Source organism: Lytechinus variegatus, chromosome 8, assembly GCF_018143015.1.
Source record: "Lytechinus variegatus isolate NC3 chromosome 8, Lvar_3.0, whole genome shotgun sequence".
Classification (NCBI taxonomy): Eukaryota; Metazoa; Echinodermata; class Echinoidea; order Temnopleuroida; family Toxopneustidae; genus Lytechinus; species Lytechinus variegatus.
In genome coordinates this window covers 23093349-23155692 of record NC_054747.1, presented here as the reverse complement: position 1 = coordinate 23155692, position 62344 = coordinate 23093349, and the positions used below count along the sequence as shown (strand labels likewise).

The window sequence follows — 62344 nt, the reverse complement described above, 5'->3', positions numbered from 1 at the left end:
CAAATCGATCAGCGATCCAATGCCCGTACAGCCTAGCTAGCCGGCCCGATCCCACGTTCGGTCCAGCTACACAATACACACACGCATTCCAGTCCAGCAGACGGTCCATTCCTCCAACGCTTCCGGTAACCCCGTCAAATGTCCAGTATTTCACATTTCTGACATGAGTTCAGTTCTGCTCGCTGCAGTATTTTTCTGTGTATTTCAATGATCAAGAACCACAACAATTTACCACTTCCGTCCTGTTTCTACCTGACGTCGAATTAGCAGATTCCTCCAGAAACGACCTTAACCTACTTGTCTTAAATTTCTTGCATAAGATTCACCTCTCTCGATCTACCTTACTCTCACGTCAAAATATGTAACGCTACCATTAATGCAGTATCAAACTGCGGATCTCCGATACAGCGGAGGAAGGATACAGAAGAAGAAAGCCACCATGTAATATTACGTTGGTGGAACACTGTATATCACTGAGATGGACACATGAATGATTGAACTCTCAATTATCAAGTTTATTTAACAACGACTCGGAGCACGTAGTTCTTACATCTTGGTTTCATGTCGCGTAGCCAAGCAACCCGTAGCAACCACTTAGCAACCACGCGCATGTGCATAAACATATGATATTCATAACATGAACCACGCTACGTGGTCTTTTTGTCTAACCCCACTGTGCGGGGTCACCAAATTAAAATGACCATTTATAAGCATGGCTAAAATTTGACCACGACTGGGTGAGACAAATAACCACACTATATGGTCATTTTGGCTAACGGTGTGGGGGTTATGTTATATAATGTTATATCGAGCTTTTTACCAGACTGCTAGAGAGCACGAATGCCTGTGAGCAAGCAACCAGGGGACCGAGGGCTTAAGGTCCTCTCCGAGGAACCTGGTAATGAGGATAAATGCCTTACCAAAGGGCACTAGCGCAACGGCACTTGGGAATCGAATCCGGGTCACCGGAGTCCGAAACCCTCGCTCTATCCAAAATGACCACAAAGTGTGGTTACAAATTGACACGTCAAAGTTTAGGTCAAATGTTTAACCGCGCTATATACGTGGTCATTTTGGCCACTGTGCGGGGTCACCCAAAATGACCATTAAGCATGAATGATTATTTTCCATTTGAAATGTTCTGCGTGTACGTGGTCGCAATATAATCATCGTGGTTAGTTCTACTTGATGCTGACAAAAAAATGACCCAATTTTTGTGACTAGTATAATTATCGTCGATCAAACCGTGACCACGAAACGTGGTCAAATTATGCTCTTTCATCTGACCACGTTCTGCGTGGTCAGTATAACTAATCATCGTGGTTAATTCTGGCAGTGGTTCTGACCAAAGAACCTGTTTCGTCGATCAAACAACCACGAAACGTGGTTAAATCATTTTGACCACGTAAAACCACGCAAAATCCGACCACGCATTTTTATGGTGAGCTATGTGACTCTTAATGGATTCTTTTAAAAAATAGTCCTTAAAACACTCATGTTTGGGGTAAATATAAACAAAGTTCATTTGGTTAGTGAAATATTTTATTTATTTATATACCACTTGTGGAATGGAACACCCTATATAGTATCAGCACATGCTGTTTTTCGTAGTGGTCCATAAATATGTATGGTCTTCGTGAATTCCTACAAACAAGCCTTAAAATGTCCCTCTTCAGGTCTGAATTTCCTAAATTCTCAGCTCGCGCTTCGCTCTTGCAATATCTGATTTAGTGAGATGCTCATGTTAATCATAATTACAATGACTTTGGATGCATATAATTCTAACAAAATCAGCAAGCGCTTGGCACTCGCATTAGATTACTATGGTGAGATATGTATACTCTTAATATATTCCTAAAATATAGTCCTTAAAATGTCTGTTTGGGGTCAATATATACAAAAATTTCAGTTCGCGCTTCGCACTCGCATTGTTTGTTTAGCGAGACAGGTACATATCATGATTTTTAAAAAATGCTTATAATGTCCCTTTTATAGGTCTGAATATCAAAATTTTTCAGCTCGCGCTTCGCGCTCGCTGTGATCAGTGACATACATATCCGTTTAATGACACCGTCCTTAAAATGCCTCTAGCTATTAGGTAGATCAGCATACCTAGCAACTGGACGCGCTTCGCGCGCTCACTAGGTGACTCAATTTTTTTGCTGCTGCCCCCCCCGTGCCGTTACCCACGGTAACCCACTGATTAAAGTTAAAAGTGACCTAGAAAAGAACTGCATAAACTTATGTGAGACGGTGTGAGGGAATATGAACAATAAAAATTAAAGGAGATGATACCTAGAAAGGGAAAAGGGGGATGAAGGATGGATCGACAGGGAGCTAGAGAAAACTTTGGACACAAAACAAAAGAACGAGAAAAAAGGCTTAGCAAAGAAAGTCACTTGCTGGTTCCAGGTAGGCGATAGGAAGAAAGAAAGAAAAGGAGTGAGATATAGAGAAAGGGAAAACAAAGTCACGTACAAGAGAAAACTCGGGAAGTTGGTTAAGGGCCAGCCTGGAAACAGATGTAATTAAACAAATGTAAAAAATTTGAAGAGATTTTTGGCGAATCCGTTCTAAACTAAAATCCTATAATAATACGTTGATATAGCACAAAAGTAAATTCCAAAATTATGATACACATGTATAAGTCCAAAGTCTTTTTTTTCCAGACCTGGTTGTTTCAAATATTACAATACAAGTCCAAAGTCTTTTTTCCAGACCTGGTTATTTAAAAAATGATAAAGATACGATAATGATATTCCAGGAGAATGAAAATTAAAGAATCGAGCTTAGTCTTTTCTCCAGACTCAGTCAATCAAAAATGGTGGAATTAATGTTTTTGTTGTTTTAACTTATACAGCATGTATTGTGAAAATATGCGCTAAGAGTACATTGAGAATCAAGTATAGTCTTTTCTCCAGACCTGGTAAATAAAAACTAAAACCCTATTGCATTCATATAACACAAAATTGCAAAGTCTTATTTCCAAACCCGGCTGTTTCCAAAATTATAATCTAAGTCCAAAGTCTCTTTTCCAGGCCCGATTGTTTCAGATATTACTATACAAGTCCAAAGTCTTTTTCAGACCCGGTTAATTCCAAAATCATAATATTTAAGTCCAAACTCTTTTTTCCAGACCCGGTTGTTTAAAATATTACAATATAGGTCCAATTTTTTTTCCAGACCTGGTTATTTCAAAAATTATAATGTAAGTCCAAACTAATATACAATAATGATATTCCAGGGGAATAAAAATTAGAATCGAGCATAGTCTTTTCTTCAGACCCAGTTAATTAAAACTGGTGGAATTAATGTCTTTGTTGTTGTTTTAACTTGTTATGTATACGGCACGTTAAGAGTACCAAGAGTAACTAAAAGCAACATTGAGAATCAAGCATAGTCTTTTATTTATTTATTTATTTATTCACACATATTTAAACAGGTTCACAAGATCAGAGATAAAATTACTGTTTTGCATCTTGGTCCTGGTGTATAAAAAGACATGATAAAATAGTAATTACAATGATAGGCATATATCAAAGAACAGGGTAAGACATATTTCAGCATAATACAAGTTCAACATGAAAACATTATTGATCATCTTATTATTAATGGTAAGAAAAAAATAGATAGGCTTATATGAATAACAAGGGTAGGTATAAGTATAACCTTAGCAACTACAGTATATAAACAATTGCAAAAAAAAGAAAGCAGGGGCTAAAAGTGAATTATGAATAGACAGAATAAAATTGTGATGTAAATAACTGAAAATATATAAGTTCAGGGATGGGAATTATCATGACATACATGTATTAGATTTCGATTTTTTGTATAGAGACTTAAACACATCTAAGGATTGAGCATTTTGGAAATTTGTGGGTAATTTATTCCATACTTTGGCACCGGCATACTTAAAGGATTGACAAAAGAGTTGAATGTTAGGTTTTGGTGGTACGACATTAAGGGAGTTAGCATTACTCTCCAGACCCGGTAACTAAAAACTAAAACCCTACAGTAATTTGTTCATGTAGCACAAAAATGCAAAGGCTTTTTTCCAGACCCGGTTGTTTCAAATATTACAATATAAATCCAAACTAAAGGTACAATAATGATGTTCCAGTGGAATAAAAGTAAGAATCGAACTTTGTCTTTTCTCCAGACCCAGTTAATTAAAACTGGTGGAATAAATGTCTTTGTTGTTGTTTTAACTTATACGGCAGGTTTTGTGAATATATGCACTAAGAGCAAATTGAAAATCAAGCTTAGTCTTTTCTCCAGACCCAGTTACTTAAAACTAAAAACTAAAGCCTATAGTACCCACAAATGTAATAATTTCACCCAAAATTGTTATAATGCACTTTACCCACAGATGTTTTTATATTTGATAGCCCAAAAATGTAATAATGACTTTACCCACAAATATTATAAATTTGAAGAGAGTCTTGGGGGAATCTGTTCTAAACTAGAGCCCTACAGTAATGCGTTCATATAGCACAAACTCAGTCACTTTTTTTCTCCAGACTCGGTTATATAAAACATTAAAACAATCTTCCAAATAAAGATCCCAAAATCAATTCTTCACAACGTGTGTGTGTGTATTTGAGTTTTGTCAGATATGATTATTTACGAGTGGGACCGACCTTTAACGTCACCATCCGAAAGACGTGACCAGGGCTCGAACCTCTGCATCAGTTTGTAACTTCCCCACAGCTTGGATTACAGGCGCACGCCACAATGCCCAGTTAGAACATAGTTTAGCGCAGTCTTTCCTCGAGTCCCAAATATTTCAAATAGCAAATAAAACTAATAAATAACAATTAAAAAAAAGACCCCACGATCTTATTAATGTTAAACAGAATGTAAATATAGCAAGTCTTTCCTCCAGACCCAATTAAAAAAAATCATTTAAAAACAAAACAACATTGAATAGCGTGTGTGTGTGTGTGTGTGTGTGTGTGTATTTGAGTTTTGTCAGACGTTTATCAATCAGATATGATTATTTACGTCTGGCGGGACCGACCTTTAACGTCACCATCCGAAAGACGTGACCAGGGCTCGAACCACGAACCTTTGCATCAATTTGTAACTTCCCCACAGCTTGGATTACAGGCGCACGCCATGTGCAACGCCAAGTTCGAAATACGGTGTAGTCTTTGTTCCAGCCCCGGTTATTTCAAAATAGCAAATCATAAAGAACAATATTAACAAAGACCCCACTATCTCATTGATGTTGAATAACTTTAAATTGGCCTTCATTTTCACCATTATCACCATCATCCTCATTTATCTTCATCTTTATTAAAATTAAGAACAGAATAACATTTCAATTCTGCTTTATAAATGTATGTATTAATTTAATGAGCTTTATTCCGGGGTTGTCATTTTTTTCAAGCAATCTGCTAATGCCAATCCTTCTCCTGCAAACTGTGTTAAATTTTTCTTTGTTGGTAGTAGATCATATTTGTTTAGAATGACTTTTTTATTTTTTATTTTATTCTTCATGATTAATACCAAAATCAATTATTGACATATTATGTTTGTTACGTAATGAAAATTGTATTTTATATCATTGTTATGAATGCATAAGAAAAAAAAATCAAATCAAACAAAATATAAAGCGTAGTCTTTCTTCAAGACCCAGTTATTTTAAAATGAAAAATCATAAAGATATATATAATAAACAAATTCTCTATAATCTTATTGATGTTGAATAACATGGAAATATAGCGTAGTCTTCCCTCCTGACCCACTTATTTAAAAATTACGAATGATTTTTTAAAGAGTCACCAAGTAATAAAGACCCACTCTCTTATTAATGTTGAATAACATGGAAATATAGCGTAGTTTTTCATCCAGACCCGGACCTTTCAAATAACAAATGAATAATAATAATAAATTAATGATTAAAAAAAAGACACACGATCCTATGTATGTTAAATAACATGGAAACATAGCGTAGTCTTTCCTCCAGACCTAGTTATAAAAATCATTAAAAACACAACAGCAACAACAAAACAAAGACCCTGCAATCTTATTAACACTGAATAACATGGAAATATGGTGTAGTCTCTGCCCTAGACCCAGTTATTTCAAAATAGGAAATTGTAAGAAACAATAAAAACAAACCAACAATATTAACAAACAGCCCACAATATCATTGATGTAGAATAACGTTGTTGTTATCTTGGGTTTTAAGGCGCGTATCACTCAGATATGGATATATACGCCTATGATTAATTTGTTGTTTTTGTGGTATGCATTACCACAGTGTTTTTATAGTGTGGAAGATGCTGGGGTCTAAGTCTTAATTTGTATATTTAAGAGAGCTGGATGTGGGGTTAAGGCAACACTCTAAACCCAAGCATTTTAACTGGGTTTAATTTTGAAGATTGCTCTTAATAGCTTTGTTTCTTTTTCAATATTTGCTTATCTTTTCAATAACCAGGACTAGACGAAAGACTAAGAAACTCGTGTAATTCCACTAGAGTAAGAATATGACAAAGTCTTATGTTTTTAAGATTGTTTAAATTCTTTTTAAATGACTGGGACTGGAATAAAGACAACACTCTTAATTTGGAGGATTGTTGGTTCTCAGATTCGTTGATGGGGGTTGGGTTTTATTGTTTTTTTTTAATTCTTGAAATAACTGTGTCTGGAGGAAAGTCTGCAATCTATCTTCATGTTATTCCACAGTACTTAGATTATTGGGTATTTGTTTCAGAGTATTTGTAAAATTATTTTATTTTTTTTCAAATAATAGTAAGTCTGGAGAAAGGATGTTAGCTTTACCCATGCATTATTTCAATGTTTTGTAGGGGTCAAATATTATTAAAAAGAAAACTGGGTGTGGGGTAAAGACATATTTCTTTTTTACTTGGTGTAACTTTTGAAGATTCGTCTAAGCTTAGATTTGAAGTTTTTAAATTCATTTTTCAAATAACCGGGTCTGGAGGAAAGAGTTCGTTTTAAAACTCATGTTATTCCACAAGAATAAGAATATGATGGGGTCTTACGTTAGATTTTTTTTCGTATTTTTTATAATTAGGTCTGGAATAAAGACATTGCTTTAAACCTCTTTTTAAAGCAGGCTCGTATAGGTTGAAGGGATTGTTTGGTCTTAGATTTCGAGTTTTTTTTATTACTATTAACGTTATTTTGAAAACAAATAACTGGGTCTGGCTGAAAGACTACGCTATATGTCCATATCAATCATATCTGATTGATACACGTCTGACAAAACCTATAAAACACACACACACACAGTTATCCAGCATTAATAAGATTATGAGGTCTTTATACTGTTTTTGTTATTGTTGTTTTGTTATTCATAATTTTGGAAAAACAGGGTTTGGAAAAAAGACTAAGCCCGATGTTCATTTTATTCCACTGGAATATCATTGTGGTTTGGACTTACAATTTTTGGAATAACTGGGTCTGGAAAAATAAACTTTGGACTTAATTACTCTGGGAAACTACTGGGGCTGGAAACTAGCACATCAATGATGTGGAGCTCATCCGGCATCTCGCAACACAATTTAACACAATTTAAATTTCAGCCCAGCTGACACTGTAGTCAATTATATTGGTGACATAAATTGAGGATATAGAATTGAAATTGATGAAGAAAGGACATAGAGTCATTTTTTGTGATCTATGAATAAATTTTATATGAATTAAGTATTAATTATTATCTAGTCAAAATTTCTTAACTCTGTGTAGAACCTTGGTGAACCTAATGTAGCTCTCAAATGGAACAAAAATAACCAAAATCAATCAACAAAAAAGTAAGCAATTTTTGTGAATTTTTAAAATATATGAATAAATAGCAGATTCAATGAGTTTCAAAATTCTATATCTAAATTTTGTATCACCACCTCGAGCTTATCATAATAAAGCAAACAAAACTGACATTGATCAACAAGTGAAGAAGAAAAAAACATTTTTTTGTGATTTATGAATAAATTTTGCATAAATTAGAAAAAATAGTTTTCCAGACAAAATTTCGTGTACAAGTTTGGTGAACCTCATGCAGCTCTACCAGATGGAAGAAAAAAAATCAAAATCTGTCAACAAATAAAGAAGGAGAGGAATTTTCTGTGATTTATGAATACATTTCGCATAAATTAGCATAAATAATTTTCTACTGAAAATTTTCAAAATTCTGTGCAGAAGTTTGGTGGGCCTCATGAAGTCTACCGGATAAAAGAAAAAATATCAAAATCTGTCAACAAATAAAGAAGAAGAGGCATTTTCTGTCATTTCTGAATAAATTTCGCATAAATTAGCATAAAAATTGTTCTAGTCAAAATTTCAAAATTCTGTGTACAAGATTGGTGAACCTCATGAAGCTCTACCAGATGGAAGAAAAAAAAATCAAAATCGGTCAACAAATAAAGAAGAAGAAGAAGCATTTCATGTGAATTTATAAAAATATGCATAAATTAATTTCGCATAAATTAACATGAAAATTGTTATGGGTAGACACAAAGCTAAGGAAATAATAGTCAAGAAACAGGTCATAATATTGTATTTATTTTAGATATTGTCAACATAATTGCTCAGTTAAAGCAATTTCCAATTTCAGTTTGCACAGAGACATACAGGAAGCCGCGAATTCCAATATTTGCATGAATGGGACCAGTACAAGTGTTTTTTTTTTTTTTTAGAAAAGGCGGTGCATACCATGAATTTGCCCAGCGTTATCCCTCTCTTCCTCGAATGCACAATGTAATAAAACGTCGGCATGAACTCAATGATGTGTTTGAAGTAAAACAATTGAATACTATGATGGTGTGTAAAAAGTCATTAAAACAATGAATGTCCTACCTTTATGCATCTCATGCAAGAAGGAAAAATACAAATTAGGTTAAGTGGGGATGGAATTAGGGCCGGTACGAAGACATACAATGACTAACCCGAACAAGCTTTCTCCTCTCATATGTAGGCCTATAGGCTGTGAAATACACAGTAAGCATTATTGTAATGTCACATTTTGATGGCCTTTGTATATGCCTTCTGTATATGTTTTTCCCATGTATTTACTCTTTCAAATTCACATTGTAACAATTGCCATTACCACTTTAAGAACATGTCGTTAGATATCAATGCCAGTGTCTTAACTATAGTAGTATATTGCATGAACGAGCAACGTAAATCCATGGAGCTAACAGAGAGAGTCAGATCTCCTTCTGTTGATAGCTCTATCGTAAATCCTCAGATGACTTAGTCTTTAAACATGTCTTTATCTGACGAAGAACTGAAATCCAATGAATGCCACTATTATTTACCCGATGAGCTTAACTCCCTTCATAATTGTAACGACAAGTCTTATTTCAGCTTACTACACTAAAATGCCCGGAGTTTAAGTCGCAACTTTGACAATGTATATCTAATCTACTTAAATCCCTAAACAATTTAATTGTCCATCATTGGAGTAAGTGAATCATGGTTAAACCCTAATTCTCCTACTTTATCTAACATGGAAGGTTATCAGATGTTACGTTCTGACAGATTACATGGACGTGAAGGAGGCGTAGTATTATATGTAAAAGAAAATATTTCCTTTCAATTAATGACCCCTCTGTCCGAATCACCAGACTTTGAGATGCTTTTTGTGGAAATTTCCAATGTCAAATGTAATTGTAGGCGTAGCATATCGTCCACCCGGTACGAATATTGATTCATTTACTCATCAATTAGAATCATGTATCAGTAATTTTTCGAAAGGTGGCAAACATATATATCTAATGGGCGACTTTAATATAAACTTACTTTCAAAAAATGACGAGTCTTATAATACTTTCATATCGTTTCTGAATAGTTACGCCCTCTATCAATTAAAAGACAAACCTACCAGAGTATCCCGACATCTGCAACGCTTTTAGATAAAATTTTCACAAATATTGTAGATTTTCAAAGTGGTATTTTATACTATGATGTATCAGATCACCTTCCTATTTTTACAATATCAAGAAAAACACAAGGGAAACGATATGAATCTAATGAATACTTTAATAGAAATTATTCAGTCGAAAATATAAACTCCCTTAAAATCGATCTTGTAAAAGAAACCTGGTCAGATATATTTCAAGTAACACATGACGTGAACATAGCATATGAACTTTTTCTTCAAAAATTTAAGGAATATTATGATAAAAATATACCTTGTTTGCTCAAAAAGAAAAGAAAAAATAATAATCATGGGTGTCGATCACGGAGGGGGGGGGATATATCCCCCTCATATTTCAAGTGGGGGGATGGCCTGTATTATCATCCCCCCAATAATTTAGGGTAGAAAAATTACAATAATGATGATGAAAAAATGAAGTTTGATCATGATGATTATAGTGATGATTATAGTATGCCATCAATCAGTTTGTTTCCCTAGCAATTTGTGTATATTGTTATTGAATAAAAACATTCTTTTTCAGGACTAGTATTAAACAGATGGGTGGAGGTTCAAGATGAAAAGAAAAAAAATGTTTATGTATATATTTTTTAACACATGACATAATAGGACCCCAACGAAAAACAACTTTTGTTGATAGGGTGTTCCATCCCATCAGTGGTGAATAAATTAATTTTAATAAATCAATTAATTCAAAAGAGTGGAAAAATAAACGGGAGTAAAAGGGTGGCAAGATAAATCGTCTGAGAAATGACGGTAAGCCCGATGGCGCACGAGAAGCCACACAGTTTGTAATTTGTGCTAGTCTTAATTGGTCCGAATCTGCATTTTATCATCATGCATTAAGAAGAAAAAAGATATTGCCAGTCGGGTTAGATTTAAGAGAGAAATCAGCAAGCGAGATTGAGATACCAACTCGATTTTGATTTAAAATCGTGCTCAAAATGTCTGCTTTTCAGATTGGAATATAAAAATTTTCAGCTCGCGCTCGCATCATTTCTGTACAAAAAACCCATACTTTTCATGATTAAATAGGTGAATAGAATGTCATGTTTTCAGTTCTGAACCTCAAAAGAACTCCCGCCTCGATTTGCAATAATCTTTTGTTGGATATAATCTTGTTCTTTATTAAAAGCGTCCATTAAACCTTTTTTTTCCAGATCAAAATATCAAAATTTTGAGCTCGCACTTTGCGCTCGCATCTATTGTTCTTCTAGATGCCCATCTTAATCATTGGTACCAAAAATGCTTAGAATATCAAGCTTTCAGGTCAGAATATAAAGAAATTTCAGCTCGCTCTCTAGTGAGATACATGAATCTATCCTCCCCATGAGTTACTACAAACAAACCTAAGCAGTTACATTTTTCCTGTTTTCATGTCATACTAAAAAAATTCAGCTCGCGCTTCGCGCTCGCATAGTTGGTGAGGGCGAGATATGTGTCTCTTTCCCATGAGTCATATATATATATATATGCATATATATATAAGCCTTTGTGTGTGTGCGGGGGGGTTGTGGGTGAGTTTGTTCGTTTTGTGTGATCGAGTGCCTTTGGAACGTTGATTCATGATTTTGCCCCCCCCCCCATCTGAAAAATGGATCGACGCCCCTGTGTATACATCATGCTTAATAAACATATCACTATGTACATGGTCCAGACAATTTTTGTCATTTTTTTCTTTCGTATGAGTTTAGAATAGGCTTACTTGTGACACAAATTGAATATTCAAAAAAATTATATAAGTACAGTACACTACATCAATGAAGGAATTTCAAAGAACACCATGCATATCAACCTCTCCCAAATGTCCTAACTTGTGATTTTAGTGGGGGTAATGCTGAAAGATCCCCATCCACAAGAACATTTGTGTCAATCATCCCCAACCAAGAATACCGATCGACACCCATGTTCATAATCCTTGGATTACCAATGCAATAATGAATTCTATTCGAAAAAAGAATCGATTATAATAAAGTTGTATATACGCAATCCTAGCAATACCGTCCAACATAACAAATTTAAGGCTAATCGTAACAAACTAACAGCCATTATTAGAGCATCACGCAAAATGTATTATACAAATAAACTTAAAAGAGTGTCGGGAAATATGTCTGCTACCTGGTCCATCTTAAACAATATCTTAGGCAGGGGTAAAAGAACAGAATTCACAAAAGAAATGTACTCTGAAAAAGAAGACTCGTGACCCACAGAAAATTGTAAACATCTTAAATAAATATTTTGTAAACATAGGGCCAACTTTATCAAAAACTTTTATAACCAATGAGCACTCTTTTAAAGATTTTTTACCTGAACGAGCTGAAAACTCGATATTTTTCAAACCCGTAAGACCACACGAAGTTATATCCATACTAAAATCCCGTAAAAATACCAAAACTTGTCGGCATGACGATATTACCTAATTTATCTTAAAACAAATAATTTTCTTTATAGCAGATCCACTATGTCATATTTTCAATTTATCATTGTCTCTTGGGTGCTATCCGAATTCTTTCAAATTAGCACGCGTCGTACCAATATTTAAAAAGGGAAATCGGGGAAGCGTTTCATGAAAGGACTTGTCGGACCTTTTATCCGACAAGTCCCATTTTATCTGACAATTACTATAGTAACAGTGCCTCCCAGCCAATCAGAATCAAGGAAAGATGTCAGATCTGACAACTTGTCGGACAAAAATGTTGATGAAACGGTCCCCGGATCCAATGTGAAAATTACCGACCCATATCTATTTTACCCTCTTTACCAAAAATCTTAGAAAGAATAATCCACAACCAGGTATATAATGTTTTAGACAAAAACAAATTACTTTACACCGCCCAATATGAATTTAGGAGACATCATTCAACGGAATTAGCAGTTTTGGACTTATATTGCAAAAAAACCCAATGTATAACCGGTTTATTTTTGGACCTTTCAAAAGCGTTCGACACGCTCGATCACTCAATTTTGATACATAAACTTGAATGTTATGGCATAAGAGGTACGCTCTGGCATGGTTTAAAGATTATTCAAAAAATAGAATTCAATAGAATCCACACCAGTGTGGCGTCCCGCAAGGATCTATACTTGGGCCGCTTCTCTTTATAATATATATGAACGACATTGTAAAGTCTTCTGAAAAGCTTAGCTATGTGTTATTTGCAGATGATACGCCACTGCTATATTCTCATCATGATTTTAACAAAATGATAAACACCATCAATGTAGAATTACGTAAATTAACTAACTGGCTACAATGTAATAAGTTATCTCTCAACCTCAGTAAAACAAATTATGTTATATTTCACAACACAAACAAAAACATTATGGAAGACCAGATCCAAATCTTAATAGACAATACCCTAATTGAAAGGAAAACTAATGTTAAATTTCTTGGTGTTATTCTCGATCAACATTTAAACTGGAATTTGCATTTTCAGCATCTAAGAACTCCTATTTCTAGAATTATTGGTATTATGTTCAAACTAAAAGACACGTTAATGCCAAAGTCTACTATACTATTGTACAATTCTTTCATATTATCTTATTCATCTTATGCTAATATTGCTTGGGGTTGTGGAACCAAAAGAAACGTTAATTCCTTATTGTTATTGCAGAAAAGAGCCATAAGAATTTCCACAAGTTCTCCTTACTTAGCCCATACTGATCCAATTTTCAAAAAACTGAACATATTAAAAATATCTGATATCAATATCTTACAGACTGCAAACTTTATGTTCAATTATGCTAATCACTTGGTTCCAAGCAATTTTAATTCAATGTTTATACGCAATACCCAGGTTCATGAACACAATACCAGAAGTTCCAACAATTTTCATCTTAGTAATCCCAAAACAGTACTTGCTTATAAATCCATCAGACATAGAGGACCCGATGTTTGGCACTCACTGCCTCGTAAAATAAAAGAATGTTCTTCGCTTTCTTCTTTTAAACGTAAGCTAAAAAACATATCATATCATCATATGACTCATGAATTTTCTTAAAGTGTATTTAGATAATTTATCATTGTTACACTGGTTTCCAGTTCCCGATGGGGGGGGGGTAGGACAGCTGTACCTTTTTCCCTTCATGTCCTCATTTTTAATATGTCAATATATGTATCGCCATGACGGCACTCGGGGTCTGCCTCATCAAGACCTTTCGGTCTTGTGCAGTCTCCCAAATTTCATTTTGTATTCATGTATGTTTAATTGCTTTCTTATCAATTATGTATTTTTCTGATATTGTATCTTGTGTTTTTTTAATGGAATTTGAATAAATTGAATTGAAATTTGATTCTTATGCATAAACCCACCAGATGAATAGCCCTCACTCACTTGCTTACATATTATGTCAAATGCTATCACATATGTATTTTTTGTATATGGAAGGTCACAAAAGTTTAATATTTCAAGAAAATGTGTTGAAAGGTAAGATATCAAAGTGTTTGGAGTATCTTTTAAAGGGGTGGTCCATGCTGAAAATATTTATAGCTTAATAAATAGAGTAGAATTCACTGAGCAAAATGCCGAAAAATTTCGTCAAACTCGGACAACAAATAGCAAAGTTATTGAATTATAAAGTTTAGTAATATTTTGTAAAAACAGTCGTCATGAATATACATTAGGTGGGCTGATGATGTCACGTCTCCACTTGTTCTTTTGTATTTTATTATATGAAATTAGGTTTATTCAAATTTTTCTCCTCCAAGAACTAGAAAAATTGGATTGACAACTAATTTAGTGCATTAGATATTTATTGCTGTAACTTATTTCATTACAAGGGAGACATATTATTCACACAAGTATGAAATAATTAAAAAAATATGATTTCATGTCATAACATAAGAAAACGGAAAGTGGAGATGTGACATCATCAGCTCGCCTAATGAATATTCATGACGACTTTTTTCACAAAATATTGCTAAACTTTAAGCTTCAATAACTTTATTATTTGCTATCCGATTTTGATGAAATTTTCAGCGTTTTAATAATAATAATAATAATCCGCTTTTATATAGCGCTTAATCCATCGGAACGACGTTTCTAAGTGCTTTACAGATATATTATTACCCCGGTCATCGGATTCAATCAGTCATTCCCGCACACAATGTGTGCACATCCTCCACTCCCTGGGGAGTATTCCAGTCAGTCGCCTGTGAGGCGCACACAATACTGGACAAGCTACAATGACTTTCACATCCTACCGGGTACCCATTTAGCACCTGGGTCGAGAGTGGCAGTGTGGATTAACGCCTTGCCAAAGGACGCCAGACTGCGGTGGGATTCGAACACACGACCCTCTGTTTACAAGGCGAGAGTCAGAACCACTACACCACGGCTCCTCAGTGAGTTCTACTATGTGTATTAAGCTATAAATATTTTCAGCCTGGACCACCCCTTTAAGGGGATGAATTTGTTTGTAAATCTAAATCTTTAAACCATTCTTAAAATTCATGTTTTACCTACGATTTTTCGAAAGAAATCAGGTGGTATATTCCATTTGTACAGGCAATGAGCTGTGAATTAAGATAATTATCTCATTCAAAGTGCTAAAATTTGGTGTTACGTATTCTTCCAGGTCTCTGAATTACGGCATGACAATCTTCATAGAGCTTCTTTAAAAAAAGGTCAAGTCCACCTCAGAAATATGTTGATTTGAATCAATAGAGAAAAATCAGACAAGCACAATGCTGAAAATTTCATCAAAATCGGATGTGAAATAAGAAAGTTATGACACTTCAAAGTTTCGCTTATTTTTAACAAAATAGTTAAATGAATGAGCCAGTTACATTCAAATGAGAGATTTGATGATGTCACTCACTATTTCTTTTTTTTTTATTGTTTGAATTATACAATATTTCAATTTTTACGAATTTGACGATTAAGACCTCCTTGCCTGAAGCACAAAATGTTAAAATAATGGAATTCCACATGTTCAGGGAGGAGTGAAACTTCATTTCATTTGACAATGACAAGAAAATAAAAACATTTCATATTTCATATAATGAAATACAAAGGAAATAGTGAGTGATTGATGTCATCAGTTCCTCATTTGCATACCGACCGAGATGTGCATATAACTGTTTTGTGAAATGAAGTGAAACTTAAAAATGCCATAACTTTCTTATTTTACATCCGATTTTGATGAAATTTTCAGTGTTATGCTTGTTGAATTTTTCTCTTTTTATTCAGATCAAGTTCTTGGGGTGGACTTGTCCTTTAACGACGAAACTGGAGGCTTTTTCCACTGATCTTGGAATATCTGCACTATGTCGTATTGCTTCTTCCATCGCCACTCCAGCTTTTTGGACAGCTACATTTTGACGCTCTACCGGTCTTCCTTGCAGTTTGCATATATGTTGTGAGAATGTTTGTAGTCCAGTATTACCACACAGTAAACTTCAAGTTCACATAAAGTTGTGTATAAAAACCATGGACTACTAGTAACATCAGCTATGGAAATGTTCTTGCTACAAATTGGACATCGTGAAACTGTACATTTGTTGAAGTATTTGCTGAGGCACTGACTGCAGAAGTTATGTTCACAACATGTTCGTTCACTTGTACCACATCCCAAAATACACTGACATATTGCACAGGTGAATAAATTACAGTCATGTTCATGAACAGTTTACAGTTGATAATTGCTCAGAACTTTGAATGACAATACTTCCTTTATGTAAATGTTCAAAATATGTTGCCAGCAGGATTAGTATACTCTATAGAGATTTTGTCTTGTGTAAATGATGGTAAGTGTACTTCCTTTTCTTACGTGGAAATAGTCTCCATTTGTGATGACAGATGCAACAGTTTTTTCTTGAATGTTTCGTCCACTGAATAGTTGTAAAATGCTGTGAGTCGTAGTTTCTTCTTCCAGATGACTTGTGCTGAACTTTTCGTAGACATTTTCGACATAGATGTTTGGGATGGATTTCCGCTTGATCATCACAAGTGCTTACATCAAACACTGCAAGAATTTCTTTCCTGTATCTTTCAGTTGCGCATTCTTTTAATTTATCTGTAGCATGTACCCTTCCAGCACATACTCTGCACATCGATGTCAGTACTTGTACATGTTTCTCAAAACTCTTATTTGCTGATGTTGTCTAGTAATGGAAAAAAAATCATATCAGATTGTCAGATTTGATAAAGGAATATTTAATAATAAAAAAAATTAGCTACTGTAATACATATACAGCACATTTGACCTGTTGAAATAAACTCTTCCAGTAATATGAGATCTTCATCCAATCCAGGTACCCATGAATTACATGTCTATAAACTTAACTCTTTGCTCCTTTATCTTATCTACATATCAGTTTCTTGATGGGTGGGGGGGTCTTATATCAAACATTATGCAATTTATAAGTAATGCCTTGTGTGACGTTTTTATCAAGATCATATCTAAAGGGGGATCCAATAAGCCACCACTCCCTTCTAAGCAATTTCAAAATTGCATGGGCTTCATTTCTTATGCTGTTAAAATAGATCAAATTCCAAACGAAAGCTGACAGATTTATTCATTAGGAGGGCATTGAAATCTTAATCAATGTATTTTTTATACATGGGGAATGGTTGTGGCAATCTTGTCTGCATTAATTGATTCAATCTAGAAGCAGTGCAGTCATGGGAAACATAACTAGGATGAATAAGAAATGATATTCATGAGATAATAAAATACTTAAATTCATTGATTATGATACTAAAAACCTTTATTAACCTTGATGATGTCACCTGAAACTGGTGCAATATGATCAGCAGGGGCATCGATTCATTTTTCAGATGGGGGGGGGCAAAAATCATCAACTTTCCAAAGGCAAAACGGCAAAGGCAATATATTTATACATACATACATGTACATACACACGTATACATGCATATATATATATATATTTGACTCATGAGATAGAGACACATATCTCAGCAACAAATTAATGCGAGCGCGAAGCGCGAGCTGAAATTTTTTGATATACTGACCTGATAACAGAAAAAAGGTGCCTGTTTAGGACTGTTTGTAGTAATTCATGAGAATACATGTCTCACTAAACAGATAATGCGAGTGCCAAGACCGAGCTGAGACCTGAAGGCTTGATAGTCTAAGCATTTTTGGTACCAATGATTAAGATGGGTATCTAAAAACCAAACAATGGATGCGAGCGCGAGCTGAAAATTTTGATATTTTGATCTGAAAATATTGAGTTTTTAATAAAGAACAAGATAAATAAAATAAGATCCAACAAAAGATTATTGCAAATCGAAGCGGGAATTCTTTTGGGGTTTAAAACTGAAAACGGGTCATTCTGTTCATCTATCTTATCATGAAAAATAAATATTTTGCTATAGAAATGATGCAAGCGCGAAGCGCAAGCTGAAAATTTGTATATATTCCAATCTGAAAATCTGACATTTTAAGCATGATTTTAAATAAAGAATGAGTTGTGTATCTCAATCTCGCTTGCTGATTTCTGTGTAACATTACAATCTTATTTTATTTTTTGCACATACGGAATTATTGGGGGGGCAAACGATATGTTTGCCCCCCAATATTTTCATTGGTGGGGCGATCGCCCCCCCTGCACCCCATGATCGACGCCTCTGAATTGATCAGTGTTACCAATGTCCCGTTATAATTAATACTTTTCAATGTTAGTTCATTTCAAAAACTAAACATTCAGGTTAAAAAGGAATCCAGCCTTGGTCATAATATGTTGTGTTTGAATGGAGAAAAATATATGAAACAGTAAGGTAATAGTTTAAAAGAAATTATACACCCAAGACAATGTGTAAAAAAGTAATGTAAATCAGATGATTTTGTAGTTGACGCTGTAGAGTGAATGAGTTTCATTGAGGTTCCAACAGTATGGCTTTGTGAATGTAAAGTCAGAAATGAAAATCACAAGACATACGCAATCACTGGCTGATGATTTTTTTTTTTTTTTGGGGGGGGGATAATACAGACCAGACATGAAAACAGGGCTTTTAACTAGAGGGATCAATCCCTTCTCATTGAACCCTTCTCCCAACTACAGGCATGTGGACATTGAATTTTACCTCTTGAAATCTACCAGTAACACAGAAATTGACGGGTGCCCATATCATGTCATGGTTAATAGTTTCGTATGAATCCCCATTTTTCCCAAAACACATCAGAAGTATTATATTCTTGGGCTATCAATTTATATTTCAGCCAAGTTTCCCTGCTATTTCTCACCTCTGTCCATAATTCATTATATTGGTTGCGATGCATGCTTATTTATATTTTCTTGGAATATTTCATGAGTAAATTTAATATTTTGATGTTTATATATTGTATATCTTTTGCATGTATATAACCCTGGAGGGTAAACATATTTATTTTGAAATGTGGTTCAATAAATGAATGTGGATATATACCTGTATCTACATAAATTGTGCAGTAATTCCCTGTAAGCTTGCTGTAAATTTGAATAAAATTTGATAATTTATTGATTTTAATATGACTTATTTTTAGATAAGGAAAGGGATTGCTTGGTGACATGACATTTGCTCCTGCAACAATTGCTGCAGTCTTAATATCTCAGAAAACATAAGATAAAAATAGAATTGTAATAGAGTTATTCGTTTAGAAAAATGTTAAGATTAGGATTGGGTTTATTTAGTTTTGGAGGTTAGGTTGTATTATATTGCTTAATGTGCAGATTTTCCACTGGAGCAAATGTCATGGAACCGATTGCCTACAAAAGACCAAGACATTTAACATCTTGCATTCATTTGTTTGATCAAGGATAATGGCACAAGGACCGTATTCTGCCCCTACTATATTTTGTGAATGACCCATTGAACATGTATACTATTATTAGCATTTTTATCACAACGAAAAAAAAAATTGTCAACATTACCCCCCCCCCCATCAATTTTCCTCCACCGAAGGGCCCGTTGCATAAAAGTTATTATCATGGAAACTACATGAATGCTGATCAATAGTCAAATTAAGATCAAGGATTCTATTTAAGTTGCCATTGCATGACAAAGTTACCATAATGGTAACTTTAATGCAGTGGGGCCCAGGTGACAACAAACAATGAAAGGGGACGAAACTCTGGACAAACCAGTCAGAGGTGGATCCAGGGGCCCGTTGCATAAAACTTTTTACCTGAGAAAACTCAGGTTGTTTATACAGGAGTTTTTTCCCTGTGTTAAAGTCAATGGCAGAAATCAGACTGACCTTAGTTTTCAGTTTTTACCAGTTTTCTCAGGTAAAAATTTTTATGCAACAGGCTTCAGGAATGGTTTGATGGGACACCCCCCCCCCCCTTTATTATTTTGAAAATCACAACTGACCATATCAAACTGTAAATATAGCTTAATCTTAGAAAATTTCATAGAAAATTGTCAGCTGCACCAACTCCATTTACGATTTTGTTCTTTGCTCACCCTAAATTTTAAAAATTTGGGATTTGCCTTTGATAAATTGTGATTCGGGAATGTTTTATTTTTCTTTTTTTTTGACGAGGGGAAAAAAATTGAAATTTCACCTCCACGTTTGGAAGAAGTATGATTTTCCATTACAGAAAAGAAAAATGTAAAAAAAAAATTAGTCACCCCACCCCCCCTTCTTCCTGGATCCGAATTCTGTGCCTGAAAGCTGGTTGAACTGCGAACTGTCATTGTCAAGTTTTAAGCAACTTTAGTTTTCATTTTATTTATTCATTTTTGAAAGAGAAAATGGTTGGCCTGGTTTTTTTTGGCAGAGGATTGCTAACTTGAAGCAAATAATAACAAAATAGACTAAATCGCTTTCAAACCCATTAACGGTACAGCCAGAGGCAACAAAATTAACAATTGCATGGTTTTCCATGATCGATCCTGATCCGTGGTAACTATCGTCGACTCTTGACTGTTCCAAAACAAACGTAAGTCAAAAAAGGATCACAAAATCCTGGCACAAATTGCGGTCAGCCATGAATCGTACCAGTAGGTGGTACCCATAGAGATGTGGTACCGTACAAAGTTTTTTTTAATGCAACATTTCTCTCAAGTTTTGGCTGTCGAAGAACAGTTAAAATAATTCATTGAACAGTAAGAATAATCCTCCAAAAAATCGCATTCGTCTACATGGCCTAGCTGGGTTCGGTCCGGTCTTGGACCTGGATCTAGACCGATTCAGAGTGTGATCGATGACTCAGACGACGATGGCACTACACTGGTCCAGTTCGTATCGATCTCTCTGGTTTTTGTTTACAAATTGGACGGTTGACAATTTGGATTTATGAATTTAAAAAAATTCAATTTAGATAAAGTAAGTTTAACATATCGTGGTACTTTTTTGACAGAAAATAACTCATAATAACCATAAAACGGAAGAAAAATTATTCTGTTTTAAATTTAATACTTGTTAAAATAAGAATACACATTAAAAATTTTAAATTAAAACAATGAACGTGCAAAAAATTTCCAGAAGAAATTTGGCAACCAAATATGGTATATTAGGTTTCTTACGTACATTGGAAGTACTGGGTAGCAAAAGTAGAACTAAAAGAAATCTACTGATGGGTTTGTGATCTTAACCAGATATGCTATTTAACAAGACTTTCTATCTTGTAGGACATTGAAAACACTGAAATTGAACGAGCAGTTTTCCAGATATTGAACCCGAAATTTACGCTCGTCGCAAGAGCCTCTGATTTGTGATTGCACTGAAAATGTCGAAACGGATGAAACTCCCAAGATTTATGTAAATATCATCGAAATGATGTGGATTTATGAAATTTGGAATGCGATTTCTCGTGATATATATGGAGATGTCATATGACGATGGAAAGGGATAGCATTAGAAGGTAAGGAAAACCACGAGAAACGTAATTTTCTCACACCTGTCAAATGGAAATTGAAAAGTTTAAAGTCAAGCCGGTGTAGAGTTGAAATTGCATGTTAGCTGGCTTGGCAGCACGCACGGATTTTGTGCACAATGCAACCTCCACACAACTCGTCAAAATCTAATCAGTACTTCATGATTGCAACTTAGAGCCTTAAAGGTCAAGTCCACCTCAGAAAAAGTTTGATTTGAATCAATAGAGAAAAATCAGACAAGCCCAATGCTGAAAATTTCATCCAAATCGGATGTAAAATAAGAAAGTTAGGACATTTCAAAGTTTCGCTTATTTTTAACAAAATAGTTATTTAATGAGAGAGTTGATGATGTCACTCAGTACTTCTTTTGTTTTTTTATTGTTTGAATTATACAATATTTCAATTTTTACGAATTTGACGATTAGGACCTCCTTGCCTGAAGCACAAAATGTTAAAATAATGGAATTCCACGTGTTCAGGGAGGAATGAAACTTCATTTCACATGACAATGTTGAGAAGAAAAAAAATATTTCATATTATAAAATACAAAAGAATTAGTGAGTGATATCATCAGTTCCTCATTTGCATACCAACCGAGATGTGCATATAACTGTTTTGTGAAATCAATCGAAACTTTAAAATGCAATAACTTTTTTAGTGTACATCCGATTTTGATGAAATTTTCAGTGTTATGCTTTTATTCAAATCAAATTTTTAATGGGGTGGACTTGTCCTTTAAATGAATTGCGGCCCCTCCAACGGCGCTGATCTCCGACCTTAGCGGAGGAAGAACACAGGAGAGAGAGAGAGATGGGCTTATTTTGTACATAGCCCATGGAAGTGAAACAGCCGTGACCCGGTGGTGACCGCACTAGCTGCATCATGCACGCATGACCGTTCCGTAGGGATGCATACGCACTCCCACGCTGGCGATCCGTTCCAAATTCCCCCGTTTTCACAAAGATTTTAGTTCCGAACCCGTTCCGAGGACCCTCCTTTTTACAATAAGCCCGCTCCTTGGCCCCCGTTTTTTGTCTCGCCCGCGGCACACCCCCACCACTTTCTTGGTCGAGTGCACACAAAATTTTTCTCTGTGTGTGGATACCAAATCATATATACACACACACACAAAGGCATATTTTAACTATACACTCACAAACACACCCTACGCATGCATTCGCAAGGTTGTATAAATGTACATATTCATACGTCATGTATACACAAACCCAGGCACACACTGGCACCCCACACACACACCCTTACCTCAAACCCTTTCCCACTTTTCACAATGCATAATCAAATTCACATCATATTTTTTTTTCAGCTGTATGAAACAAGTTTATTACAAAAGCATGCATCACCCTTAATATATAAAACTCTCCTTACAACACGAAAATACCCACCCAAGAAAATATGAAATGAGCAATGAGCCAGGTTTGTAATATAAGAGATGGAATAATTCTAACAAAAATGGCTTTACATGAACAACATTTAGTTTGTGTTTTGACTACTGTGACCGGTAAAATCTGAGAGATAAGTTTACCTCCCCTCCAATGAAATGAAAAATGTTTCAATTTATAACACACAATTGAACCAGTAACTCCAATCCAATTATTTACTTTCTTATTCATTTTATCTTTTAATTTTTATTTATATATTTTCATTATGACTCCTATTTTTTTTTTTTTTTTGGGGGGGTGGGGTAATACAAACATCAAGTTATAGTTCCTGTGGTGTAAATACTACATATAAATTGTAATACTCTACCGAGATAATACTAAAATAAGTATTCTGGACTAAAAAACCATCCACCCAACAATACTGTAGTAATTGCTCCTATCATTATCTACCGTCATTTTGGCTCGAGTTTTGAGTTGGTACACACTACCAAATCAAGCTTCCAAATAGCTAAATTAAACCATAGTGAAGGGCTAACCAAATTCCATTTCACAGCAGGACTTAAATATAGAGGTTTTCTCCTGTATGTGTTCTTGTATGATGGGTAAGAACAGACTTCTAAGAAAATCTCTTCTCACAAAACGCAATAAAGTGTTTATCCTATGTGTGTTTTAATATGACGGGTAAGATGGCTTTTTTTAGCAAATCCCTTTTCACAATGAGAGCAAATAAACGGTTTTTCTCCAGTATGTGTTCTAATATGATTTGTAAGAACAGTCTTGTCAGAAAATCTCTTTTCACAATGAGAGCATTGATAAGGTTTTTCTCCTGTGTGTGTTCTTATATGACGGGTAAGAGTGGACTTGTCAGTAAATCTCTTCTCACAATGAGAGCATTGATAAGGTTTTTCTCCTGTGTGTGTTCTAACATGAATTGTAAGAACGGTCTTGTCAGTAAAACTCTTCTCACAATGAGAGCAATGATGAGGTTTTTCTCCAGTATGTGTTCTTATATGACTTCTAAGAGTGGACATGTCAGTAAATCTCTTCTCACAATGAGAGCATTGATAAGGTTTTTCTCCTGTGTGTGTTCTTAGATGACTGATAAGACTGCATGTTTGAGAAAATCCTTTCCCACAAAGAGAGCAAATATTGGTTTTTTCTCCAGTATGTGTTCTGATATGACTTGTAAGATTGCCTTTGGAAGAAAATCTCTTCTCACAATGAGAGCATTGATAAGGTTTTTCTCCTGTATGTGTTCGTATATGACAGGTAAGATCACTTTTTCTAGCAAATCCCTTCTCACAATGAGAGCAAATATGGGGTTTTTCTCCTGTATATGTCCTAATATGATATGTAAGACTGACCTTGGTAGAAAATCTCTTGTCACAATGAGAGCAATGAAAAGGTTTTTCTCCTGTGTGTATTCTTATATGATTGGTAAGATCGCTCTTTTGAGAAAATCCCTTCTCACAATAAGAGCAGATAAAGGTTTTTTTTCCTGTATGTGTTCTTATATGATGGGTAAGATCACTCTTTTGAGAAAATCCCTTCTCACAATAAGAGCAGATATAGGTTTTTTTTCCTGTATGTGTTCTTATATGATGGGTAAGATAATTCTTTTGAGAAGATCCCTTGTCACAATGAGAACTATAAGATTCTTCTCCAGTGTGTGTGCTCACATGGGTCATAAGAGTATCCCTACATTCAAAATTCTTATGACAATGGGGGCACTTGAAGCATCTGTCTCCAATCTCTGTCCAAGCATGACTAGAAAACTCAACTTCCCTAGAGTGTGTTTTATGATGTAGAACTAAAGAATTCTCATCTGTAAATGTCTTATTGCATTGTAAACACTGATGGGACTCATCTTCACTGCATTCTGTAATGGATGATTGTCTTACCTCCTCTCCATCCTCAAGCTCTGAAAAAAGAAGAAAAAACACCTTTTTACGATCATATGAATATTAATAGCAAAGTAAACAAAAAAGCTCTCATCTAAAAATAAAAAAAGAAAATTCATTTAATTTGTTGGTGTTATCGTTACAATACTTCATATATTCTGATAGATTCTGGCAGTGTCTCCAAGGAAGACCTTATAATCGAAAATGTATCATACTTCTGATAAATACGACACATATAAAAATAACAGGATGTTAAACTAGATTGTCAAATACATGAAATCAGAATACAATGACAGATAATGAATAAAGTATGGTGCCTACATCCCCCAACCCCCCTCTCCCACACAGGAATCTATGTTTCTTAAGCAGCCATCCATTGCCACAAAACACCATGGATAGAGTTTCCTTTAAAATCATCATCATTGTCAAAAGCAGTAGGTGATCGTGTAGTGCTTTGATCATTCCTTTTTAAACAACTGACTATTACATGTGTGGAGGGTGGACATTTATGGAAGAATTTGGTGTATGGAGGAAAAGTGTTCAGTCTGGTTTGAAAGAGTTTAAAGTGGATGCAGAGATTACAAAAGAAGAAAGATTGTTCCTGGAGCGTTGAGTTGCTTCGATATTTGTACAGCTTCATGTGATGACCTCGAGTGCTACTTTGGACTACAGTCAGTACAGGTGTAAAGAAGAGATCAGTGGGCCGTCTTACAAAAACTTACGATTGATCCAATTAATCCTAACTCTATGGAAATCCATCATTATCATGATTTTTTTCTACAGGAAATGTGCAAAATGTCCTTTGTAAACAAAGGACAGCACAACGAACTGTCAAGAAATCAATGAATTTATGGATATACATTCATATCTAGAAAAAAAGATTTGGGCAAAAAACATGCATTTTATATGTTGACTTTGCTGGCTTTCCATATTTGCGATTGATCAGATCAATTGCAAGTCTTCGTAAGACGGGGCGCCCCAGGTGGGTATTTCATAGAGCTGTTTGTAAGATGAGAACAACTGGTGATCCTTTCTTTTGGTAAATGGTATACACCATAGACGATGGTTTAGAAAGGATCATCAGTCGTTCTTTTAAATCGCTCTTAACCTATGAACAGCTTTATGAAACGGCCTCCTGGATCAAAGTCCACCAAGACATTCGTAATTTTATAAACTTCAATCGTATCACCTCTGATTCTTCTGTAATGTAGAGAGAACATGTTGAGTTTCTTCAGTCTTGCTTTGTAGGTTAGATGCTTCAATTCAGGCACTAGCTTAGACTTAGTGGCTCTTCTCTATCTTGATGGCATCTCATTTGAATCCTGGATACCATATAATATTGCAATATTCAAGTAGAGGATGAATTCGTGTCTTAAACAGGACAGGTAATATTTCCCTAGGCACGTAAATGTTCTCTTTATGAGTCCCAGCAACTGGTTAGCTCAAACAACTGCTTGAGCTACATGTGCATGATAAGAAAGTTCATTATGTACAAGTACTCCTAGGTCTCTCTCAGCCTTGGTCTTTTCAAGTATCTGGTTGTCACTGTAGACGTAGAGATATTGTTGTGGTGATCCATATGCATTACTTTACATTTAGACAAATTTAAGTTTATGAGCCAGGAGTCTGCCCATTTTGTGGCTTCATGCAGATCTTCTTGTAATGATAGATGTTGGCTATTTGAAGATACCTCTCCATAAATCTTGGTATCATCAGCATAGATCTGGACATCACTGACGGTTATCAAAGTCGGTTCCGAAGATCGTTGACATAAAGAATGAAAAGCTGGGGCCCAAGGATGCTACCTTGTGCCACTCCATTGACTACCCGAGACCAGTCCGAATACTCTCCTCTTAGGGTGACTGTCTGCATTATTTTTACAAGAAAGGCCTTAATCCATTTCAAGACATGACTTTCTATTCCATATGCTTTCAGTTTCATGAGTAGGCATTGATGAACTGCGTCAAAAGCTTTTTTAACATATCAATCGGTCTTTCATGGTCAAGGAGATCAGTCCATATTTCCATTTGAACCACTAATTGAGTGCAACAGTGTCTGCCTGGAGTAAAACCATGCTCAGCATTGTAGAGGAGACTGTTATCCTTGATATGATCCATTATCTCTTCTTTTACAAGAGATTCCATTACCTTGACGACCGTAGAAGTTAGACATATAGGTCTATCGTTGTTGCTATTTGTCTGCTGCCCTTTTTGTGAATAGGCACAATGTTGGTTTTCTTCTAGTCTAAAGTCAAATATACCCTTCTCCCATGGAAAGTTTGAATATGAATGTAAGAGGGTGACTGATCTCTTGAGCCAACTCTTTCAATACTCGAGGATGGATACCTTCCGGTCAAGAAGACTTATTTGGATTGAAAGAAATTGTTTTTCCACTTTCTCTTGTGTGAAGTTGATAGAGCCCAAAGTAGATCCCTCATGACTCCACTCTGGTGTCTTAACATTCGAGTCATCTTCTTTCATGAAAACATTTGAAAAAGCTTCATTGAGTGCTGACGCAACATCCCCGCTTTTCAATATTTTCTCTCCATTATCTGACACAAGGGATCCAATTCCTTTGTTCAGTTTGACTTTACAGTTTACATATCGTTGAAAGTCTTTCAGATTACAATTTGCATTCTTTGCCAAGTTTTTTCCAAAGGTCCTCCAAAGGGTACTTGTTAATTTGCGTAACGAGTTATTGATGTCTTTGTGATATCTGAAATCCTCATGACTCAATGTGCTTCCGTAACGTTTCCATGCTGTATTTTTCCGCTTACTCAATGCAGTTGATCTTTTAGTTGTATAAACTTTTCGCTTCCTTTTGATGGTCATGCGAGATTCAGGTATACATTCTTCTATGTGTCTATGAATAGTAGCTGAAAAGATATTCCATGAATCTTTGCAGTCTAGATCTGCGTGGAGATCATCCCAGTCAATCTTGGACATATTTAGCTCTCATTTGATCATAGTTCTCTTTGTTAAAAAGCAGAGACTTAGAGGATAGTAGCTTTTTATCACCAATGTCAATATCCACATTGAAGTGTAAGGTGCAATGATCACTTTATCTGAGACGAGGTCCGCACACAATGGGTGATTTCAAGTTCGGTGTTGGCCTTGGTGTTGGTGTTAGTGTTGAAATTTCGGTTGCTTCCCCTAGCTCCAAAATTTATTCAGAGCTTGTATAACTGATCCAGATCACATTATTGACATCTCAACAACTAGTGAGTGACTTTTCGGGACCGTCCTCATTTTATCTTTGGTGTTATAATCGTGTAAAACTTGACCCAACACCAACACCAAAAGGTCAACACTGAACTTGAAATCACCCACATCAGATATTAGTTCAGCTTTGTTTGACATAACAAGGTCCATGATGTTGCTGTTTTGGGCAAACCTATATCTACTTGGCGAGACAACTAATTCTGTCAAAAACAAATCCTGCAAACATTCAGCAACTTTGGAAGCTGCCGGGTTACATTGGTTTCTAGTCGAACTCATAATTTCAGGATAGTTGAAATCTCCAGCTATTGCTAAAATATTACATGAATTGAGAGCCGAGATCTAAATTCCAGTTTTTCAAACACACCAATTGGTCAGCGGGGCATCAGTGCAAACTAGCCCTGCAGTGCAGACAGAGATCGAGATGGTGATGGGTACGGTGTGAAGGCTGACTCGCGAGTTGTAACGTGTGCACAAATTGAAATGGTGTGATCTGAAGTCAGTGATTAAATCAAGGAAATCGCAGTAATCCAAACCAACATTTCAACTTAAACAAGGTTATGATCATAATAGCAACATAAAAAAATGTCCACCCTCCATGCATGCACGCTTAACCCTATCTACAGGGGGGGCCTCCGAGCCCCCCCACCAGTAGCACAATATTTTCGCTGCACAAAATTTTTTGACCGCGCTGCTTGCCGTCTTTTTACTTTCAAGTCTTGCGCAACTTTTGAGACCAATTTTGCGTCACCTGGGTACACGGCTCCGAAATTACGCAATGTTATGTAAGTGAATGTCAGACCATTGCTCAATTTCGTGTACAAAGTCAATGTAAATTGTGTTTTCAACCAAAAATCATAAATGTATGATTATTTTAATTTTTTCTGGCCAAAATGTATGTATGTTATGCCATTTATGATCTTAGAAGAGTCCCCAACAAATTTCATTCAAAAAAGAATGAAAAACTAAAGGTCCAAAAATCAAAGAAATACATAAGAAATTGCAAAAAACAATAAAATACAAAAGAAATTGATCTGATATCGCAATTTTTTCATGTACACTTGCTAAAAACATCACAAAGAGTTTCTATGCCAAAAATTAGACCATTTGGAGCATTATTTATGGAATTAGAGGAAAAAGTATGATTTCACATACTAATTACGCATATATTAGCATAATTACGTAATAACAATTCGCATGAAATATATTACTATACAATTTTGTAGATTATATCCAAGACAACCTGTGTGCCAATTTTCGGCATGATTGCTTGATCGACAGCGGAGATCTTAGGTGGGGGGGCCTGGGAAGCCCCCCCCCCCGCCATATGAACTCCCAAAATACCCTGGCCTAGATAGGGTTAAGTCTCAAACATTGCGTGACATCAATAAGTAATTATTCACAAGGAAAAATAGTATGTTCCCATATTGTGATACAACAGTTGATGATAAATGATAACAAATACTTTATATCATTGAGCCCAAATTTCTATAAATCAGATGATAGAGTGTATCAGGGTTGGTCATGTCTTCATCTTCTTCCTGTTTTAACATGAAGGTTTGACCTACATGTAGTATGAACACAGATAAATTGTAAGTATACCGGGTAATTAGTTTGAAAAACTGAAATCTTTAGACATCTAGCTTGTTCTAGAACACACATGAACCAGTTTATCTTACCTTGTGTGGTCCATTGGAGTTGAGCTGTATCAGGGTTGGTCATGTCTTCATCTACTTCCTGTTTGATGGTAAAGGTTTGACCTGGTACAAAGAAATAATAGTAAGCAAATAATGAAGATAAAAGTCAACAATGTTTGACTCATTGAACATCAACCAAGCTTTTTCTAGAACATACACGAAACAGTGTATCTTACCTTGTGTGGACCATTGTTCTTGAGCTGTTTTAGGGTTGGTCATGTCTTCATCCACTTCCTGTTTGATGGTAAAGGTTTGACCTGGTATGAGCAGATAAATTGTAAGTAGAAAATTTAGACTGACAACTGCCAATAATGCTTAAGCCTATTTTAACTGGGCTACTTCAGACCAGGATACACTTGGGAGAGTGGGGTGGTCAATTTGAGGGCTGGATGAAAAGTACAATTATCAAAAAAATAGTTGATTATATTTCTTTATTAACAAGATTTGATTTTTTTTGTATTATATTTTGCCTTAAATTCTCTTCATAGATCTAGTAAATGCTTATTTTGGGAGAGTATCAGTTATTACATTTTTAACAAATATGATGAATATCTACTGAAAATTGTCATAATATCATTAAAGAAAAATGTTTTTTTTCGAATTGTTATGAATTGGTTTTTTCCAATGAAATTTGTCAGGGTCCTTTTGAAGAAGAAAAGTGCCAAAGAAGAATTAAGGGAAAAGAACAAAAAGTTAAAAAAAATCATACATTTATGATTTTTGGATGAAAAACACAATTTGCATTGACTTTATGTACAAAGAATCACATTTTTGAACAATTTTCAGTCTGACATGCACTTACTAAATGTTACATAATTTTGGAACTGTGTACCCCAGGGTTGCAAATTTGGTCTCTACAGATGTGCAGGACTTAAAAGGTTAGTCAGCAAGCGGCGCAGTCAAAAAAATTTGCGCGACGGCTTGTGACGAAATTCGTTAGGTTAAAGGGTAAAACATCAATCAAGCCTTTTCAAGAGCATAGGCTACATATGAACCAGTATATCTTACCTTGTATGGTCCATTGGTCTTGACCTGTATAAGGGTTGGTCATGTCTTCATCTACTTCCTGTTTGATGGTAATTGTTTGACCTGGTATGAACAGATAAATAGTAAGGAAATAATTAAGATGTATAACAGTCAACTATGTTTGAATCTTTAAACATCAATCAGGCCTTGTCCTAGAACACACATGAACCAGGTTATCTTACCTTGTGTGGTCCATTGGTCTTGAGCTGTATCAGGGTTGGTCATGTCTTCATCTACTTCTTGTTTGATGGTAAAGGTTTGACCTAGTAAGAAGAGATAAATAGTAAGCAAATAATATAACAGTCAACTATGTTTAAATCTTTAAACATCAATCAGGCCATGTTCTAGAACACACATGAACCAGGTTATCTTACCTTGTGTGGTCCATTGGTCTTGAGCTGTATCAGGATTGGTCATGTCTTCATCTACTTCCTGTTTAATGAAGGTTTGACCTAGTATGAACAAATTAATTATATGAAATATAAATATAACAAACAAAATATATAGAAGAAAATAGAATAAAATTCAGCAATTAATTTTGACATTGTAATTTTATCAACGACCACAAAGATAATATTAACCAAAGATTACTGCAGGCCTATTTGTATACTAGTATATTATTTGTAGATCCAATGTCTATTTTGGACTGGATTTTCAACCTAGACCATAGCCTCAGCCCTCATTGGACTTCATTTTGTCGACATCTCTATACTGTCGACAAAATGTTGACATTAAAGCTACAACTATATTTGAGGTTCTCCATATTAATTTGGTCCTTCCAGAGCTACTAAGTCTCACGCATTATGCGTGAGACTTAAAACAATTGGCCATTTTTAAAATTTGGGTTACCATATTACTTTATCAAGGTTGCCTTATACAGCGCGTCGCACACACACAGACAAAAGAATCATCAATGATTTATTATGAATCAAACACAAACACAAAAATGGACAAATTACCTATCATTGTAAATTTCAAAGTCACTTTTTTAATCTGGAATAGCTTAGATGAAATCTTCCTCATTCATGCATGAGTGAGTAAAATCAATTTGAAGAAAGGGTTAACAAAAGTCAGTTGGCAGTGTCAGAGTTTCAAAGAGAAAATCACATGTCTAAAAAGCATTAATTTGAAATGTAGCAATCACAGATAATGGTCAAGTAATAGTAAAGTTCTGTTTTGTTGAAATGATGCTTGTATTTCCATTAAACAAGCATGTTCAGTTTTCCCATTGTAGCTAACATATGGTTAACAAAAGGCAATGTATGTAAAGTCAACAAAACTAGTCTTGACTGCCGGTAATTCTGACAACTAGCCTGTAATTGTTTTTATAAAATTAGAAGTCATACAAGCGGAAGCCTTGGGCGTTGTGGCGTGCGCCTGTAATCCAAGCTGTGGGGGGGGGTATAAATTGATGCAGAGGTTCGAGCCCTGGTCACGTCTTTCAGATGGTGACGTTAAAGGTCGGTCCCAGACGTAAATAATCACATCTGATTGATACACGTCTGACAAAACTCAAATATACACACACTTCTTTCAATTTCACACAGAAATTAGTTATATCTTCACCATTTCTGGGATGCACTGTTTAACAAAACTGAAAGTTCATCTCACCTTGTACAAAATAATCTTCCTGGTCTGTTTCCTTGTCCATTATGACTCTAGCTTCTTCTGATTTTAAGATGATGGTTTGGCCTAGCATGAACAAAGTAACAATGTATAAACAAATCATTAAAGGGATGCTCTGGGCTGAAGAATGTAAAGATATTTATATCTCAATATTCATTTGACAATTTCTTTGCATAAATTAGAGATTTATTTACCCAGGGTGCATTAATGCCGCCGTGTACAGGAAAATTGAAGGCATGGCGCATGCAAAATTGCAACAAACTCCCGCAAATTTAAAGGTATTGTTTAACTTTGTGAGCAGCCGATTTAAAAAATTCTCAAACCAAGATGAAACATGTGTACAAGTGCATGTATTAGAACTAATAAACCCTGAAAACAACCATTATTGAGAATGAAAAGCTAAAACTACAAGGCAAACCCCGATTTTGTAAATAGGTGTCTTATAGACACCTAAATAGTACACATAAGTGTATGGGATGAAATTAAGATGGTGTTTCCGGTCACTTTATATTTCAATTTTTGAAGCACTAAATAATAATTTTCGAATGCAATTTTTTCTGGGCTTCATTTTTGTAACATATCACAGACACAGGTGACAAGTGTGACCTTCTAGCTCAGATTTTTTAAAAGTCAAACCAATGTTAACCAATCACTTTAATCAGAGGATTTACAGAATGAAGTCCTCCATGAAACTTACCGAACGATGTAAGGTCAATTCCTCCTAATATGATGAATATCCCTCAAATAGCATAATTTTTTTGTCTAATGAGATAAAGAGGGCGCGCAATTTATCTCCATATCAAAGACACTAGGGAAAGACTAGGCACAAAAACTATCTTACACTTTAATAAATCGATGCAAAGCATTACGCAAAGTAGGCAAAGCGTCCAGTCTTTTTACTGTAAAGACTTTGGTGGAACGTAAATTGTCAAACGAACGGTAGCACTTGTGGGGCTTCGTTCAAAGTACGTAGAATTTTCTATACGTTTTGTTTAATTCGCCATCGCTTTGAATATTTTCCAAAAAGTATTATCATCAGCAAAAGTAATATAAAAAGTATATTTTTTAAGTTATTACATTTATTGGTGTCTCTATTTTATCAAACAATCACTGGAATTGCGCATACAATTAATCAAGAATCTAGTTTAAAAAACACTGACAAGCTTAATTAAAGGAGAATGAAACTTTGAGAACAAGGTGTGTGAAAACAAAAAAATCAAAGAAGCAGATCAATGAAAGTTTGAGAAAAATCGGACAAATGAGAAAGTTATCAGCATTTGAATATTGTGATCACTAATGCTATAAGGATCCTCAAATTGGCAATGCTACAAATATGTGTGATGTCACTTGTGAACAACTCTCTCCATTACTATATTTCACTTAAAGGGGAATGAAACCTTTGGAACAAATAGGCTTGTGTAGAAACAGAAAATCAAAGAATAAGAATAAAGAAAGTTTGAGAAAAATCAGACAAATAATGAGAAAGTTATGAGCATTTGAATATTGCAATCACTAATGCTATGGAGATCCTCCCATTGGCAATGTGACAAGGATGTGTGATGTCACTGATGAACAACTTTCCCTTTGGTGGACTATAAAATACCCTCAAAATGTCTCTTTTTGCTTTTTCTTATGATGATACAAACTCTTTATCCATGATGTATTCTTAAAAAACATGTATTACATGCCCTCATGTAGAAAGAACACATGATCTATGGATAGATGTGATAAATGAGGCAATTCAAGTGAAATATATACTAAAGTAATGGGGAGAGTTGTTCACAAGTGACATCACACATCTTTGTCGCATTGCCAATTTGCTATCTCCATAGCATTAGTGATCGCAATATTCAAATGCTCATAACTTTCTCATTATTTGTCCGATTTTTCTCAAACTTTCTTTATTCTTATTCTATGATTTTTCTGTTTCTACACAAGCCTATTTGTTCCAAAGGTTTCATTCCCCTTTAAGTGAAATATAGTAATGGGGAGAGTTGTTCACAAGTGACATTACACATATCTGTAGCATTGCCAATTTGAGGTTCTTTCCCTGATAGCAGACATGGTCATAATCACGTGATAATTACGTCGTATTCTCGGCATACTGGTCGTAGACAATAAATATGACGTCTTTAAGACGTAATTACGACCACTTTTAACGACGAGTTTATCTTGCATTTGTATTTGACCAGATTATAACGTGATTATTCACCAGTCAATGACGAGTAAATTTAAAATTTTGCATGACCAGAATATGACATGATTATGACGTCATTTATTGACAAATCAACGACGAGTCTATCCACAATTTTACATGACCAGATTTTGACGTGATTATGACGTTATTAATTGACCATTCAATGACAAGTAAAATTTACAGTTTTGCATGACCAGAATATGACCTATATATGACGTCATATATTGACGAATCAAAGACGAATATATTACAATTTTATATGACCAGATAATGATGTGATTTTGACGTCATCAACCAGTCACAAGTACATTTACAATTCTGCATGACCAAAAAATACAACGTGATTATAATAATAATAATAATATGCAACATTTATATAGCGCTTAATACAAATGTTTCTACGCGCTGCATACCATTACCCCGGCTTTAGCACGGCTACCCTGATCGGGCGCATCGAGCATTCCAAGGAATTTCTTCCTACCGGGTACCTACTACACCTGGGTCGAGAGTGGCAATTGTAGATAAACGCCTTGCCAAAGGACGTGCTGCAGTGGGATTTGAACCCCGGTCCTTGTGGTTCACAGTCCGCAGACTTATCCACTGAGCCACAACACCTTCACGACGAGTGCATTTACAATTTTATATGACGTCATTATGATAACATTTATATATACAACCATAGGCAGCGAAAGCGCGGGGGGGACAGAAGGGGGGGACGTTCCCCCCTTCTAAATTGTTTGTTGATATAATAACATTTTTTTTGCTTGTCTACTTTGTTTCCTGCATGCATCCCCCTTAATTCACGTGGGCCCCCACCCCTAGCGCTCCCTGAAATTATGTTTGTGTCCCCCCCCTCCCTAAAATTTAGGTTGATAACCCCCCTTTTTTTTGCTTGTCAAATATTTTTGGTAATCCACTCCCCTAAATTCAAATGTTAATTTTTTTGCCTGCGTCCATCCCTAAATTTCAGATGGACCTTGCATCCCAAAATTTCAGATGGACCCCCCCCCCCTATATCTTGTTGGCTTCCGCCGCCAATGCATACAACAAATACGTTTTCAAAATGTTCCCTTTATTTTTCTCCCGGTGTTTTCTTTAGCCTAAATGTTTAAAGGTTCTGTAGGTCGCCCGCGTAGGTCGTCGTCGAAATTTGACATTTCATTTGACACTTCAACCATAACACATGTTTCGAATGAAGACTAGATGCCAAGTCCGATCGTCAGCAGAGCGCGCACGTGATTCGTGTATTTGAAAATGCAACCGTTATTGATGAACGAAGTCGAGTCAAAGTGCTGGATCGTGCAATCGACGTCCGTAATAACTTGTTCTCAATTGACTGCCTGCCCTTTTTTGACATGTCAAGACACTTCAGGGTAAGCATTTACATGTATACTAATATTCTATATATGTCTAAATTAGCTGGAGTATCAGTAGAAATCAGAATAACCTATCACTGATGAAGTTATTTCAACCTGCAGTATTGTGCGTGCCGGCGTAAGTACCGTACGGTACGGTACGTGAAGTGGAACCCTAGAGTTGTGGCGATGACAACGGCTCTCGAGCCGTGGCGTTTGCTGTTTGGACTGTGAACATGTGAAAACGTTTTCTTTGCTTTCATCTTTAAAACCAATCATCAAACGTTGAAATACATTCTTATGACTTCTTAAATTTGATCTCAAAAAATAATTTTAGACCATGTAGACCCTATTCTCTAATGGTGTGTGTGGACGTTGTCAGCCATGGCATGGTGGTGCCTGGTGTTGCATTGCACTGCACAGTGCCCTCTCCTCGCCTTTTTATCAGGCCTAAGGCTTTGGCTTGGCCTACATTACATGTACCTTCAATTCAAGTGATGTTCGTGCAGGCTCCACTTCACCACCGCTACACTGCGCTCCACCTACCCGAACCTCAACTCGGTGAACTCGTAATTCGGATACTCAAAGTTTCAAAGGTGGGAAAAAATAAAATGATAGGCCCTATTTATTGTAAAAATTACCCCCCCCCAAACCAACAATGCATTAAAGTTTAAGGCGCTAATGCAGTTTCGCACCGGCCGATTACCAGCACACCTAATCACCAATACTTGTTACCAAATGTCATGACAAGTCTCTCAGTCACATTTCGATGTCAATATATCCACCACTTTTCAAAATATCGTGATCGGGAATGGCTGTATTTCGGCTTCGATCCCAACGTCGTTGATCGACATCGCTTCGCGGATCGCTTGGATTCACTGTGCACCGTAATGTTGATATGAACTGAAGTTAGCAACCAAATCATGCAAACATACATTCGCATGCGGCATGCTGGCAGTTTGTTCACCACATTTTCGCATGATTTGGTTGCTAACTTCAGTTCATATCAACATTACTGTGCACGGTGAATCCAAGCGATCTGCGAAGAGATGTCTACGCCGTGTCGCTTCGCGGATTGCTTGGATTCACCATGCACCGTAATGTTGATAGGAACGGAAGTTAGCAACCAAATCATGCGAACATACATTCGCATGCGGCACTGGCAGTTTGTTTGCCACATTTTCGCATGATTTGGTTGCTAACTTCAGTTCATATCAACATTACGGTGCATGGTGAATCCAAGCAATCTGCGAAACGATGTCTACGCCGTGTCGATCAACGACGTTGAGATCGAAGCCGAAATACAGCCATTCCCGATCACGATATTTTGAAAAGTGGTGGATATATTGACATCGAAATGTGACTGAGAGACTTGTCATGACATTTGGGAACAAATATTGGTGATGAGGTATGCTGGTAACCGGCCGGTGCGAAACTGCATTAGCGCCAAGTTTAATTTCTTACTCTTGACTTAAGCTTGGTCTTAGAGCCACGGTACTTAGTACATAATGTGTGGTGGGTATGTGCCACAGTGGGGACCCCCTTTTTTACACTCAAATTTCCATTCCAAGGCATAGCATTTTGTCTTATTGAGGTAACCGGAGGATTAGAGCAAGAAATCTAGCTTTTATTTATTGTTGATGTCTTTTGGGGGATATTTTTTACAATAAATATGCATTTTTCCCCACCTTTGCCACTCAGAGTATCTGAACGAGTTCACCGCCTTGAAGTTCGGGGAAGTGGAGCGGTAATGAAGAGGAGAAAAGCCTGCTCGAACATCACTTGAGGTAGGCTTGGCCTTGCTTATAAATGTAATTGTACATAGACCCTATTCAGAAGAGATGTGTTTTTTCTAAAAAAATAATCCCTGTCTGAAAATTGGTAGTGATGGACACTAACCAATAGTGGCAAATCATATATTAATTTACTATGATTAGAAAATATCTCAAACCAAAATATCGCTTCCATCTTTTTCCAAACACCTTTAAATTTTGCCGCCCGATTTTGAAGGTGTCCTTATAGCTACATGTACTACACACTCGATTTATCATGCAATTTTTTTTTCTTGTTCCTCAGTTCTCAGTTTTTAAAACATGTTCTATTGTTGGAAAAATATAAATGAAGGTGCATACAACTATAAAACTGCATTTTTTGTTTTCTCTACAATTTGCAATTTTATGTACAAAATATTAATACTAAAGGAGTCGTTTGTCACACTACAGTCATGAAGATTGTGCTTTTGCCATTGAAATTGCATGTGCAATGAGTGGTGAGTACCTGAAGCTTTAGGACATGTATACCTCGATAGACTAAATAAATAATCATTTCAATTTCAGTGACATCATCTGGGACAGTTGGAACAACTCTACGCTCCACATTTAATTCAGTGTCAATCCTGATTTCATCAACATGGACTGATGGAACAAAAGTCATGCAAATATGCTGTTTTGTGTAGTGGTGAGTACAATTATCACTTTTGGAAGGGATTTTTTTTTACATGAACATGAGCTCCATGTTTGATTCAGTTTATTTGTTCCAAAGTTAAAATGAGAATGAAGGAAAGTTATGTAATCATTGACAGTGACTGAAACTCCAACATTATTCCTGTAGATTAACCCTAAATCTCCTGGGGTATTTTGATTCTTGGGGGCATTAGGGCCCCCCTTAAGATCTCAGCCACGGATTGCGCTATCACAATGAAAATTTGCATGATGGTAGAAAGTGACATAATCTACGCAGTTGCATTGGTAAATTTCACTGAATTCATATATTTTTATTTTGTAGGAATTAATTTTCTAATTTATTCATGAAATCATACTTTTTGCTCTGATTCACTTAATAAAGCTCATAGAATGCTATTTTTGGTGAAATATTCTTTATAGCATTCCTAACAATTGTGCATGAAAAAATCCTGATGCCAAGACCGATTTCTTATGTATTTTATTGCTTTTTTAATTTCTTATGTATTTCTTTTTTTTACTTTTTTTTCGATAAAAATCGTTCCAGAGTGAATTCTGATCATAAACAAGGCAAAATGAATTATGTTTAATCAGTAAAAGTAGAAATAATGATACGTTTCTGAATTTTGGCTAAATACCCGGTACACTATTTGCATTGGATTTGTACATGAAACTACACTTATATTTTGACGTGTAATGTCGTAACCGCGCACCCGGATGTCACAAATTTGGTCTCAAAATTTATGCGAGACTTAAAAGTAAAAAGTCAGTGAGCGGCGAGGTCAAAAAATTTTGCACAGCAGATATTGCAAAAATTGTCGAGGGGGGGGGGGCATTATGGCCCCCCTCCCCTGGCAGAATTAGGGTTAATGAAAAAATTCAAAACACTGTAGTTTAATAAAATTTTCTCTGAAATTATGCATAAAATGATGCAAAAGTGACATCTTAATAAAGATAAGAGTATTGTTTTTGCAACTTAGACAATTTTTATGATGCGAAATAGACATCTAAACAATGATAAGAATAAGAGTATTGTTTGCTTTTGCAAAGACAATGACAATGATTTTATTGGACCCATGTTACACTCTTTCGGGGATTAGGGACACTATCAAAACGACATTACACATCAATTATGCAATTTTACATATGTAACTAATTAAAAGATTAAATCCACATCTGGCGTAAAAGATTTTCATTGGATGAATGAGATGAGACTGCTGCATTTTATTTACAACCTTTCTCATTGGCTGTTGCTTCACAAATGGGTGTGTCTTAGAGAGATAATAAAATGAAGATGAAATTGTTCTTAGAAGAATATCAATTCAAAGGGATTTTAAGGGATTCTTTTTTCAGAGATGAAATGGATCTCAAAATACTACCCCTGTTCCCTTCTATGAGTTTTTCCTTTAATTGAATATTGATTCAAATTGTCTTTATTGCACTCTTGCGCTCCTTTTTTTATAGTGAAATATCTCTTCTGCAGTGTCCCCTCTTTCACCTCATATTAAGTGCCCATTTATGCCCTCATTTATTTTTTTTCTACTTCTAAATGTTTAGACTGGTAAACAAAGGTGAATGCAATTAGCACCCTTTCATTTTTACATATTTCATATTACAGAATATAAAAGTTTTCAGCTTAGCGAATGGAATAAAATAAACTGAATAAGCAAATGTCCTCCCTCACCTGATGTTGATATTCATATCAATGGATATTGATATCGATAGTGATAATGTAGATCACTGACTTTTGGCAATATGTGATAAAAAGAATTGATAATTGAAACCATTCAGTTTTGCATGCAGATGAAATAGTTTGGCTATGTTTATTATAAGTTTCTCAATACACCCCTTTTATTTTTTACAGGTGTCACAAGATAAAGTACTTCCTTGATGAGTTCAGAGATGGATGATCAATCAAACATAGAATATGGTTTCTAGCAACCCTGCAGGTATCCTTCATACGCCATTGGCGTAACGCCAATGAGAGTGCATAAAGCTTGCACATATTATAAACGGTATCTGTGCTATCCCCAATATATAACATTAGACCAATTACATTGCCAAATTACAATGGAGCCTATCAAAGAAAAGGTAGAGTCCACCAAAACGTAATTTGAATATTAAAATAGAGAAAAACCATAGAAGCACTGATAATTTCATCAAAATCTGACTAAGATAAGAAGGTTATGAAATTTTGAGTTTCAAAAAACATTGATATGCAAAACACAGGTCAAATGAGGATCAAAGACGTTCTTTTGTATTTTATCATATGAAACATAGAACAGATCCATTGTCTTTGGCAGAGAGTAATTGGTCTACCGGTAATCTTATACTTAGGGGGGTAATAATTTAAGAGATGCTTTACATAGGAATAAATAATTATGTAGTACAATACATTTTTCAGGAGCAACTTGGTCTGCTCATCATTAGAGTACAGTGGACTGATTCATAAATCTGTTAGTAAGTTAAGATTGATTTTAAGAACGACTAGTGAACATTTCCTTTGTGCTAATTGATTATTAACCCTAAATAGACTGGGCTATTTCAACACCTAAGAAGACTGGTGGGGGCCTGATTCAGCCCCCCCCCCTTATGATCTCGGTCGTCCATCGCGCGATCGCAACGGAAATTGGCACGCGCGTTACCCATGGCATTATCTACAAAATTTTAATATATATAATTCTGTGAAAAATCTCATTGCTCATTAATTTGCCAATTTATGCGTAAAATCATAAGTTTGCTCTAATTAATAAAATAATGCCCCTAAAATGCTACTTTTTGTTTCACATAATCTAGATAGGCATCTGATCAAATTTATTTTTTAAAAAATTCAACATCACATTTATTTTCTTAAGTATTCTATTGTTTTCTAAATTTCTTATGTATTTCTCTGTTTTTCGACTTTTTGTTTTTTATTGTTTTTTCAATGGAAATTGTCAGGGACTTCATTTTGACCATAAAAAAGAAAAATTTAATTGATTTTAAGCAGTAAATGGAAAAATGATACAATTTATGAATTTTGACTAAAAACACTATTTGCATTGGATTTGTACATAAATTCACGTTTTTTAGTTATTTTGGGTCTGCATGCACTTGCGAAATGTTGCGTAATTTCGAATCCGCATAACCGGGAGTCACAATTTTGGTCTCAAATGTTGCGTGAGACTCGAAAGTAAAAAGTCAGCGAGCGACGCGGTCAAAAGATTTCAAGCGGCGGGTTTATCGGGAAAAAATGTTGAGGGGGGGGGGGCTGAATCAGCCCCCAGTCTTTTTAGGGTTAAGTCGCTCGTAACTTACGAACAGCTTAATGAAACGTCCCCCAGGTCTTCCGGCAATTCAATTGGCAAAATTTGATTCCCGTCAAAGTTGACCAAGCACGGGCCACGGACCGGTTTTTTAAGGGGGGGCTGACCATGCTAATAAACACAATCATAAATTTCAATTTTTTTGTACATGGTTTTAGAAGAAAGTGGGGAAGCCCCTCAGCCTCCGCAGCCCCTGCCTAATTTAAAGTACAAGTCCAACCTGACAAAAACTTGAATTGAATAAAAAGAGAAAAATTCAACAAGCATAACACTGAAAGTTTCATCAAAATCTAATGTTAAATAAGAAAGTTATGATGTTCTAAATTTTCGCTTCATTTCACAAAACAGTTATATGCATATCTCGGTCAGTATGCAAATGAGACCGATGACATCACTCACCCTTCTTTTGTATTTTATTATATGAAATATGAAATGTTTTGATTTTCTCGACATTGTCATGTGAAATGAAGTTTCATTCCTCCCTGAACACGTGGATTTCCATTATTTTAACATTTTGTGCTTCAGGCAAGGAGGTCCTAATCATCAAATTCGTAAAAATTGAAATATTGTCTAATTCAGACAAAAGAAATAGTGAGTGAGTGACATCATCAACTCTCTCATTTGGATGTAACTGGCTCGTTCATATAACTGTTTTGTTAACAATAAGCGAAACTTTGAAATGTCATAGCTTTCTTATTTTACATCCGATTTTGATGAAATTTTCAGCATTGTGCTTGTCTGATTTTTCTCTATTGATTCAAATCAACATTTTTTCTGAGGTGGACTTGACCTTTAAATAAAAACATTGTACTTACATATTCATCATGAACTTTTGTTCAAATTACTTACTTTTGACATTTAATTTATGATCTTTGGATTATTTTCCTTATTTTCTATTTTTAATTACTAATTTTCATAATATGAAAATTAATTTTCAGGCATTGGAATGAATTGGACTTGACCTTTAACTTCCCCCTAGAACATGAGTTTAATGTTTCATTTCATTCATCTGAAAAGGTCGATTTCTTTTGATCTATTTCTACTATAATCTCAGTTGGGGGAATTTGTCATGTTCATTGTGAGGCTTTTACAAACTTTACTAAAACAAAATAATAAAGATAACGTAGATCATTGGTATGATTGGAGAAGATTTAGAAGATGAAGAATTGTAAAAATTAGATTGATAATTAACGTATATCAATGTCAAGTTTGACAACTATTCGCCCGGAGGTCAAAGTGAAGGTCAAAATGATACAACCTTTTTCATATTTAATTCAATTGGTCAACTCGTATGGCGCAATGGCCGTCTGAAAGTAAGGTCACGCCCATTTTTGTCAAAACAAAAAGGGCGGGTTGTAGCGCGAGAAATGATGGGTCGTTTGCACTGATCCTTACATTGTTACATACTTTAAAGGAGAAGTCCACGCCAACAAAAAGTTGATTTCACTGAAAGGAGAATGAAACTATTGGAACAAGATAGCTTGTGTGAAAACAGAAAAATCAAAGAAACAGATCAACAAAAGTTTGAGAAAAATCGGACAAATAATGAGAAAGTTATGAGCATTTGAGTATTGCGATCACTAATGCTATGGAGATAGCAAATTGGCAATGCGACAAAGATGTGTGATGTCACTTGTGAACAACTCTCCCCATTACTTTAGTAAATATTTCACTTGAATTGCCTCTTTTATCACATCTATCCATAGATCATGTGTTCTTTCTACATGAGGGCATGTAATACATATTTTTTTAAGAATACATCATGGATAAAGAGTTTGTATCATAAGAAAAAGCAAAAAGAGACATTTTGAGGGTATTTTATAGTCCACCAAAGGGAAAGTTGTTCATCAGTGACATCACACATCCTTGTCGCATTGCCAATGGGAGGATCTCCATAGCATTAGTGACTGCAATATTTAAATGCTCATAACTTTCTCATTATTGGTCCGATTTTTCTCAAACTTTCTTTATTCTTATTCTTTGATTTTTCTGTTTCTACACAAGCCTATTTGTTCCAAAGGTTTCATTCCCCTTTAAAAGAGAAAATTTATTTTATGTGGTATTTGATTTACTCATTTTAGTTAAATTTTTGATACTTGTAAGCAATTATTTCTTATATATCAGCATTATATACACAATATCGAGAAATATTTTAACTGGGTCAGGCTCTGGTGTCGGGAATTTCACTCATGTATGCAAGTGAAGTATTCACCTTAAACTTGGGTGTTTTTCATTATTATGTATATATGGAAAACTGCTGTTACCAGGGTGAAACTTTTAAGCGACAATCACAAACCATACTTAGTTAAAATGAATACCTGTTGCTTACATCCAAATAAATATGAGCTTCCATTTGAGTATCGCTGCAAATCTGGTGTTATTTTCACAGACATATTGTTCAGGGTAAGCCATTTCTTGTTTAAAATAAGGTACTTGGAAGCCATATTTCTTGGACATCAGTATTGTATTTATCTTAATATCTCAGACTCTACATGGGTTTATCAGTCTAACACTATCATTTGGTTTACCATCAGTTCGTCCACCCACCATTTTTTCTGAATAACCAATTGGTTTAATTGCCATACCATTTGGTCTAATTTGACTAAGTTTAATAAGTGTTAATCGGACAAAATGAAGGAAAAGAAAATTGGTATTAGACCAACTGGTTATGAGATGAAATGGTCATAGACAAGCTGTTGATTAGAAGATTATTGGACCAAATGGTTGTTAGATATTTCGTTGATGGACCAATTGTCATTTGACTAAATGAGGTAGGCCATGATCACAGTGGACGAGTTGGCAATAGATGAATAGGCAATTTATCCAAATTGTATCTCTGTATTTGTTAACAGACATTGTAACTGGTTTCATAGTTCTTTGACCAGACACGGAATGGGGGGATGCCAATTCTGAAAGCCAAATTACCTTTTTTTAGCTTGTCAAACTTTTGGGAAAGCAATCCGCACCCTGTAAGAGTAAAATCCAACTTGTTGTATGTTGTATTTACAAGAATACACCACACACTGTATTCTTAAAGGAAAAAAAGTTTTGTTACGCGATTTCTTGAATTTATTAATAAAATATTTGTAACTGAGTTCATAATTGAAATGTGTATTTGATTTATCGTTTAATGTGTGTGACTGTGTGTATGGGTGTTTGTGTTTTGTCTGTTCTTGACAAGTCTTGGACCTACAGTCAATCTTGCAATCGTAAAAATATTGGAACTGATCAACCCATGATTTGATTTCTTTAATATTTTGAACTAAGCTAGGTTAACTGTACGTTCGAGTTGTGTTTTCATGTACAATTTCATATGTAAATCATCACGTCAAAATAAGTCAAAATTCCGTCATTATGACATCGTAGTCGACTATTAAAGACCTTAAAATCATGTCCAGATGACGTCTAATACTGGTCATAAATATGTTATAAAGTGACTATTAATTACGTCATAAAGATGTAATAAGTGACCACTAATGTCATCATAATCACGTCAATATACGACGTCAATCTGACGTATAATACTGGTAATGAATACGTTATAAAGACGTCATAAAGACGTTGTACGTAACCATTAATGACGTCATAATCAAGTCATAAAGACGTGTAATACTGGTCAGGAATATGGCGTAAAAACGTCATAAAGACGTCGTATTCGACTTATTAAGACGTCATAATCACGTCATTTTACGACGTTGATATGACGACGTGCGTTGGTGCAAATAGTTGACTTTAAGACGTCTTTTTACGACGTCAAAACGACGTGATACTCGTCGTAAAATGACGTCTATATGACGTCTTTTTACCCAGTTTTTGCTATCAGGGTTATATAGCATTAGTGATCACAATATTCAAATGCTGATAACTTTCTCATTTGTCCGATTTGTCTCAAACTTTCATTGCTTTGATTTTTCTGTTTTCACACAAGCTATCTTGTTCCAATGATTTCATTCTCCTTTAAATTGCATGCGATCAGTAGCGCCGATCAATGACGATGCGATATTTTGAAATCGGCCGTGAATAATACGTGAGGAAAAAGATATTGGTCCAAAATCTTAAATTATGAGGATGACCAGGGGATGGACACAGAGTGAAATACCGGTGTAGAGTAAAATATTAAGTTATTCATCTTTCCCTTTATTGTTTTTCTTTAATTTTTACAATAAACCACCATTTGATCCCACCGTTGTCACGCGATATAATATATCCGAAAATGATTCACCGTCCCGAAGTTCGGGTAGGTGAAGCGTAGCGTAGTTGAGTAGCGGAATTGAAGTGGAGCCTGCACGGACTTCGCCCGAGGTAACCATAGTCCACTTGTTCACTGCTACCACCCTGCATGTTGGGAATCTACATGTACAGGTAGGACTATGGTATGCCAATTGTTGTACAGAGCACACACTTTAAAAAATCAGTAAAATATCACTTTTGTGACAAAAATTACTAATTTCCATATAGTTGCAATTTATTTTTCATTAGTAACTTAGGAATAATTTTTGTATTCACCAGAGCGCTCAAAAACTTGAATTTTGGGCATATTTCTTGTACGCCCCCTATTGATGGAAAGTAATATGGCAAGAAAATTTTCATTTTTTTATCTATATTTTTAATTAAGAAAAATATGATTTAAAGAATCAAATTTAAATAAGAGCCAAGTTGTATGAATAGGTGTAATGAAAACTGTCATTGTAAAAAGATCAAGTACCGGTATTTGCCCCAAACAAAAAGAGAAAATAAGCCAAACATTGCCATGCACACAACAACCTACATGAAGCACAGACACTTAACGATCGTGGCCGAACTGATGTCTGTATTATGGACTTCAGTAAGGCGTTCGATACTGTACCGCACAAAAGACTCTTATTGAAAATCGATAACCTTGGTATTAGAGGAAAAACCAAAGCCTGGATTGATACTTTTCTTACTAATCGAAACCAGAGAGTTATACTGGATGGTCAAACCTCCACTAATGCTTTGGTGACCTCTGGGGTCCCGCAGGGCACAGTCCTCGGCCCTCTCCTGTTTCTTGCATAACGATTTACCAGACCAAATTAATGCCAGGGTAAGGATGTTTGCTGACGATGTTATATTGTACAGAAATATTTCCTCAACTGAAGACTGTGATCTTCTTCAAAGTGACATTAACAAATTGTGTGAATGGCAAAATATCTGGCAAATGCAATTTAACACATCAAAGTGTTTTATTATGCATGTTACACACAAGAAGAAAATTACCCCCTATAAATACCATCTGGGGAACTCTGAACTGGGCATCGTTGACAGCTATCCTTATCTAGGCGTTCATTTGTCAAATAATTTGTCTTGGACTAATCATATACAACCGTTAACAAGGCAAACAGTATACTTGGATTGTTGAAACATAATTTATGGAATTGTTCAACTCAAACTAAAGATATCGCCTACAAGACTCTTGTGCGGCCTAGGCTGGAATATTGTAGTTCCGTGTGGGATCCCCACCAGAAAAATCTTCAAGATAAACTTGAAAAAACTCAAAGAAGAGCAGCACGATTCGTATTTAACAAGTATCAACGCACAAGTAGTGTTACTGAAATGATGAGTATTCTAAAATGGGATATTCTCCCAAGACAAGAGAACAAGTAGCCGGCTCATATGTTTGTTTAAAGAAATACACAATATAACTCCATGTAATATAAATCAAATCACTTCCAAAGCATCCTCCAGGCCAACAACTAGAATTACCAGACAGTCTCATGACTTAAATTTCAACATAATCAGAGCAAATAAGGATAGTTACAAATATTCCCTTCTACCCTCGTACAATTGTAGAGTGGAATTCACTTTCTCCCACTACTAAAAATGCATCTGACCTAGCTGCATTTAAGAAACAGCTAACTAAAAGAAGTATATAACGGCAGTGATTCCTTGAATGGCCTGCACATCTATAGCCTCTTTGAGGCGTTCAAGTGCAGTATTCACAAGACAAGACAAGACATGCATATTTTGCCACACATGGAGATATAACTGAGAACAAGGTTATATCATAACCCACATATGCGAAGGAATATCAGTCGTATGCACGCGACACACATGACACAGTTAACTTTGCTGGGCTTTTGCCCACATAAAATATTACTTAAAATATCACATTCTGCTATGACACCGAATCATTTCGATCCTTCCGTGACTTCTCCTTGAAGTTTCTTTTAAAAAACATGTATATTTTCTTGATCTTTAGTCAAGATTTTACGGAGATGAAAACTGCTCAGCGCGGATATCAATTTTCGCCTAAAGAGGGCGCGCGATTTATATTCATCAAAGACACGACAAGGGTAAAACTAGGCACCTACACTACTTCTACACGCAAATCGACGCAAGGCATTACGCGAAGTCCGTGAAGTGTCCAATCTTTTCATTGTATAGACTTTGGGATACCGTATACGTATTATTGACGTTCGTTACAGCTTGTACTGCTGGTTTCTTTCCAGGCACGTATATTATTTTCATTTTTATTAGTCATCTTTTCAAATTCATTGCAAATAAGTGTTATCATCACCAATAATAATCTTTAATTATGTTTTTGAAGGTATTTCATTCATTGGTGCCCATAATTAGTAAATTAATCATAAGGATTGCGCATTCAAAGAATTTAGATAGTTATAAAATTACCGAGGAGCTGAATCAAGGTTGTGAAATTATTAGCGCCACCAACGGGCTTCCTTGTATTTCCGTGGAAGAGACAAGCAAAGTCACTTTCGAGGCCGAGGTAAGCGAAATTTGCTTTTTTTTAATGATTATTATTTTCATATTTCTTTAATCTATTGCTACTTACCGGCAAGAGCCCCGGTGCGTAGCGAGAAGGAGTTTCGGCAAATATTACTTCAGCAATGAAGCGATGTTTGCCGACTACTTTGAAATCCAGGGTCAAACACGGTCTATTGTACGAGGTTAGTACATACTAACCTCGTACAATGTGTGAATGATCATAACCTTGTTCATTAAATGAGTGTTGCCAATTGCCACCCTTAAACTACAAGGCCTTTAATAATTTGACACACATGGAGATATAAATTATAACTGAGATTGAGGACAAGGTTATATCATATTCATAACCTTGTTCATTGAATGAGTGCCATACTATGACTCCTACCTTAGGATTCCCTACAGCTAGCATGAGGCACGATGGCAATGAACAGAGGCAGAGAGCTGGCTGCCCCGGGGCGGGGGGCTAGGCTGTCTGACTGAGCTAGGCCTAGGCCCACTCATTCAATGAACAAGGTTATGATATAACCCCCCCCCCCCCTATTGGCGGAGCAAAAAAAAGAAAAAAAGGGAAAAAGAAAGGAAAAAAGAAAAGGAAGGGAAAAGAGAGGAGAAAAGAAAAAAGGCAAACATAAGAGGAACATGATTGAATAAAATAACATGAGGGGAAGACTTTGAAAATAATTTTTTGAAAAATTTATTTGTTAGGATATAAAATTTTCGCTCGCGCTTCGTGCTCTTATTGTCTTTTAGGGTTTTTGCATATCTTGCTCAATATGGAGCTTGAAATATCAAACTTTGAAGTCAATATACAAAACATATTTCAGCTGGGAAATTGAACTTTCATTATTTTGTTTGATTTTAAAAAAGTGCTCTGTAAAAATGTCTGTGTTATGGTCTGAATATTATAATTTTCTGCTTGCGCTGTGTGCTCGCAACATTTGATTTGTCAGGTACCTAGTATTTTCCTGTATTCCATAAAGTTCTCAAAAAGTTCCCTATTCAGGTCAGATTGTCAAAACGTATAAGCTAGCGCTGCACGCTAGCATTTTGATTAGTGAGTTATGTATATCCCAATATTAATTCTAAATCAAACTACTTTGATGACAGTTTATCAAAAATTTCGGCTTGCGATTTCCGCTCGCATTAATAGATATCATGCATTTTATGCATAATTACAAAAGTGCTTTAAATATCCAGTTTTCAGGCCATAATATTAACAGATTTCGCGCTTTCATGCTTAGGAAGAGAAATAGGAAGATAGTCATCATTTTCTTATGATGACATAATGCCCTTATAGAATGTCCCGGTCCTATGTAAAAACAAATAATAAAATACATCAGCTCTTTTTTAACTGTCATCCATCACAATTCACAATTTTCCCACAAAGTGTTTGCAATACAGAGCTTAAATTGACCCTTTGTTAGATCGGAATATCATATATTTTTAGCTCGCGCTTTGCGCTCGCTTTATTGATTTTCATGATAAGGTGCTTAGAATACCCAAATTCTAGGTCAAAATCTAAAACACATGTTAATTCAGATACGCAGATTGTTCTCTATTTAAATCATTATCCAGTTTCAGATCACAATATCAAAAAGTGTCTGCTCGCGGATAAATAACTTATCCTTTTCATGATTTACAAAACATGAATAGTGTCCAGAATTTTTCCGCTCGCGCTTCGTGCATGCTCGCATCAATAAAGTTTAGTTTATATACCTTGAGTCCTTCCAAGATTACAAAAAGTGCTTAGCATTTCCATTATTCAGGTAAAAAAAGGTCAAAGTTTTTCAGCTCGCGCTTGCATTATTAATGTAAGGAAGATCCCCACTTACTCATCCTTTTCATGATTTACAAAACTAATTGAATAGTGTCTTGTTCAGTAGGTCTAAATGTTTAATTATATACCTATTCTGTTAAACAAAACGTGCTAGGAATTTCCATTCCTTAGGTAAAACTGTCGAAAAATTTCGGCTCGCGCTTTGCGCTCGCATTATTTGGTTTTTACAAATGTGTAACGTCTTCATGGCTAATTGCAAAGCAAGTATTTAACAGTACCTTTTCCATCACTTCATTTCTGCTCACTCTTTATACGTTCGCAGTAATTATTAAATTGCATGTACATCTTTTTTTTCAGGCAAACATTTCAAAGAATGTTCAAAATTTTAGGAAAAATTGAATAAAGATTTCCAAAAAATTTAGCTCGCGCTTCGAGTTCGCATTATATTAATAATGGTTTTGGTATTGCATTTGTTTCATAAGAATAAAGCTAAAAAGTGACCATTAGGTCTACCCCTTTAAAAAAACAAAAAAAATCCCGGCAAAAATCATATTCGAGCAGCTGATCGGGGAAAATATGGCTGAAAAAATTTCCGAGCCCCCCCTATTGGCGAAGGCTGGATCCACCCCTGGTCCTACCTGTAGATTCCCCACAGGCAGGGTGGTAGCAGTGATTGAGTGAACAAGTGCCTAGCCTAGGCCTACGCTTACTGCGGCAGCCCGAACACGTAGAACACGTGTCGAGGCCCGGAAATCAGGGTACTAATGGATAATTCGTTTTTCATACCCGTTCAGCGTACAGCGAAAACGGAAAATCAGTACGTGGTTCGGTCTTTGAAAACAAAAAACGAAATCACAGCGTGAAAACCCGTGCTGTGATTTCGTTTTTGTTGATCAAAAACAGAATATTGAAATCAGAAATGTTTTGGGCTCTCTCTGATTTCTCATTTTATATTTGTGTTTTTATGTATCAAAAACAAAACCAGAACACGCTCTCCGCTCTGTGATTCCGTTTGTAAAAACGAAAACAGCGAAGACGAGATCAGAGACTCCCTTTTCCAGTCCCTGCAACGTGATTTCGTTTTTCGTACAACCTACAACCTACAGGCATATTAAAGAGCGCCCTCCAGGAGGTGAGGCAAGTTTCAATGGAGGTTTTAATAAACTGTACCACACATATTATGTTGAAGCCAGTTTAAAAGGAGGTGAGGCAAGTTTCAATGGAGGTTTTTTTTCAAAAGAATAAACTGTACTACACATTATAGTGAAGCCAGTTTAAAAGGAGGTGAGCTAGGCAAGTTTCAATGGAGGTTTTTATAACTGTACTCTAAATTATGGCGAAGCCAATTTGAATGGAGGTAAGACAAGTTTCAATGGATCGAGGTTTTCTAAAAAGAATAAAATAAACTGTACCACACATTATGGTGAAGCCAGTTTAAAAGGAGGTGAGGCAAGTTTCAATGGAGGTTTTTTTTTCAAAAGAATAAACTGTACTACACATTATGGTGAAGCCAGTTTAAATGGAGGCGAGGCAAGTTTCAATGGAGGTTTTTTAAAAAGAATAAACTGTACTACACATTATGGTGAAGCCAGTTTAAATGGAGGTGAGGCAAGTTTCAATGGAGGTTTTTTTTTAAGAATAAACTGTACCACACATTATGGTGAAGCCAGTTTGAAAGGAGGTGAGGCAAGTTTCAATGGAGGTTTTTTCAAAAGAATAAACTGTACTACACATTATAGTGAAGCCAGTTTAAAAGGAGGTGAGGCAAGTTTCAATGGAGGTTTTTTTCAAAAGAATAAACTGTACTACACATTATGGTGAAGCCAGTTTAAATGGAGGTGAGGCAAGTTTCAATGGAGTTTTTTTTTTTTAAGAATAAACTGTACCACACATTATGGTGAAGCCAGTTTAAAAGGAGGTGAGGCAAGAATAAACTGTACTGCACATTTTGGTGAAGCCAGTTTAAATGGAGGTGAGGTAAGTTTCAATGGAGGTTTTTATAACTGTACCCTAAATTATGTTGAAGCCAATTTAAATGGAGGTGAGGCAAGTTTCAATGGAGATCATTTTTTTAAAAGAATAAACTGTACCACACATTATGGTGAAGCCAGTTTAAAAGGAGGTGAGGCAAGTTTCAATGGAGTTTTTTTTTTTAAAAAGAATAAACTACCACACAATGTGGTGAAGCCAGTTTAAAAGGAGGTGAGGCAAGTTTCAATGGAGGTTTTTTTCAAAAGAATAAACTGTACCACACATTATGGTGAAGCCAGTTTGAAAGGAGGTGAGGCAAGTTTCAATGGATCGAGGTTTTCTAAAAAGAATAAAATAAACTGTAACACACATTATGGTGAAGCCAGTTTAAAAGGAGGTGAGGCAAGTTTCAATGGAGGTTTTTTCAAAAGAATAAACTGTACTACACATTATGGTGAAGCCAGTTTAAATGGAGGTGAGGCAAGTTTCAATGGAGGTTTTTTTTTAAGAATAAAATGTACCACACATTATGGTGAAGCCAGTTTGAAAGGAGGTGAGGCAAGTTTCAATGGAGGTTTTTTTCAAAAGAATAAATTGTACTACACATTATAGTGAAGCCAGTTTAAAAGGAGGTGAGGCAAGTTTCAATGGAGGTTTTTTTCAAAAGAATAAACTGTACTACACATTATGGTGAAGCCAGTTTAAATGGAGGTGAGGCAAGTTTCAATGGAGGTTTTTTTCAAAAGAATAAACTGTACTACACATTATGGTGAAGCCAGTTTAAATGGAGGTGAGGCAAGTTTCAATGGAGGTTTTTTTTTAAGAATAAAATGTACCACACATTATGGTGAAGCCAGTTTGAAAGGAGGTGAGGCAAGTTTCAATGGAGGTTTTTTTCAAAAGAATAAATTGTACTACACATTATAGTGAAGCCAGTTTAAAAGGAGGTGAGGCAAGTTTCAATGGAGGTTTTTTTCAAAAGAATAAACTGTACTACACATTATGGTGAAGCCAGTTTAAATGGAGGTGAGGCAAGTTTCAATGGAGGTTTTTTTCAAAAGAATAAACTGTACTACACATTATGGTGAAGCCAGTTTAAATGGAGGTGAGGCAAGTTTCAATGGAGGTTTTTTTTAAGAATAAAATGTACCACACATTATGGTGAAGCCAGTTTGAAAGGAGGTGAGGCAAGTTTCAATGGAGGTTTTTTTCAAAAGAATAAACTGTACTACACATTATGGTGAAGCCAGTTTGAAAGGAGGTGAGGCAAGTTTCAATGGAGGTTTTTTTAAAAGAATAAACTGTACCACACATTATGGTGAAGCCAGTTTGAAAGGAGGTGAGGCAAGTTTCAATGGAGGTTTTTTGAAAATAATAAACTGTACCACACATTATGGTGAAGCCAGTTTAAAAGGAGGTGAGGCAAGTTTCAATGGAGGTTTTTTTTCAAAAGAATAAACTGTACTACACATTATAGTGAAGCCAGTTTAAAAGGAGGTGAGCTAGGCAAGTTTCAATGGAGGTTTTTATAACTGTACTCTAAATTATGGCGAAGCCAATTTGAATGGAGGTAAGGCAAGTTTCAATGGAGGTTTTTAAAAAGAATAAACTGTACCACACATTATGGTGAAGCCAGTTTGAAAGGAGGTGAGGCAAGTTTCAATGGAGGTTTTTTTTTCAAAAGAATAAACTGTACTACACATTATGGTGAAGCCAGTTTAAATGGAGGCGAAGCAAGTTTCTATGGAGGTTTTTTAAAAAGAATAAACTGTTCCACACATGGTGAAGCCAGTTTAAAAGGAGGTGAGACAAGTTTCAATATGGAGGTTTTTTAAAAAGAATAAACTGTACGTACCACACATTATGGTGAAGCCAGTTTAAAAGGAGGTGAGGCAAGTTTCAATGGAGGTTTTTTAATACGAATAAACTGTACCACACATTATAGTGAAGCCAGTTTAAAAGGAGGTGAGGCAAGTTTCAATGGAGTTTTTTATAACTGTACTACAAATGATGGTGAAGCCAATTGAAAAGGAGGTGAGGAAGTTTCAATGTGTAGGTTTCTTAAAAGGAATAAATTGTACCACACATTATGGTGCAGACAGCTTAAAAGGAGGTGAGGCAAGTTTCAATGGAGGTTTTTTTAAAGAATAAACTGTACGTACCACACATTATGGTGAAGCCAGTTTAAAAGGAGGTGAAGCAAGTTTCAATGGAGGTTTTTTAATACGAATAAACTGTACCACACATTATAGTGAAGCCAGTTTAAAAGGAGGTGAGGCAAGTTTCAATGGAGTCTTTTTTTTTAAAGAATGAACTGTATCAAGACATAAAAGGAGGTGAGGCAACTGTGCACTAAATTATGGTGAAGCCAGTTTAAATGCAGCTAATAAGGCAAGTTTCAATGGATCGAGGTTTTTTAAAAAGAATAAACTGTACCACACATTATGGTGAAGCCAGTTTCAAAGGAGGTGAGGCAAGTTTCAATGGAGGTTTTTTAAAAAGAATAAATTACCACACAATGTGGTAAGCCAGTTTAAAAGGAGGTGAGGCAAGTTTCAATGGAGGTTTTTTTTTCAAAAGAATAAACTGTACTACAGCATTATGGTGAAGCCAGTTTAAATGGAGGTGAGGCAAGTTTCAATGGAGTTTTTTTTTAAGAATAAACTGTACCACACATTATGGTGAAGCCAGTTTGAAAGGAGGTGAGGCAAGTTTCAATGGACACACTTGAAAAGGCCATCTTGTAGCTTCTCGTCAACTTCTTGATTCACGATCACGCACGTGGTAGTATAAAAAAATGCCTGAACTGTATGTACTGACTCGATGCAGGCGCTGCGTTCACGTGTATAATTATCGTAAAGGGTGCTCTATAATATGCCTGTAGCTCGTACAAAAACGAAATCACGGTGCAGGAAGTGGAACCTCCATTGAAACTTGCCTCACCTCCTTTTAAACTGTCTGCACCATAATGTGTGATGAGCATGATCGGTTCATCACGGACGGACATTTGATAGATTTTGAAAGTTTTGAAGGCTTGAAACAAATTAGGAATAAGATGAACAAGGTTCCTTTGTGTTTTATAGTGAAGGGTAGGACATAGTATGCTGAATGATTAAAAAAGTTTGTTGCCATGGTTACCTACAAACACAGGTATCCACTAAATGTGCCATATCACGGACGGACAAGATAGAAATGTGGTTTTTAGAATTTTTGTACATTTTTATTGTTTCTATCTAAACAGCTTTACATGGACCAATTATTGTTAATGCACCTAACACTCGGGTATGTTAGCTTCTATGTTCAGCATATTGAATTCTTAACCAATATCAAACTTCCGAGAGAATTGCAAATATTTTCCATCACGGACGGACATCACAGACGGACATCACGGACGGACACAATTAAAATACAATGGAAGTACTCTGTAAACAGTTCTTAGTACTTTTTTGGTAAACAAATGCAATTGTTTTGATGATTTGTACATATTTTAATAATATTAAACAGTATTAGTTGCACAATCAAGTTGCTACAACTTGATTTAAGATGTAGCAACTTGATTTCTATGCTAGACGCACAGTATAATCTAGACATACGATTGCTCTTAACACATTTCTTGTCAAAATCGAACATAAAGAATAGGTGATGTATAATAAAAAAAAATAAAAAACATAAAAAGCCATTGATATGCAGGCAGAAAGGAGCAAATTCACATGACAGTCCTTTTACTTTCAGAAGATGTTAGTATTCATAGAGAATTAGCAAGTGAAAAGACTTTAAATGAAAAATTGACATCCTGGTTCTTCCCGCATATATTTTTTACATAGTTTTTGTGGCTCAACTTACCCCAGACGATGGCACAACTTACTCCACAGATGGGGCAAGTTGAGCAATTTGACATCCTTTTTTTCAAAGGTCACAATGACATTCAGCGTGGGGGTAGAAAGTTATATATAGGTGAAAAATATTTCCCAAGAATCAAATTTAAAGGTAAGGTACTTATTTCTACAATATTACTAGTCATATCAATTCTAACGTGCAAAATGCAAAAAGTGGCACAACTTACCCCGCCTTCCCCTATTGTCTTTTTAAAGTGTAGAATACAAGTAGGTTCAAAATCAACAGCTAGTTGATCATTGATCATGTTGATACAAGTATTTTTATGATCATGATGATTTTAGGCATTAATTTTCCAAAAGCAAAGATGTTTTTTTAAGGTCCAAAAACTAAATCTAAAAGATTAACAGGTCACTGATCCTTATGCTTGTTTGTTGGATCAACACTTGTCAGGGGCTCTCTTTAAATCCATCTTTTGCATATCAAAGCGGAGACACCCCATAACATCAACAGCCCTCATGTATTTAGGCCCTGACCGAATCCAAAATTGAAATTGATATTACAATCCAAAGCTTAACTTCTAAACACTGCAGTGCAAGCTTTATGCATTTTCACAGTTTACCAGATAAGCGATTTGCTTAAAATTAGCTCCAAAATGGACTTCGAAAAAAGGTATTCATGTAATTTTCACAAACCTATGTTCTGTTAGAAGCATTGTGAATCCATAAGTTTGTACATGGAAAAATTGATTTTTCTGCTTATCAGATTATGCATTGCATTCTACTTCTTCTCCATCACTTTCTGCAAGCTTGAATTGATGAAATCTACAGCTTTGGACTTGTTCTTGCCATACTTTGTTTCCCGCTTTTTTGGCATATACATGTACATGTAGCTTTTCAACTCTACCTGCATTCCAATAATGCTTAACAATTTTCCTGACAACAATATAGCCCCAATAACGGCCAAACAAAGATATCACAAAAAATTGTGAAGAGTTGTAGGCTTATTCCATTTGAGTTCTGAATAATTCTCAGAGCCATTTTTCACTGCAATTAGAAGCTAAAATTAAACTCATAATCTGCTCAGCAAAGTTTCTCATTTGCATATATGAATCTTTCGACAAGTATTTCACTCGTCCGTCCGTGATGAAATTAATGTCCGTCCGTGACCATTTTTCATTGATTTATTAAATGCATAAAATGTATGGATTTTAGCTATGTTCAAATAAAATGATGAACAGTGTCCAGTGAAATACTTCTACACACTTTTATTTCTGTTTCTATTCTGATAAAGAATAAAAAGCTGAATCCATAGACATTATCCTAATAAAAATGATCACGGACGGACATTAATTTCATCACGGATGGACGGAAATGTTAACATCTACAAGGAAAGTTTACTTCCCATATTTTTTTCCTACTAATTTATGTTTGATGATAGATTAATGTTCAGAGTGCAAGACCATTAAAAAAATTGGAGTAACTTTGAAAACAATAAAACTAGAGTGAAATGAATTTGAGTGAATTAACTTTGTCCGTCCGTGATCAAATTAATGTCCGTCCGTGATCATTTTTGACTGAGTTTATGATATGGATAAAATGTATGGATTTTAGCCATGTTCAAATAAAATAATGTACAGTGTTTAGAGAGATACCTCTAAACCTTTTTATTTTTTATTTCTACTCTGATAAAGAATAAAAAAACTTTTCATCTTTTTTTCCATCACGGACGGAAATTTCAAAATGGAAATGTTAACACCTACCAAAAAAAATTAGTTCCCAATATTTTTTTTCTACTATATTATGTCTGATAATAGAGAAATGTTCTGAGTGCAAGAACATCCAAACCAAATAAGAGTAACTTTAAAAACAATAAAACTAGAGTGAATTTAATTTGAGTAGAAATGTCCGTCCGTGATGAGAGGTAGCAGCACCCCCATGAATAAAATGGACTATTCCGGTACTTTCGGAATCATCAATCTTCATGAAACTTAGTTTTTTGAAACCTGAGATATCAAAGATTATTTTAAAAGCAAATTTGATAAAAGTACCTTAAAAAATTTTTTTCACCTCAATGCGAACCCTTAACCGATCATGCTCTGGTACAGTTTATTCCTTTAAAGAAACCTACATTGAAACTTTCCTCACCTCCTTTTCAATTGGCTTCACCATCATTTGTAGTACAATTATTAAAAAAACTCCATTGGAACTTGCCTCACCTCCTTTTAAATTAGCTACACCATAATTTGGAGCACGGTTATAAAAAAAACTTCCTTTAAAACTTGCCTCACCTCCTTTAAAATTGGTTTCACCATAATACCAGTACAGTTTTTTTCTTTCTAAAAATCTCCATTGAAACTTGCCTCACCTCCTTTTAAACTGGCTTCACCATAATGTGTGGTACAGTTTATTCTTTAAAAAAAAACCTCCATTGAAACTTGCCTCACCTCCTTTCAAACTGGCTTCACCATAATGTGTGGTACAGTTTATTCTTTAAAAAAAAAACCTCCATTGAAACTTGCCTCACCTCCTTTTAAACTGGCTTCACCATAATGTGTGGTACAGTTTATTCGTATTAAAAAACCTCCATTGAAACTTGCCTCACCTCCTTTCAAACTGGCTTCACCATAATGTGTGGTACAGTTTATTCTTTAAAGAAAAAACCTCCATTGAAACTTGCCTCACCTCCATTTAAACTGGCTTCACCATAATGTGTAGTACAGTTTATTCTTTTGAAAAAACCTCCATTTAAACTTGCCTCACCTCCTTTAAAACTGACTTCACTATAATGTGTAGTACAGTTTATTCTTTTGAAAAAACCTCCATTGAAACATGCCTCACCTCCATTCAAATTGGCTTCACCATAATTTAGAGTATGTTATAAAAACCTCCATTGAAACTTGCCTCGCCTCCATTTAAACTGGTGCCGCTTCACCATAATGTGTAGTACAGTTTATTCGAAAAAACCTCCATTGAAACCTGCCTCACCTCCATTTAAATTGGCTTTACCGTAGTACAGTTATAAAAACCTCCATTGAAACTTGCCTAGCTCACCTCCTTTTAAACTGGCTTCACTATAATGTGTAGTAGGCCTACAGTTTATTCTTTTGAAAAAAAACTCCATAATTGAAACTTGCCTCGCCTCCTAGCTTTTAAACTGGCTTCACCATAATGTGTGGTACAGTTTATTCTTTTTAAAAAACTGAGCTCCATCGAAACCTGCCTCACCTCCATTTAAATTGGCTTCAACATAATTTAGAGTACAGTTATAAAAACCTCCACTGAAACTTGCCTCACCTCCTTTTAAACTGGCTTACCACATTGTGTGGTAGTTTATTCTTTTTAAAAAAACCTCCATTGAAACTTGCCTCACCTCCTTTCAAACTGGCTTCACCATAATGTGTGGTACAGTTTATTCTTTTTAAAAAACCTCGATCCATTGAAACTTGCCTTAGCTGCATTTAAACTGGCTTCACCATAATTTAGTGCACAGTTGCCTCACCTCCTTTTATGTCTTGATACAGTTTATTCTTTAAAAAAAACTCCATTGAAACTTGCCTCACCTCCTTTTAAACTGGCTTCACCATAATGTGTGGTACAGTTTATTCGTATTAAAAAACCTCCATTGAAACTTGCCTCACCTCCTTTTAAACTGGCTTCACCATAATGTGTGGTACAGTTTATTCTTTTTAAAAAACTGAGCTCCATTGAAACCTGCATCACCTCCATTTAAATTGGCTTCAACATAATTTAGAGTACAGTTATATAAACCTCCACTGAAACTAGCCTCACCTCCTTTTAAACTGGCTTCAACATAATATGTGTGGTACAGTTTATTAAAGTCTCCATTGAAACTTGCCTCACCTCCTGGAGGGCGCTCTTTAATATGCCTGTAGGTTGTACGAAAAACGAAATCACGTTGCAGGGACTGCAAGGGAGTCTCTGATCTCGTCTTCGCTGTTTTCGTTTTTACAAACGGAATCACGGAGCGGAGAGCGTGTTCTGGTTTTGTTTTTGATACATAAAAACACAAATATAAAATGAGAAATCAGAGAGAGCCCAAAACATTTCTGATTTCAATATTCTGTTTTTGATCAACAAAAACGAAATCACAGCACGGGTTTTCACGCTGTGATTTCGTTTTTTGTTTTCAAAGACCGAACCACGTACTGATTTTCCGTTTTCGCTGTACGCTGAACGGGTATGAAAAACGAATTATCCATTAGTATGATGGGGGACCTAAAGCTACGCACTTTGTTTTCAAACAATAAAAACTGTCCCTATTTTAATATTTTAACAAATTATATTTCACTAATTTGTGGCAAACATTCTAAAGATCATTAGCCAAGTAGAAAATATCACAAAACTCACTAATACGAAAATCCCGTCGTGTTTTTCGAACACCTCTTGATTTCGCCGCCCGATGTAGAAGGGGTCCTAAAGCTACGCACTCGATTTATCATGCAAAAAAATAGTATTTCCTGTGCCTCAATTTCTAAAATATATTCAAATTATTATAGGATAAAATGAAATTAAAGCGAATATAACTCCAAACTTCCTAACAGTTGTTGGTTTTCTCTGCATTTAGAGATTTACTGCAGCCTCTGTAGAAAAAAATTAATAGGAATTGTTCATCACTCTGCAGTCACAGTTCCACACACAGAGTGCGCATTTGCCATTGAAAACTGCATGCGCGATGAGTGGTGCGTAGCTTTAGGACCCGCGCAGCTTTAGGACCCCCTACCATACCCTGATTCCCGGAGCAAGGCCTACGCCGTCTTCGGAGGGGCGGGACGGCCCGGGCTCAGAACGGTACCGTCTACTGTACGGTACCGAGTTTCCACCAGCTGCATATCATCAACAGTACCGTAAAATATGACAAAGCCGGGGAACAAAGCCCTAGTTTCCAATTTCTTTTTCTACCTCAAACCACAAGGAGCTTACCACATAATAAACTGGAGGCAGTTCCTAAGAAAGACGACCAAGTTGAGATAGACAAAGCTTGTTGCCTGTTGGTGTTCCTCTGCCAAGCGCCAGCCCTCCCTCGGCCCTCCAGAGTCCAGGCCAGTCTCCTCAAGGCCCTATATAAACAAGGTTGCGACAACAGGGGTCAAAGGTCAAATTTGAAGGATCTCGAATAGTTCCAACCGGGCCTTTTTGTCGACTGCTACCATTGGAAATGCGTGCAAAATTTTGGATCACTTTTTATAATTATATCGAAAATTGACGTTAGAAATTTATTTTAACGCTGCATGTTCATATCAATATATTAGCGACCACCTAAATTTATCAAATTTGTACGATCTCATAACAAAATACGTGAATATCGTTGATTTGAAAAATGGCAACCGAGTTCGTCGCACGCCGTAAATGCTCACTGCTCCTGTAGCGAGCGGGACGGTGCACTAATTTTCCCCGGAACTGTCGGGCTGGATGTAAGGCTTTGCTGGTCCCCCACGGGTCGTTTGGAGAGCGAGAGGTGAGATGTACCGGTATGTCATGTGTTGCCATAAATATTAGTTTCATATCCTAAATTCTTATTGTAGATTTTGTGCCGTTGTTAATTTAGCTGAATTTGATTTTTTACCAGAGCACTCAAAAACATGAATGATTTGAGCATATCTTTGTGCTTGTCTTTAGTTTGACTGTTTGAGTTTGACTGAGTGGGACCTTAACCTTAATGTCCTTATTTATTTTTTATTTCTGATATTTAAATAGGCCACAGGGCGGCCCATATCATCAAATTGGTGGTTTCAATGTGGCCCTATTAACAAAAATGAACAGCAAAAAATGTTACTAGATCTATTAATAATACAAAATAGATCATCTAACAGATCTATTTGGTATGCAGTGAGTTAAAATAAACATCGCAAAATGTACAGGCAAAAAATGTACGCAAACATGTTATGAGAAAGATCATTGGTACCTTAATTGGGAATTATGTTCATTTAATAGTAAAATCAACTTTGACAATTTGAATCAATCTTGTGAATTTTGAAGATTTTGAAGATGAAACGTATATTGCCTATTAATTGATGGAAAGTGAGATAAGTGCTGTGCAGAATGCAGATATTCAATTCCACTAACCTTATTTTTAATA

At 35.6% G+C, this 62344-nt stretch overlaps 1 protein-coding gene and 1 long non-coding RNA gene across 3 annotated transcripts; one reads left to right on the top strand and one right to left on the bottom strand.

Moving 5' to 3' along the window:
* Positions 1 to 23062: 23062 nt before the first annotated feature.
* On the bottom strand, positions 23063 to 61270 carry LOC121420181 (gastrula zinc finger protein XlCGF57.1-like). The gene is made up of 8 exons (XM_041614729.1): positions 61189 to 61270; positions 32589 to 32669; positions 31352 to 31429; positions 31160 to 31240; positions 30960 to 31040; positions 30128 to 30208; positions 29934 to 30014; positions 23063 to 25056 (listed from the first exon to the last, which is right to left on the bottom strand). Exons 2-8 carry the CDS (start codon positions 32626 to 32628, stop codon positions 23789 to 23791), a joined length of 1710 nt encoding a protein of 569 aa, XP_041470663.1. The 5' UTR covers positions 32629 to 32669; positions 61189 to 61270; the 3' UTR covers positions 23063 to 23788.
* Positions 36051 to 40690, top strand: LOC121420182. 2 transcript variants are annotated; one of them, XR_005970715.1, is made up of 4 exons: positions 36051 to 36173; positions 37857 to 37942; positions 38492 to 38612; positions 40479 to 40690. It is a non-coding gene; the product is annotated as an uncharacterized LOC121420182 (long non-coding RNA). The 2 variants fall into 2 exon arrangements; XR_005970716.1 differs by lacking the exon at positions 37857 to 37942 and having other exon boundaries at positions 36052 to 36173.
* Positions 61271 to 62344: the final 1074 nt, after the last annotated feature.

Coding starts and splice junctions, on each gene's coding strand:
- LOC121420181 (XM_041614729.1), bottom strand. CDS start 32,628: ATGGACAAGGAAACAGACCAGGAAGATTATTTTGTACAAG. Junction 31,241..31,351: donor AGACCAATGGACCACACAAG/GTAAGATAACCT, acceptor TCTTCTTACTAG/GTCAAACCTTTACCATCAAA. Junction 30,209..30,959: donor AGACCAATGGACCATACAAG/GTAAGATATACT, acceptor TGCTCATACCAG/GTCAAACCTTTACCATCAAA.